The 72089-nt window shown below is 32.1% G+C and overlaps 2 protein-coding genes across 3 annotated transcripts; one reads left to right on the top strand and one right to left on the bottom strand.

Moving 5' to 3' along the window:
• The first annotated feature begins 2130 nt into the window (after window positions 1-2130).
• LOC134715231 (protein FAM136A-like) lies at window positions 2131-6617 on the top strand. The gene is made up of 3 exons (XM_063577278.1): window positions 2131-2275; window positions 4865-5005; window positions 5683-6617. The coding sequence occupies exons 1-3, from the start codon at window positions 2192-2194 to the stop codon at window positions 5881-5883; spliced, it is 426 nt and encodes a 141-aa protein (XP_063433348.1). The 5' UTR covers window positions 2131-2191; the 3' UTR covers window positions 5884-6617.
• Window positions 6618-10765: 4148 nt separating this feature from the next.
• On the bottom strand, window positions 10766-45614 carry LOC134715232 (uncharacterized). Of its 2 annotated transcripts, XM_063577279.1 has the most exons (22): window positions 45541-45614; window positions 45082-45151; window positions 43073-43152; window positions 42787-42824; window positions 41232-41823; window positions 40083-40159; window positions 38776-38847; window positions 37718-37855; window positions 37044-37166; window positions 36672-36743; window positions 36351-36496; window positions 34918-35019; window positions 34397-34483; window positions 25380-25496; window positions 24950-25130; window positions 23795-23938; window positions 22655-22740; window positions 20876-20946; window positions 20048-20157; window positions 19171-19312; window positions 18013-18086; window positions 10766-10915 (listed from the first exon to the last, which is right to left on the bottom strand). In XM_063577279.1, the coding sequence occupies exons 2-22, from the start codon at window positions 45103-45105 to the stop codon at window positions 10857-10859; spliced, it is 2535 nt and encodes an 844-aa protein (XP_063433349.1). In that variant the 5' UTR covers window positions 45106-45151; window positions 45541-45614; the 3' UTR covers window positions 10766-10856. The 2 variants fall into 2 exon arrangements, with proteins under 2 accessions (XP_063433349.1, XP_063433350.1); XM_063577280.1 differs by lacking the exon at window positions 45082-45151 and having other exon boundaries at window positions 45541-45606.
• Between the last annotated feature and the right edge of the window lie 26475 nt (window positions 45615-72089).

Genomic DNA, 72089 nt, shown 5'->3' on the forward strand with positions numbered 1-72089 from the left:
GGCAGTACAAAAAGAAAAGAAACCGGCCAACTAACATTAAGACAATAGACTCAAAGCATACAAATAAAAGTATTTGCAATTATAAGAAGTTTGTTCAAAGCTAGCTGCAAGTGGTACTGAAATAAACATTGTTCCCCAGACTGAAGCGTCTGCTGTACGTTGTATCCTAACATATACATTCATATACAATAAAAGACTTTGAAAAGTCGTAGTGCAAAAAAAAAAAATTTTGCATAAGAAATAGTAAGGAGCCCCCCTTAGGACTAGAAGACTTTCTTCTAGGACCATCAGAGAAAAATGATTTTGAGAACATTCTGATATCTTGGCTTTATACAAAAAAAATATCTCTTTGGTTACTTGAAAAAAAATGGATAAACTATATAAGATGACCTCAGTTTAAACTTTTGATCAGTCATTTTCACAGGCACTTGTCCCAAGCACTAATATGTCTCAGTTTCATGTCATCGAACATAACAAAATTTTATTTGATCTTCTATAGAATATCTTCAGAAGAGTTCCAAATTCATTTTTTTTTTATTCTTCACCAAAAGACATTCTGGAGACGTACAGAAGAGACCAACCGTGATGCCCAAGTAGTTCAGTTTGGCATCATGTTTTTTTTAGATAAACTTTACATTTGTTGAAAAATATCTCAACCAAAACCAGTTTTGAAACCTAAACCAAAACCAATCAAAACCAGTTTTAAACCATAACCTAAGACTAAAACCATTTTTTCTGTAACAAATTGGCCTTTTAATGTGCATCATATGTCAATGTGCATATTATTTTTTAGTGGGGGGTAAAAAAAATCACAAATTTTGAGAAATATTTTTTTTTAAATAAATTGCCAGAGTGAAAGGATTAGGTTCCATAAGTGCCCTTAATGACCCTAAAGATGAAAAGTGTTTTTAGTTGATGCTTATGTGCCAGAAGTGAAATATTATTAAAACTTTGCCAGTAGCATCCTAATAATGTTGAAAATAGTTTTTTTTTGGGGGGTGAAAGTTAATTTCAACCACAATGAGGCAAAGGACAGTGGCGGATCCAGAAAAAAATTTGGGGTGGTCCCAAATGAATATTGAATGGTATGAAAAAGGTTAAAAAATACCTTCGACATTATGGAAGATCATGAATTTGGACAACACCATGCGATGCACATATTCCTAGGTAAAGGAATTTAATGATATGTAAAACAGTTTTTATTTAAGACTCTATACACTATCTTTCAGGGGCGGATGCAGGAATTTTCGAAAGGGGGGGTGCTAACCCAGGGCAAAGGAGGGGGGGGGGGGGGGTGCAAAACATATGTCCCGATACAAATGCATTGATCGGCAAAAATAAAGGGGGTGCGCACCCCCGGAACCCCCCCCCCCTCTGGATCCGCCACTGCAACATTATCATCGGATTAGTATGTGAGAATATCCAGATTTAAAAGTACATAGTTATTACAAAACAACAAAAGCCAGCATGGCAGAGCCAGAAAACTTGAAATAGAAAATTTGCTAGTCAAACTTAATGAAATTCTAGTTGCTATTTTGCTGTTGCGGCAAAATAGCCCACACTGCCTTGACTAATTTATGAAGGAAACTCAGTTGTTTGTTTTTACTGTACTGGAGGTGTGGATTCAAGTTTAAGTTTCTGTTGATTTGTTTCATCTGAGTGTGCAGTATTTCAAAAAAGTAAGAAACCGGCATATATGGCCTTGTCTTTAATACTCCTATCATTTGAAAATAGAGGATACTTCCACCTCGGCAATATATAGAAAGAAACGATTTCGTCTTCCATAAATCATATATTACAAAACATGCAGATGCTATATCTAAATAAAAAATTCTAGAAATCTTAATTATTACAATTCAAAGTCGGCTTTTATTCAGAAAGTGACCACATGATATTTATAACATATTGATTATTTAACAATTAAACAAAATCAATACTGAGTCAATACTATGTCTTCCTTTTATACTATATAAAGAGTGTTTACTAATTCACTAAGTAATTATAAATTTCTAAAGTCAAATTACTCTTTTTCTGTTTTTTTTATAAGTTTTCATTATCCATACGGAATTATTTCATGTGTTTTCCTGTTTTGGTACAATTTTTTTGTAATCAGTCAAGTGTTTTTATCTATATAATGTTTGAATGATTAAACAAGTTGTAAAGTGCTTTTGAATGTTTTGAAGGTCGAGAAATGGAATCCGCACAAGCACGTGTTCAAAATGCCGCTACTTCGATGTACGAAGAGCTTGACAGGACAGTCTTGCGAAAAATGCAGGTGCGCAAAACAAAGAAACTTTTCCCACTGTCACAAGTTGTTTTTTCGACTGTTGACTGTTGTTTCATGCCTTGTCCTTTTTGTCCCGACAACCTATAGAAATTTAGTCCGAGATTACTCTGACGTCCGACGGCTGTATTGCAAGACAAGCAGGGGCCGTGGGACGTCAGAGCTTGACCCATATTAATCCGAGATTACTCTGACGTCCGACGGCTGTTTAGCCAGACAAGCTGGGGCCGTGGGACGTCAGAGCTCGTTCCATATCAAAAAGTGGATATTTGCCCCCAAAAATAGATGCGCTGATTCCTCGCTTTTAGAGCTGACTGAGGGCCTTGGAACTATATAAACCGTGCATCAATCTCTTCAGTTTTCATTTATCTCTTCATTTATGTAAGTTTCACCTACCTGCCAAATCTTTATTTTTCTACATTTTAACATTTTTCACAGAGACCCATGATTTCTCCATTTTTGACTTTCACTTTCAAATGGACGTCAAGTTACGAGAGATTTCGTGGCCTCAAGACTCAAATATGCAAATATTTATATTTTGTTACCTCCTTTGTAGGAGATGGATGTTTAACATTTAGCAGTCAAGGGTCTAACTTAAATAAGTTATCAGGGAAAAATAACATGCATGTTGTTATTACAGACACTTTCATGAGTTGTCTTCTCTTTTTTCCTGAATCTGTAATAACATATGTTGGTTATCAGTGAAATATATCAAAAACGTTTTATCTTTAATGGGCACTTGGGAATTCTTAAACTTTTGCGCAGTAGCTTAATAAATTACCTTGATAACTAATTTTCTAATTCCATTAATACAATTATGATTAACCATGTTAAATCAATGAGACAAGGCTTTTAAGGGCAAACTAAGCTGTAATAACAAGGCTTATGTTATTACAAGCATGTAATTTACTATATCAGAGTAAATGAGACACTTGGAATCTTGCACAGTGCCTCATTACAAGCTCTGATCATCATTTCTTACAATGAATTGAAATACATTCTTATGCAAGTCAGAGCAAAGCCTTTAAAGAGATATAGAGAAGCTGCAATAACACCCATTGGTTATTGCAGGAATGTATTTTCTGTAATAACATAGGTGTACTATGCATGATTGGTAAGCTATAAGCTGTTATATATTTGCAAAGATTACATTGTAGTATACATTAAGAAAATTAAAATATCAATAGAACTGGAGAAAAATTTAACAAAATAAAGGTTGTATATTTTCCCTTTGAAACATGTAACATACATATGTTATTACAGTTTTTTAATATTTCAGCTCACAATAACAACATGCATGTTATTTTCTCTAATAACTTATTTAAGTCAGACCCTTGACTGTTTAGAAGCAACCACGTTTTTTCACCTCCTTTACAGGAGATCGGTAACTAGCATTTAGTTCTGACCACGATAACGATCGTCAGCTCTTGGACATTTAGATAACTTACAGCGAAAATGAACGAGGTTTTACATTATGGTCATTTGCACTGTTTTCTCGTGGTCATGTGATAATCTTTGAAAATGAAAGGCAAAATGGAGAAATCATGGGTCTCTGTGAAAAATGTGACCACGAGAAAACAGTGCTAATGACCATAATGTAAAACCTCCTTCATTTACGCTGTAAGTTGGGTTCTAACTGTCAAAGATCTATCTCCTATAAAAGAGGTGAAAAAATATAAATAATTGCATATTTTAAGTCTTGAGACCACAATCTCTCGTAACTTGACGTCCATTTGAAAGTGAAAGTCAAAATGTTGAAATCGATGGGTCACTGTTAAAACTGTTAAAATAACGAAAAATAAAGGTTGGCAGGTAGGTGAAACATACATAAATGAAGAGATAAATGAAAAATGAACAAATTGATGCCTGATTCATATAATTACAAGGCTGTCAGTCTGCACCAGAAGCGATGAAGCAGTGCATCTATTTTGGGTGGGCAATTATCCACTTTTTGATATGGGACGAGCTCTGACGTCCCATGGCCCCAGCTTGTCTGGCAAAACAGCCGTTGGACGTCAGAGTAATCTCGGACTTATAGAAATTATGCTATACACTTCTGCCATGACTTCATCATTCAGTGATCATACCCATGCAGTCCGAAAGTTTAAACGCGTACACTCTGGCTACATGTATCTGTATGAATCTTTATACGTAGCTTAAGAAAACTAAAAAAACTAATAAAAGTGAACCATTATAGGTCAAGGTAGGGTCTTCAACATGGAGCATAGGCTTACACCTAACAGCAAGCTATAAACATGACCAAGGACCCAAAAAATGACTAGTGTAAAACCATTCAAATGGGAAAACCAACAATCTAATCTATATTAAAAAATTAGAAACAACCACAGAAACAGATGACATCCACTTTTTAGAGCACACCTGATTTGTTTAAATGACTTGCCTTCACAAAGACAGGGGCTTCATTCAAAATTATGTTTAAATAATCATGATTGATTGGTATTTTTGATAGTTCTGATAATAATTTAAAATTTGTGAATGAAATAAACATGTATAAAGAAAAATGTTTGAAACAATGACTGAAAAATTATTTTGCTAAATTATTTGATGATATATTTGCAGGGTGACATGTTTAAATGTGGAGCCAAATGTTGTGAGAATACATCAGGATCAGTGGAAGAAGTACAGAGATGTATAGAAAGATGTGCTGAGCCATTGACCAAATGTCAGACACACATACAAAATGAAATGCAACAATTTCAGGTATTATACTTCACGTTCATTTTAGCCTTCCATCATGTCCATATAACATGTATTATTTCAAAACTGGATGAAATGTGATAATTTTAATAATCAGTCAGCCAGTTAGCCAATATTGACAAATACTCCAGACTATTAAATTTTGTTTAGGTCTAGTAATTTTTTGCTAAAATTTGTTTAGACATAAGAAAAATGTCATGATATTCATTGATATTGGTCTTCAGACAAGTACATTTTTTAGTTGCAAAAGATTTCAGTGCAGACTGTAATTCAATGTGCATGACAGTATTGTTAGAGGGGTTCACATTAGTCATGTTATTATCCCTCTGGGTTTCACAACATATATGCTGGAAAATAATGAAATATTTCATTTTCTTAATCATGTTAAACATGATTAGATTTCCTCACCAAAAAGCAGAAATATCTTCTTAAGGAACAAAATTTAGAAAAAAAAGTTTACAATGTAATCTAACTGAATGAATCTATAAGTCTCTTCACATATTGACATCTTCTTAATCTTGATATATTTAAATGTGTTTAAAACATGTATTATGAAAGTCAGGGATTTTTTTTTGTCCCAAGTTTATATGAATAAACAGGTAATATGTAAGCAAGGGAGATAATTACAGTATGTTCAGCCTAAAATATTGTCTTATACATGTTGTTCATTCCTATTTCAGGACAGATTACAGAGAGGTGCATTAGATTGTCAAGATAAAGCTAAAGATCAAATGGGACCAAATTCTTCAGATGCTGAAATATCAAAAGCTAAAGCTTTCATGGAGAAATGTGTGGTGGACTGTGCTGAAAACCATATAAAGATGTTACCTAATATGTTAAAGAAAATGAAAGAGAGTATAACAAAGGGAGTGTACTCTTGATGACACTATTTGATGTTCCTAATAGCATTCAGTTCAGATATATATTGTGTGTCCTAACTGTTGATATTGTCTGTTGCTACATTTTTATGCTGAAGCATTGAAAGATAAGATTAGAGAAAATAGATGATGTTTATGTATGCATACTTCTTTATGAAACATTGAATTGAAATATTAAATGACACACAATTTATTATATTTTGTTTTTAGAAATTTATACATACAACATTCTCTTTGACATATTTAGACATTTATTGAAAAATAAATTTAGATATTTATCTTACCTAAACCATACATTTATAATGTAGTATATTTATTTTTTCAGCAAAATTCTAATAAACTAAATCATTTGATTCTTATATACATTTTTCTAATAATGTTGAAAGATATTTTTGTTTTATATAATTATAAACAAGAACTAGTGAAATATAATCATTTTTATATTTACATGACATGCAAACTTAAACAATGATTTTTTAACCTGGCACATATGGAAATCAGTTTAAAAAAAATGAATCAAAAACATTAAAAATTACAGGAAACTAATGTCAGTTTTTGTCTTTTTTTTGTAATATTTAAACTTTATACACCCTTGAAATAAATGAATTTCTTGTAGTTTTCAAGAATATATATACATTAAAAAATATTAAATATTTATTTTGTATGAAACCAGAAAAAAAATAAAGCTAGAAACCAAAAGTAAATACATGAAGATGTAAAATAAAAATGAAATGAACAACCAGTGTATTGATTTAATGATTAATAACATGAATACCAAAGTTTAACAAGCATTCTGATAAAGCCAGAAGGTAATGCATATGTCCCCAATATGCTTTAACTCTTAAGATGTTTTATTATCTTGAAGTGCTTAAGACTGCTCTTCAATCATCAAGGTTATCATTTCCTTGTCTAAGATGAAAGTTGCAGAATGCCGGACATTTGTATTATATTCTGGTGGCAGCTGTGATGGTTTCTGCATTGTTGATTTCTTATTCGTCATTTGAAGACACATTTGGTTTCTAGACAATAGCTTTAGTTTAAGTGAATGTATCTCTGTCTTCGAAATTTTATCTCAATCCACTAAGGGTGTAGAGGAGGGGAATGGATCCTAACTCTTGGCTAGCGAAGATGCTTTATTTTGTACATGGGATTATTATAAGATGTTTATGACTATGTGTATTTGACTGAATTTTTGGAAAGATTAGAACTTGTTCCAAATCTTTACTTAGGCACCACCCTCCCTAACAACAGGACAGGTTACCTACTGTTACTAAATGTATTCACATTAAAATATAGTTCCCTATGGTTCTCATGTATTTGCACATAATGCACATAAAAACTGGGTATATTATTGGAGCAGTTCATTCAAGAATGTATGTCATTAAGGTGTGTTGATGTGCAGGCTTTTTTAAAAACATTTTGATTAGGTAAGTGGGTATTGATTCAACTAGTATGATTGACAACTGTCATTATCACTGAACAATCAGAGACAAGGTGGACCTTAAATTACAATGCCCCACCTCCTAAACTGCCAATCAAAATGACCACATTACCTATCAACCTCAGTCTTACATAATTACACAGACCCTCCAATATACATCTAATTCTTAATAAACATGTACTTGGCCTCGTAATTGAATACACAAATGTGTATATTAGATATTTGATATTTATAAGGGTGATAGATTTATTTATTTCAAATTACTTTTGATCTACATTACAAAAAGTGATTCTGTAAATTATATCTGAAAGATGAATAATTAATGGATTAACAAGATCTTAAAGAAATAAAATATGAATATTTAAAAGGTATTCAAGTATGGCCTATAATTTACTTGATAAATAGCCAATAATCATCTGTAATAAACAATTTAGATTAGTTCACTTTTTTTTTATATCAGGAATTGGCTTGAAACAGTTTTAAAATTTTAAAACTTTTAATTATAACAAACCATTGTTTATTTCCCATCAATCATAACATGCATTATGTCTATTTTAGTCATTTGAATTTTTATTAAAAGTAGATAAATATTTTTGCAATCAAGAAGGAATCCACATTTCAATAAAATATTTTTTTTAATTGGTTTACGTTGAAAAAGTACATTTTCAATGCCCTGTGTTGAAAAATACTTTAAAAATTGATCAAAACTTTTAATCTTCAATGCCATATAACTTCTTTTTCAACTTACAAAATGCCCCAAAACAACATTTTTCGAATTTTTGTTTGCTGGCACTTTAAAGTTTTAAGTTGTTGGTCTAAATTAATGTCTAACAAGGATAGTTGGTAACATTTACTAGAAGAATTTTTTTGTGTTTTTTATTTTTAAACATGTTCAGAACCGGCAACATAACTTCCATAAAATATAAACTGCAGTTTAAATAAAATTGTGCAAATTAAGAGACCCATATTATTTAATTTGAGCTCATTTTATCCTCATACTGAAAAAGCAAGTTTCCTTTTAAAGACAAATGCAATTTTCAGCAATAGTGCTTTATGAATGTTAATTTTCCCCACCATACCTTAATATGAAATAATTCAAACTACTGTTCTAATCTTTCCATGAGTGATATCCATCACTTTGATTTTCTCTATGGTTCATTTGTCAATGTTAAGTCTTTTTCTCGGATACTATGAGCAATAGGTCAACTATAATTTATGTATGGGATTATTGTAAGGGGTACACATCTGTGTACTATTGACATTGATGTCATTAGAATGGTTCATTGGTCAATGGTTATCTGATAAATTCTGTTCTTTTATACTATAAGCAATAGGTCAGCTAAATATTTGGTTAAGGGAATGATCATAAGGTGTACATGTTCATGTTTTAGGTATATGTCCTTGACCTCAGGGTTCATTGGTTTATATTATTTTTTTGTACATAATTATAAAAAAAAGATATTGTATATTAGCCAATGAGGCAATTCTCCACGAGTGTTATGTTGAGCCTGACGTCTGTTGCAAAAAGCTCAGCATTGGGATAGTGATCCGGCAGCAAAGACTTTATTAAAATTCTTAAAAACTTTATATTTAAGAAGGTGGAAGACGTAAATGCTTCATTCTTTGATTGTAGATGCATTATGTTACGAGCATTTCGTGTGTCATATGCCCATTGTCTTCGACCTCATTTTCATGTTTTAATGAATTCTTGAAAAAAAGACTTTCTTACAATGAGTAATAGGATAACAAGTATGTGCTTACCTTGCAAGGTCCTCGTGCCGGTCAAGACAGTTTTCATTTGATCTTAACTTCATTTCATGGATCAATGAACAAGGTTATGTTTTTGTGGTCAAGTCCATATATCAGATACTTTAATTAAAAGGTCTACTATATTTGGTGTATGGAATGATTGTAAGGTGTACATGTCCAACTGGAAGGTGTCATCTGACCTTGGCCTCAATTTCATGGTTCAGTGGTCAAAGTTATTTTGTTTTGGTCTTTTTTCAAATACTGTTAGCAATAAGATGTCAACGGTATTTGTCGTATGAAATGATTGTAAGATGTATATATTTGTCTGGCAGGTATCATATGACCTTGACCTAATTTTCATGGTTCAAAATTCATTAGTCGATGTTTAGTTTTCTTTGTTAAGTCTGTTTCTTAGAAACTATAAGCAATATGTCAACTATATTTGGTATATTTATTGATTGTAAGGTGTACATGTATTTCTCATTTAGGTTGTATGACCTTGACCTCATGTTCTTGGATCATATTAAGTTTAAGTGATACTTTAGTAAAGCTTTATATTTAGTTATATCAGAATACAATCAACAATAAGTAAATGATTGAGACATTTCAGCATGTGCACTCTCGTTCATACTATAATCAGTTGGTCAATTATAAAGCATTGCATTTCCATGTACGGGCTAGTGATCATGTTGGTAGCTGGGCTATGCAAAGTTTTATTATGTGTAAATTAATGTATTGCACATTGGAAGGTTGACCAGCTGGTGTGTGTTTTGTTTGAATGTCTTTTCGGAGGAGTTGGATGTTCTTCTTGGTAGTTGGTTTCATGGAATGATTTTATTCTCTTAAATTTTGTGAATTTTTTATTCCAAAGACAAACCCCAACAAGCTTCACATGATCAAGATATCTTTGACGTAGAAAATAAATACTGGGGGTATGTTTAATACAATATAGTTAGCATAATTAAAGTAATAAGAACCAAATTATTTTTAACAGTATTTATCTTTTCTACCAAATTATTTTAACCAAAATACAAAGAAAATAAATCTTCATACATTATTAAGTTTGGTCAAGAGTGAATTTTGTTTTGTTTATTTATTGCTATTGTTTTCTAGATGGTGTGCCCATTCGTACGTCTATTCAACATCCGTCCCATAACAGATAAAGTTAAGGTTAAAGTTCTTCTTCCTAGAAGTTATGATTACAATTAGAATTGAACTTACAATATGTACGAAAATTAGGGTTTTGAGACAGATATTGAGGTTTACTGAATATGGAAATGTAGTGTGGAAGCAGGACATCGTGTCATATGAACAGATATTATTTTACAAATATATAAACATTTTTTCACAACAAAATATCTTTGAGGCAACCTATTATCTTTAAACTACTAATTGTTCTTACATAATGATCAAATGTACTGTTATATATATATTTTATTTGGCAATCGCCAATGGCAGTCAGCAGGGTTAAATAACATCAGTTGTTCGACCTGTTAGTCAAATGCGTATTGTTTAAATATACTTTTTCACTTTTTTTGTCTTTTGGAAAATGTTGTTTGTGCTGTTTTTAGACCCTTCTACAACGAAATTTGTTTAACATGCACACGTATAAAAATTGCGGTTTTTATCCAACGCAATCATAGGTTTGAACGTAGTTTTCAATTTAGACTCGTTATATATATATATATATATATATATATTTTATATAAAATACACTATAATTATTATGACATGATGTAAATTTGAAATGCTGCATGCTAGATTCATTTAGTCATATTTCATATTGTCAAACTTGGGTGTCCTCCAACTGTTTCGCCTCTGTAGCCATAAGATCGCTTGCTTTATCTGGAATAGAAACCAAAGAAAAGTGAGATTAGTTTCCCTAGGAAGTTCAATTTCAAGAACAGAGAGGTGAATATTGTTTTGTTACGTAAACGGGGTTTCTATGTTCGTTTACGAAGATTTTAGTTTGAAAGCACACGTGTACCTTTGATAAATATTTACACCACTGGGTCGATGCCACTGCTGGTGGACGTTTCGTATCCGAGGGTCCAGTAGTCACCACTTCGGTGTTGACAGGAATATCAATAATGTGGTCATTTAAAAAATTTCCTGTTTACAAAACTTTGAATTTTTCGAAAAACTAAGGATTTTTTTTATCCCAGGCATATATTACATTAGCCATACTTGGAACAACTTTTTTGAATTTTGAACCCTCAATGCTCTTCAACTTTGTACTTGTTTGGCTTAATAAATATTTTGAAATGAGTGTCAACGATGAGTCTTTTGTAGACGAAACGCGCGTCTGGCTTACTAAATTATTCTCCTGGTACCTTTGATAACTATTTACAAAGATTTTGGAGTACACTTTTACAAAGTTTTAAGATAGAGAGTTCATTTATTTGTATCATTCTGTATGCCATTAAACAACTTTTTGATGATCAATAGTTACATCGAAATCTTTATAAAAAACTATATCAATTTATACATATGATTAGTTTTGTTCTCGAATGAACACTTTCAAATGTACATATATAATTGCAGTACATGCAAATTCAGGATTACTGTTTTAGTTACAGTAATTATGTTTGTCATATACTATATTAATATTTGATGTTGCTATATGAAAGGTTAGAAGGATACGTTTAATATAAAAGTAAAAGAAGAAATGATTTTTTATCAACAGTCTCTACCGTGTGCACATAGTTATGACTATTTCTAAAGAAATAAAACACATAATGTACATAAATTGTAACCGTGATGTAGATAAACAAAAATGCAGGCAGAATCAGTCACCAAAATCAATTGTCAAGGTTTATTGGACCTAATTACAGTTTTTGTTGACATAATATCCAAAACATAACATGTTGAGCACACGGACAATAGTAAATGAGATATAACGATTGTCTTGCAAGTCAATAGGATATCAGTGATGTTATTGTGTCACTTTGCCGAAATTGGAATAAACTAAATAGCGACTTTGTATTTCTAACATAGTATATTTAATACAGGGTGACATTGATTGAATGGGAAAACGCAGACATACACCTCAATAAAAAGCACACCAAAGAGTACAAGTAGAAAAAATCAGTCAAACTGAATATCATCACAAAAAGAAGATGGAGAAGAACATACTAAGAATAGTCGATAAAAGTGACTTCTTCCTGGATATTATCATACTAAAACGACAATGTTGTCAGCCGACACCCACGCAAGAATAGATATCACTGGCAATATATGACAGGCTATATATTAAAGATAAGAATTACTACACACCCAGAACTGCTTCTGTGGCTTTATAATTAAAGACTAATGACAATGTGTGGATCAAACTATGCAATATTTACCAGTCATGCCTTTACTATATTAAAAATTAACATCTTATGTCTAACATACTTATGAAAAGAGTGCCTTCTCAAATTGTAACTGCAAATAATGAGGATATACAACTAAATACCGTACAAGTGCAAATTCAAACAGAAGAAATTTTGTTAAAGTAATCTAGTTCGAAAATACATTTTTAAACTTTGAATGAAAGTGATCAAAACTATAATTGTAATTTAGTACTGTTAAAACTTATACGATAAATATTTTCTATTGTGCCAATTTTAATCATTCACCAAGCGCTTTTACATAAAATTTCCACCCATTAATACACAGATTAAATATTTAACTCATACTTATGCTCTAAATGTGGCCCTAATACACAAATGTATTTGCAAATGTAACATCACTCTAAGGTGCAGGTAAAGTTTATATAATAGGTAAAGAATCTCTTTAAAATTCTGATAAGGATGGTGAGTATAGGATTTTACTCAAGTACACAATTTTATTTAGGGGCCAGCTGATGTCGTCCTTCGAGTGCTGAATTTTCTCACTATTTTAAAGATCCGTTTGGGGCCTTCTGCTGTTGTCTGCTCTAAGGCCTCTTTGACATAATTCCCATTTCCATTTATTTGTTTTATTGTTAGGGTGATACATTATGTCCTACTATAACCAATCTGACCAAATAAATTGTGAAATTTTAAACATTTTATCGTAACCAGAAAACACAGACATGCTTGCACATTGACATACTTTGTATTTGCTTGATAACATAGTAAATGTATCATATTTTAAGATAAGAAACTTATGTAAAATACACAGACAAAAAACAAACAAGACAGTGACAAAATGTTTTCTTTTTTCACTTTATTGCTAATAAGTGGAATGTCAAGCAGTTTCCTTTTGGATAGTAAGAATTCTTCTTTTATAAGCAAACCAACATATTTGACCATTGCAGAATACTATGGGGACAAAAAATCAAATTCATCGCGACCTAGAAAAAGTACAAGAATCATTAAATCAACAACATGAATCATACCGTGACCAACAAGAGAAGACGATGAACCTATTAACCAATCAGTTACAACAAAAGTTTGACCATATGGAGAAAATGTTTGCAGCACAAACATCCAATAATGAAACCAAGGCCATTGAAGCACTGGAGAAAAAGAACCGAGAACTGGAAAATCAGTACAACACAATTAAAGGAGAGCTGGCAGCTAAGGAACACATGTACAATGAATTAGCAGAAAATTACACCAAGCTACAAGAAGCAACAGCTAACCAGGATAAAAATACAGCAAATATGCAACAAGACATGAAGAGGATTCAAACAAAGTATGATGCTGAAATTAATATTGTTGTAAATAAAACTCTTGCCCTAGGACTTCAGATTAGCCGACTTGAGCAACTTCAAAGCATCAAGCCATTGCAAACTCTCCAAACACTACAAGGACAAGTACAAACATTTGATTCGAGAATAAACTTACTGACCAGCCATGAACACGCAAGGAACCAAGACTTTCTATCTTTATATAATTGACCACATCATCAAAGCATGAACTGGTGAATAAAATGAATAATCAATATAAAACAATTGAATTGAACCAGAACATGTCTACATCAATGCTCCAACATGTCCAACAGAAACAGCACCAAGATTTTCAAATGTTAAGCCATCTGAGTCCAGGAATGAAATTAAAAAACTAGCTAACCATACCATGTAAGAACTTGAACAAATGGGAAGATACCACAATTTGTCTTTCTCACTTTTCCAGCATGATTTGGATAAACAATTTCAAAAAGGTAAATTGTAATATAAATATTTTATTATGGTATTATGCTAAACCCCTAACGGGAGGAATTGTACTTGATCTTGATATAATGAGAAGATATAATATTCCAGTTAGTTTAATTGAGATCTGGAGCTGGCATGTCAGTAACTTCTAGTTGTCCTTTGTTCAATCATTTTGCCTAATTTCTGTAATTACCTATTTTGACATCGGAGTCGGACTACTTTTATATTGAGTTTTATTGTTTGCATTGCTATATTTTTCTTTATCCTACATTAGATGTATAGGGGAGGCTTTAGATCTCACAAACATGTTTAACCCCGCTGCATTTTTGCGCCTGTCCCAAGTCTTAATACTGCACATATAAGTGTTTAATGTATGATAAAACGTAATACAGGCGTTAACATAGCTTAAATTGTTACTGACTCTTTATCTTCTATGAAAAATTAAAATATAGGACAATGGAGAAACTGAGGAAACATAGCACATTGTTTGTTTTGAAATAAATGAACAACTTAGAGAAGTATTTTTGTGTTCGATCCATCTAGGTCGTTTTCACAAGGGCGGTCCGCCCGCCCTTTCTGAATACCTGCCCATTTTCGCAAGTGAATGTTTTTATTGCCGCAATATTTTGATGAAAATACTATTATTTTTCACGTCTTGATATTTATAACAAGTTTATGACCCTAATCTAATTAACATTAACAGAAGGTGTAATAAGTTGTGTTATTATACTTCACGTTAAAATGCCATATTTTGATTGGCTAAGACGAGGGTGTCAATTTAATTACTCTATCACATGGCTGAGCGGGTGACACTTTCTTTTAATGTTACCCGCTCGTCTTGACCAATCAGAAATCGATAATTCAAAGAACAATGAATTGGATTTACATCAAGGAATTAAATACAATGCTTAAGTTCTACGTTTTGGCTCAGATTTTATTATCGACTGTAAAAATAAATAAAATAAAACATCTTGCTTGACTTTTGTTGTGTTTTTCTAATGCCCGTAAACTTTTAAGTTGTTATGAACGTGACGTCATAGAAAATACTTTTAAAATGAAAGTAATCTGTAAAAGCTAATAATGATAGGACATTCAGTATAATAAATTGAATTACACATAGCTGATAGGGTGATAGAGCAGATTGGAACCCCTCAAAAAGGCATTGTCAACATTGGCTACGCCGCGGTTGACAATGTTTTCTCGGGGTACCAATCTGCACTATCACCCTCTCAGCTTTGTGTTATTTATGTAATACAGATAATCCGAGTATTGCCATCAGATGGGTCATTAATCCGGTAATTAAACCTCAATGGACATACATGGACAGCAGATTGCTTTCTTTGTCATGTTTATATTGCCCCGCAAGCACAGGCATTCGTTTCTGTCAATGTGGGCTTTATTTCCACACCCGTATGTAGAGTCAAAAGGGAGCTAACGCACATATGTTCGTCTTAACCTACATCAGTATGTCGATAATGAATTTATCTTTACAATAAAACATGGTTCGCGTACCTTAAGATTGTCCCTCAAACAGAACAACTCATTTGTGACGAAAATTATTGACTTTTCTCCAGAACATTGAATATCTAATTCCAAAACTTCTGGTAAACTAAGAAAGTTAATATAACTGTGCAATCTCAATTTTCACATTTTTTCTGGTTACTGGTAACTAGTATAAATAAACTGGTAACCAGATAAATATGACCAAATAGTTTGCACAGTTATATTGACTTCCCAAGTTTTTGTAAACAAACATAATTATTATTATTTGTTTTGTCTAGCTGGTTCAGTAATACCTAACTCATTACTGGAACGAATGTTCAGTTAATATCAGAAAACCTTGGGAACCACTGAATAGTATTTTTAATCATTCCAATCTCATAAAAATGAATATCAAATATCAAATTTTTAAACGCATTAACAGCGATATTAATTATGCTGCGTGCAATAGTCGTTACTTTTTTGCTTTGATTCTTTGCTTCAAAAAAGAGGGACCTGACTTTCGTTGATCAGAATGTCCAATAAAAAAAACTGAAATTGTAAAATAAATTTCTGGAACCTTGTTCTTATCTTCATACTTAAAAGCATCACACCAGTAAAATCATACCAGGGATATCTACATTAGTAGCATGATTTAGTTAGATATCACTCCGACGTCCAACTGCTATAATTTTGGATCCTGTCCTTTTTGTTTGACATGTACTTTTTAAAATGTCAATCATCGAGCAAAAGTGCCATTTTCATGATCGGCTCCCTGCCTATTTGAAATCCTAGCTGGAACACTTATATTAATTTAATAAAAATCCACAATCTAGTTAAATGTTGATTATATCTCTATCAATAGGCATTACATATATAATTATAGGGTAAACAGTTTATATCACATTGAATTAAAATAAGCATTAAAGAAAATAAAGGAATGTCTAGGAAAGTATTTATACTGATTATTTTTCATTTTAGTTTTGGTTGCTGGTTGGTATCCTGGGGATAGTACTTTAAATGCTGGACCACTCAAGTTCCCTGACATAAAAACATCTGTTGGGGTGTCCAACCTGTCATCATTCAAATCTACAGGCACATTTACCTGCCAAGATCCTGGATATTATCAAATTATAACAACAATAGTGTCAACTAACAATGATGTAAGGATAAACATTATGAAAAATTCGAACTCCATACACACACAATATATGACAGGCTATACTGAAAATAATCACTGGGAATCAGGAACAGCTGCGGTGGCTTCAGAATTAAACATTACCGACACTGTGTGGATTCATCTCGATTTTACAGCTCGCATTTACCAGTCATGTCTAACTATACTTAAAATAAATTAACAAAACATACTACCAAAAAGTTGCCTTATCATATATTACCGGTTATGGATATTGGACTAAATGAGGATATTCAACCGTGATACAATTTGTATACAGTACAAACGAAAAACGAAAAAAAAATAAAAGTAGCATAATGAAAAAAAGTGTGGAAAACACTCTAACAATAAATATGATTCATATTTCTCTTAAATTAGATTTGATGTAACACAGGGATGGGGTAATTGAAAATGTAATGCATTACAACTTTCCATGTAATTGAATGTAATGTGTAATTAATTAAGCAATTTTTTAATAACATGTAATGGTAATTTAATTTATTACAACGAAAAAAGCATATACTGCTGAATTTGTTTTAAATTACATTTCATTAACATGTACCTTCATGATGTTAATGATAAGAAATTATGTTAATAAAAATTGTTCAATAATATTAATTTTACAAATACAATATAGCAGGAGCATACTTTTTAAATAAACAAGTCTGCAATTTATAATAGTTTTTATATCATTTATTTGACATACATAAAAGTTTGTTATATAGTCTTATAATTCAATTTTGGATGTAACTCGTCTCCTGATCGGCTGACAGTGTTTTGTTTATCAGTTCAAGGACATAATGAGACCGTGATGTCATCAACCTTTTTCATGATCTACTCAAGTTTGAAATGGAATTTATATTTAAATTATCAGAAATGGTGGTAATCTTCATTTTGACTTCAAAGGAAACAACACTTTAACAAAGTCATTTAGCATATACCTTATTTATTTTCATCAACTGCTCTTCAAATGATTTTTGGAAAAAGAAAAGAAGCTTATTGTGCATATTTTAAATGTACCGACGATTACAAATACTAGAAATGCTATGTAGATTTTATAATAGTGTCTTTGTCAAGTCATAGATAACCTACAATTATTTTTCACCACAAAATTTACTTAAACAAAACATCATTGAACTATTTTTTTGTAACGTTACTAGTTTTTACCTAAACGCTGAACAGGAACTGAGCTTTGGTCTGTTTGGTTTTCTTGAATCATTTTTAAAAACCTTAAAAGATGCCTAAAATCATAGAATACGTGAGACATGAGTAACATGTGGAGACTGTCATACACAACGGGTGAAAATGAGAACTGCCTACCCTTCCATAGCACCTGAGATTACTTCAGTTTTTTGTTGGGTTTGTGTTGCTTAGTCTTTAGTTTTTCTATGTTGTGTCTTGCGTACTATTATTTGTCTCGTTATCTTTTTCTTTGTTAGCCATGGCGTTGTCAGTTTATTTCCGATGTACAAGTTTGACTGTCCCTCTGGTATCTTTCGCCTTATACTTAAGTACTGTTTATGATTATCTATGTAAAATATTGGAGTGAACGATACGTTGTATCAATACTAATATATTCAACTCAAAATTTTAACGACATTTTCTGGAAGAATGTTTCGAAATGGTTAAAATCTTTAAAATGCCATACAGTTAAAATCAATTTTCATCGCGGAATGCCTGATTCCGAGTTCATCTAGTTTTAATATTATTCGTTTGATCCGTCAGACAATAGAATATTTTCTTAGGTAGGGTTTTTGGTAATTACTGTTGTAGATGTCCATTGACTTGACTATACACATGTCTATCAAACATCAACTTCGTACTTTATTGGCCTTACTAAAAAAAAATTGTTTTGGTTTCCAGCCTCACTAAAGAGACTTTTTAGACAAATGCGATTCTGATGTACACAATTTTAATCCTGGTTTCTACGATGAGTTTGATTTTTAGACAAAAAGTTGTTATTCTAGTTAGAAAAAATGATACCGTGTTGCTAATAAAACATGTAAAACAGGAAGGAAGTCACGACACTATCTTTAAAATAATAATAATACACACCCTTATATGAAACAAGTGCTAATCGCATAATACCATACAAGGTTTGAAAGACATATATTATGTTTAAATGATTGCATAAGGATCAATCTTAAAATTACTATACTATGTTTAAAAACAAATTTTGTTTTGTTTTGCAGTGGAATTCTATTTACAAATTAAACCGTATACTTTTTATAAAATGAGCTTAATAAAAATTTTGACCAATGTTTGTTTATAAAATATAAGGTATATAGAGAAGAGTATTGATGGGTTTAAATATCATTTACTTACACTGTTTTGTTTATTTCCACAATGCATTTACCAGTTGGTTTTCTGATGTAAGCACGTTCTATCTTGACATTAGTTTCTTCATCATAAGACTGCCAGTTACCACTAGCATCTCGATACTTCCAGGTAGATTTAACTGGCTTCACTGATCAATAATAATTGGAAAGGTAATATTTCAGTAGCTGTCTTGCAGGTTAATTGACATATATTTAAGTCAATGTGGGCTAAATGGAAGCAGGGTAAATGTTATGCAACAACTCAACATTAACAATATCGGCATTATCATTTATGATTTCGAATAAACATTTGTCATCTAATTATGATACCAATAAGTAGTACTGTTGTGATTTACTGTCTCATAGAAAGAATTTGTATACAGCTTTGAATACACAGTAATAAGGGTATACATTAATGTGACGGCCAACAAAAAAAAACCACAAGAACAAATTTAGTTGCACAAGGCAGCAAAGGGACTTCAACAATGAACAAGTGTCTATACCATATAACAAAAGTTGAAAAAAAAAATGTAAAGATATTATCAGACATCTGCCATAAAACATATTTTTTTTAAACAACAGCTATCAAAACGTAAACAAAACAATAACTGACGTGTGTTTTTCTCTCATTGTGTTGGCATTTTAATGCCGCATGGTTAAGAGTACGGTTTAAAATGAACCGACCCTCACTTTTTATATCTCGATAAAAATATATATATTGGTACTTACATAATTTTAAAAAGCACATATTTGTAATCTACCAGTATTATAAAAGACACAAATACATGTACAAGTAATACAGGTACAGTACAATCAATCTTTAATAATTATGGACTTACTGATCGCAAGATCAAAGGACATTAATTTAAACTTTGTATACTTACTTTTGTTGGTATGAGTAGGTAGTATAAGGGATAAATCGGATTTCATGTCTTGACTACTATTCTCTTCATCGTTTATCGAGTCTGGCGAACCAATCATACGACCATCATCGCTAAAGCAAAATGAAAATGTTGCAGAAAACATAACGATGACATTAATACTTAGTTGCATTCAAGAATGTTTTTGATAGCTTGTTCTAAGTAATAAGAATTCACTTTAAGTAACTTTATAAAACTGTTTTGCAAAGAAAATAAGCTATTAGTTTTTTAGGTTTGATATTTATGTTTTGATTTGGATAGATTGTTTCATGCACTGATTTGTTTTGTATGTCTTTTTCATTATTTTTGTTTTCTGATCGAGATAACATGTAGATGGTTGATGGTTGATATATGAAAAACTGTGCCTGCCACATATTTAAGTGAAGGTCTGAAATCAAGAACATTGTCATTTATTAAGTCTTTTTGCGATGTTATTTTTTGGGGTTATATTCAAAAGTTCTTTGAGAGGGTCTTTTCAATTTATTCATGGCGTATTTTGACCTCGGGCAACCATTATCTTGACAGACATCGTATACACTTTAGGTTCTATTTTATCTGTTTGCCTCTAGATGTATGTTGACTATTAATGTGTTGTTTTGTTGTCTCTCTGACAGATAATCCGAATTTATGTTGACTCAATCTAATTTAATCTTCTTATGTGAATAATTTCATTATTGTGTTTTATTCCGATAACGCGATTTCATTGCTGCAAACACTTATACTTCCTTTAATTTGCGTTTGCATTTTATACTTAATGAAAATATACTAGTTAAATAAAATGAAGTTACACACCAAATTGCTACTTCAAACAGACCATCACATGCAAAATTGTATGTCCCAAGTCTTCTTCGATCCCAGTGAACCTGAAATTGTTGTTTAAAAGTAGAATGATAAAAATTCCGAACTCAATTTAAAATTGCAAAACTAAAAGCACAAAATACCTCAAACAAATGGAAAACAACTGTCATATTCCTGACTTGATGCAAGAATTTTCTCATGTAGAGTATGGTGGATTCAGTTTGAATTGTTATTATTAAATTAAAAAAAAATTAGGTATGGGTAAAACTGGCACTTAGATCAGATATATGTAAACTATCCCATATACAAACAATGTTATACAGGTCGCACGCCACACTTAGGTGTACAGTTTCGACTTTTAGGCAAGACGGATTTTTCAAATATGAAAGCTATCGTGTGATAAAATTCTTGTTTTGGTAGATTTATTTTGGCTTCAAAATTGGTTTACATATGAACATCACTATTGTGTGATGTATATATATGATGGGCTATTTTTTGTTTGACAATCCGTACTTACATATCCATACCAATTTCAATATTTTCAAAGTTTGTGATTATCTTAATAGAATCTTATTTTTTTCTATAATTTGTACACATGGAATCAATTTTGAATATAACATTATACCTTTGGATAATTATTCCTTGGAATCCATGCCTTAAGAATTAAAAAAAAATAAAAATTTTCATATAACGAAACAGTGTTTCAACCTATCAGCGAGGTTATTTTTGACACCTGGAACCAATATCGATTTCAGTAAGTTCAGCTATGATCCAAGCACAAATAGATGTTTCTCAAAATATGTGATTTGCTATAACAAGGAAAACACGTCTAATTACCACATACATCCTGCCAACTACTGTTAGGGGGGAAAAATCAAGAGACATGCAATAACCCTTTAATTCATTAGAAATATTAATTTATATTTGATATTTTGAATATATCAAACGACCGAAAGCAGAAACATAGCTTAATCAATGCAAATCCGATCGGGGCAGGGAATACACCTTATATTAATCATATCATAACTCGAATAGAATGAACATTTTCTGAAGAAAACTATACTAATATAGCGTGCAGTATTCTTGTTGATAGATTAAAAGACAGGACTGCTTTTAAAAGAGGGACAGTCAAACTCATAAATCTAAAACAAACTGACAACGCCATGGCTAAAAATGAAAAAGACAAACAGAAAAACAATAGTACACATGACACAACATAGGAAACTAAAGAATAAACAACCCGAACCCCACCAAAACTAGGGGTGATCTCAGGTGCTCCACATATGGCACCCGTCGTGTTGCTTATGTGATTACAAATCCGGTAAATAGTCTAATTCGGTAGGTCACATTCATGAAAGGAAAGGGAATTGTAGTTACGACGTAAGGAACATATCCTATATCATTTGGGAAACCGTTATTCCATAACGGTGAACCAACTAGTAATGGCGTCCGTAAAATTTACGAAGGGATGATTTCAACTTTACCATTTGGAACTCTTGGTTTAATAGCCTCCTTGTGAACATTAACCCTCTATCAAAATCATGTAGGAAATGCACGTACCGGAATATCGTATCAATTGGGAGATATATACTCCGTATGCAGGTGCTGCTGGAATGTTGCTACTTAGGAATGGAAAGTTCACAATTGAAAAGCTGAAATCATCTCTTTTGTCGTAAAGTTTTGTTTTCAACCGACCCTCATAGTCATTGTAAACTGATGTGTGCTCCTTTAATATTAATTCCTTCGATAAACATCCATTTTAATATAACATACCACAACTTTCCCGTTTTGTTCAACACATAGGACAGTACCTCGACTACCTCTTCCGCCATCTTGTTCACCGTACTTCCAATCTTTACCTGAAAACATGAACAAAGTATAGCAAGTAGAAGAACTTGTTAAATTTGAATGAACACATTTACAAAATATGACGTTTTAAGGGTGAACATTAGATACTTTTTATAACAACATGTCTTTAAACATGTTTAATGGTCCAATCATACAGTTCGTTAATGGTTGTTACTATTTCATAAGGCATTTTATGTATTCAGAATTCGTTTTTGTTGGCAGGAATTTTCGTTTTCCCTGTTTTCTATATTTTCATTTCACCTCGACCTAAGCTTCTTTTTTGTCGGAATTTTGAATACATACTGTTAAAGGGGCACTAGCTGCCTAATTCATGTTCACCGATTTGACTCAAATTCTCATATTTTATTTATAACAATATCAAATATTTTTCCAAACTATTAAAAGTATGAAATAAACAATTTACATGACATGGTCTCAATAAGATGTAGCTTCGTTTCGTGTGAATTTTAGCCAAAACGCCATCTAATTTATATTCGAGTTGACCTGCTTTGACCATAAAATCGATGTAAACATAAACAGAGATATGAACAGATTAATCAACTCGTGCAATTGGATTTTTATAGGTCTGTTAAATTTTGTATTATGGATTTATGTTTATCGTCGTTTTTGATTTGTGGTGGATCATATCAGTCAATCAAATTATTTACCTTTGTTTCACTTCCAATGTTAACATTCTTTTCCTTTAAACAACCATACACAGACAATGTATGCGTAATTCTATCTCTTTCTACGGGGTTAAATTGGAGTTCACATGAATACAAATTTTATGAGGTCAAATTATTCACTTGCAAGTGAATACTTCATTATCAATGTTTATTAGCTTAATTTGACAACATTGAACCGTTTTAGCTGATACAAGAAGATTATTATTTCACTATTTAACTTTAATTAGTGATTGAACATAAAAATATCATACTTAATTAGATTTTTTATATATCTCGTAGCTCGTTCCATCTAACAAAAATATATCAAGGTTCTCAATGATTTTTACGGTTTTATCATTAAAAGGACTACCTTGTTTTATTCCTTCATTGGATACAGTACCTCTTTTAACTCTGCACCCAACAACAATTAACTCATTTTCTAGTTGCCTGGGTTCATTTACTGGTTGAATGTCGTAACATTCATCAGTTTCATCATATCTATAAATATTCTCGTTTCCACTGTCCCATTCGACACGTATCTTCCCTGAAAAAGATTTACATTTGGATGTAAATTATACAAATCACAATGTTTATTACTCTAACCATGCTGGGCTGTTTTCAATTATCTTCTCCCAATGGATAGTATTTACCTCAAATAAATATTGTATTTCGGCAAAGTTCTTTTAATTATACTTTTTATGATACAACCATGAAATTGAGAGCAACTTGCAAACACATATTATTTTCCGGCAAAATTCTTATAATAACACTTTTAATGCTACAAATAGAGATATGAAAATGGTGTATGTGTGCCAATAAGACAACTCTGAAGCTAAATAACAATTTATAAAAGTAAAGCATTATAGGTCAAGGTACAGCCTTCAACACGGAGCCTTGGCTCACACCGAACAGCGAGCTATAGCACGGCCCCAAAAAGCATTAGTGTAAAACCATTCAAACGGGAAAACCAACGGTCTAATCTATATAAAAAACGACAAACGAGAAACACGTATGAACTGCATAAACAAACGACAACTACTGAACATCGGATTCCTGACTTAGGACAGGTGCACACATTTGCAGCGGGATTAAAAGTTTTAATGGTACCAAATCTTCTCCCTTTTCTGAAACAATAATATTACATCAAAACATTGAAAAACACACTATAAAATATCGATTGGAAGGCTTATCTCTATCAAAAAACGCAAATTAACAAACCATTGAATACACAACTAAATCAAGCTGTTTCCCCTAATGCATTATTCTTACATAGTCATGGATACCATGGGCAGTCATAACGGTTGTATTTCATACGGAAAAACTATTGAATTAGAGTGACTAACGATTATTTTCAGCCAATCAAAAATGGATTCTGATAAAACATTCACGAAATGTAATATTATATCCTACTAGTATATTAACTAGCATTTTACAAGTATTTTATTCACATGCATGATTCTTTTCCAACTATTTAACACACGGCATACATGAGATAAATTAATCTCCCCCACATTTGTTCATGAGAGCTGTTAATTGTGGAAAAAACATTACATACCACGTTTATCTTGACCAATAACAGTACCAGCCATTTCGGAATCTTGATTTTGCCATTGCCAATGTGGTCCTCGTCGAACACGTGTTCCTAACTGTACAGCTTGACAGTTTGGTTGTTTGAACCGACCATGATATTGCGTTACAGGATCCAATAGCAACAGAACATTGTCCGTGATATCATCCTGTATCGGTAATAAAACTTGATATATGATACATTGTGATGTATCTGTTATTTTTATAAAGTTTTTTTCAGTGTAAAATTGTGTGTTCTGTTCTTGTTCTTCAAAATATTAAAAATTCAGTTCCAACCTTTTTTAAATACTTTTTTTAACCATATATATAGTGTGTAGAGATGAAATAACTGTATTCCTACATAAAACATATTTTTAAAAACATTTCTTTTTCATGTAATAGATATTCGAATAACTTACATACGCGTCTAATTCCTGCAGACTAGGTGAACTAGCTGAACGAACAGCTGTTTTTACAGCGGATCTATTAATCTCAGAAGTTGCCTCTAATTGGTTTGCTATAATTGACGATTGGAGCTGAAATTTACAAGTTATAATAACAACCATGTTGAAGTCCACTATATTGATATTCGCTAGAATAAGCTAAAAATATCAATGGACTATTAACCCTGAACAAAATCTCACAAAGGACATAAGCCAAAGATGAAACAAAAACCAAGACTGATATCGAAACAAAAGATAGTTGGAGAAGTTGCATTTATGAGCAAATATTTGTGTTTTTTTAAAGTTGTAATGAACTCAACCCGTACATTCATTTATTTTTTTAGTAAAATATCACATCGAATAAGTCATGAAACAAAAATTCACATAAATCTTTTCATCTTTACTGAATACAGTTATCACGTAAATCACAAGTAAATATGTAGGTATGATTTAATTCATGATGCACATTAATCATGAAGAATGTTTCAGCGAAGGGACAGTGTTGCACATAGCAATATAACTAGTGCACACTACTCATCTTTTTTAAATTTTCGTAGAATAATGGGATTTAAAAAATTTATTCTTCAATCGCAAATCTTCTCGTTGACAATTGGGTTCTATATTAGTAGCGTAACCTTCTTCGTGTATTCGGTAGAACAATCGGTGTTCAGCTTGATGAATAGTGACACCAAGCTGTTGACAATAAATAGACAACGATAATGGTAATGTCTCCTTTGGAGATACAGTATGGCCTATATCATGCTGTTTAAAGCATTTCGTCATTGCTAAGAAGTCAGGTCACCTCAAAGGAAGGATTAAGAAAGAATTTTTAATTATAGTACATCACATAAGACGAAAATATACAATAAATAACATCGGATTCAAGGCATGTAATACTAAACCAAGGTTGGTAATTCAAAATAAAATAAAACTTATTATCCATGTAAGCATCATGGTTTCAATGCGTCTTCTACTTACTTTCCTTTAGATTAGATACAAGTACATGTAGTTGATGTAAGCATGACAAAAAAATACGAAGTAAGACTACTTTGTAATAATCCCTAAACTGATATGTTTTTATAAGAAAAGTTCATGTTAAGGACATTCATAACTTGAATCAATTTTATCTGTAAATAAAAACAATTTCAGATTTAAACAAAAATTGAAACAAATGCACGTTTAAGCTGCTAAATACCACTACTCTGATTGTCTTTAGTTTTTAGGCAGTCTTTTGTAGATTGTTGTTTGTATTTGTGTCGTTTTCTGTCATGCTTCTGTCGTTTTGGTTTTCTCTTTGGAATCTGCTTTCATTTTTTTGTTATCTTCATAGATTTAATGCATCAATTGAATTGTTGGAAAAAGTGACCAAAAGCACGATCTTTTTTTTTCTTATCAAATATAAAAGGAATCATACCTTCATTCAAATGTCGTATGTATGTAGTAAAATTAACAATGAAGTTGCAGAATCTCTTATTTTGAGTGCTGTTAAATTGACATATTTCTAGTTTTTATGCTGAAACCTCACCATTATACAGACAATGCTAGAATCCTCATAAAAATGGACAGAACATAAAACTTTGCTAAAAGAAAAAGTCAACGACTACAAACGCTGTACGTCGATGTCTTGTTTGATACAAATATTTCAAAGTAAACATAAAACTTAAGATTGATTAAACATGTTAAATAGTTCATGGCAATACATTATATTAAACATAATTCAACATGAAAATCTCCGAAAGATGATTTCTCATGGTCCTAAGTTTAGAGAACCCCAACACATCAATTGGAACCATAACTTCAAAATAATTATGGATTATATTGAGGACTACGCCAGGACATGGGCTAAGCGAGAAGAAGTTGAACTGGATACTTTATCAGAATGGGTTAAAACTATCAGGTCTCTGATAAAACGTCGAATTCACAAGTTGTAAAACTGTGTGAACGATCGACCAAAGTCCGTTTTCAGAGACAAAGAGGCCATGAAATGTCTATCAACTCTTATCTTTAACGCCTTAGATAACTTACGATAAAATACACAACGCAACGCAATAAACTACATTGGTGCCGTGACTTCAAACGGAGAGAATGGACATCAGCCGATTAAAATCCTTGAGAGCGGGGAACAAAACAGAACATGTGTATATGTGGTGCGATCTTGAAAAATTTTGGAAGCTTGAATCATTGGGAATTGACGCTAAAGAACAAAATGATCCAGACCTAGCTGAATCAATTGAAAATTACTTACAAACCTCTATTACGAAGAAAAATGATAAGTATATTGCAAAATTACCATGGAGAGAGAATGCGCCAGAACTACCGACCAATGAAGACATCGCAAAACGCAGAACGCAAAGCGTTATTCGTCGCCTTAAGAAGGATCCCGAGATGTTCCGAAAGTATGGTGAGATAATTACAGACCAAGAACAAAGAGGATTTATTGAAAAGGTATGTGATGAAAGTACATGCACAAACAAGGTTCATTACATTCCGCATCATCCCGTAAAAAAGGATTCAGTCACCACCCCGATACGCATAGTATATAACTGTAGCTGTAGAGCGAATGCCAGTAGTCCTTGTCTTAACGATTGCCTAGCAACATATCCACCAATTATGACTGATTTGACGGAGATATTAGTACGCTTTAGAATGTACAAATATGCAGTTACAGCAGATATTGAAAAAGCATTTTTGCATATTGAATTAGATGTTGATGACAGAGATGTCACAAGATTTTATTGGTTAGAAAATCCCATGGACACAGAAAGCCGTTTGATTACTTACCGGTTTAAAGTTGTACTTTTCGGCGCCACCTGTTCGCCATTCATGTTAAGCGCCACGCTAATGAAACATTTTAGAGACAATCCGTCAACTACATCAACTGAATTACAGAGAAACTTATACGTGGATAACGTTCTGACCAGTTTTACCGATAAACAATCACTTTTGAAATTCTACACGGAGTCAAGAAAATTATTGTCAGAAGCAGGATTCAACTTACGGTCTTGGAACTCTAATAGTACGGAATTACAGAACGTTGCAGGACTAGACAAGATCGGCGACAATGACGACATAGTCAAAATTTTAGGCATGAGATGGGATAGGGAATCCGACGATTTGAAATTTCAACAGATTGAATTTATGGAAAAGGACAAAATGATAACAAAACGTGAGGTTTTGCGCACATCGTCTAGAATTTTCGACCCCCTTGGATTAATCACGCCAATTACGGTGAAAGCTAAGCTGTTTATGCAGACTTTATGGAAAGCAAAGTTAGATTGGGATGAATGTTTGTCCGATGAACTGAGAAGTAAATGGCAGGTAATAGCTTTAGATATCGAGGAGGCTACCAAAATAGTATTTCCACGAATGTTAACGGAAGGAGTTATAAACGAGAAAACGTCACTGCATATTTTCACAGACGCCAGTCAGTTAGCATACGGAGCTTGTGCTTACTTAGTTACAGCAAATTCATCGATCCTCGTCATGGCTAAAAACAGAGTAGTACCCGTTAAACCGATTTCATTACCACGTTTAGAACTTATGGGCGCGCTTATCGGCGCCAGATTAGCAACGCATCTTCTTAAAGTCATACCAACAGAACATGTGTATATGTGGAGCGATAGCCAAATTGTTTTGAGTTGGATTAAATCGTCAAAAATCTTAAAACCGTTCGTAGAAAATCGACTTAAAGAAATACGAAAATTAACAGAGAATGCTGAATGGAATTATTGTCCAACAGATGACAATCCAGCTGATTACTTAACTCGCGGAATTTACGCTAAACAACTTTATAACAACAGCTTATGGATGAACGGTCCACAATGGATTTTAAATCGTGAAAATTGGCCGACATGGACGAGGAAAATTGAAGATTGCAGCACGATGGTAACTGTTAGTGATGAAAATACAGATGATGAAAGTACAAATGCTTCAACACAGACAATTTCATGTATAGATATACAACGATACAGATCTTTAGAAAAAGCAATTAGAGTTACAGCATACGTCTTGCGCTTTATACAGAATTTACGGAACTCAAGAGATAAACGGACAATCGGATTTATCAGTGTTGAGGAGCGATGTAAAGCATTAGAAGTTCTAATAGTAACAGCACAACAGCAAACATTTAAGGATGAAATTGAAAGCTTGAATTCATCTTCACAGAAAAAAGTGCAACTTGTTCGACAACTTAAACTTTATACAGACAAAAGCGGATTACTACGTTGTACAGGGAGAATACAAAACGCACCTGTTAAGGAGAGTACTAAATATCCGTTGTTATTGCCAACACACCACAGTCTTACGTCCTTAATCGTAATGGATGCTCACACAAAGACTTTACATGCCGGACTTAACAGTACAATCGCATATATTCAACAGAAATATTGGATACCGAGAATAAGACAGTGCGTAAAATCACAAATTCGTAAATGCGTTCAATGCATTAAAATATCAGGAATGCCTTACAGCGCACCCGATCCGCCACCGCTTCCTAAAGATCGAGTCAACTACGATTATCCTTTTTCAGTAACCGGCGTTGATTTCACAGGAGCTTTGTATACAAAAGGAAAACACAACGAATTAAGCAAAACATATATTTGTTTATTCACTTGCGCCGTTACACGAGCTATACACTTGGAGATAGTCACAGATTTAACTGAGGAGTCTTTCATGCTTGCTTTTAAAAGATTTGTCGCTAGGAGATCTACACCAAGAATTATGTTGTCCGATAATGCAACAACCTTCAAGGCAGCCGCCGAAAAGATTACAAGATCAAGCAAAGACAACCGAATACAAGAAAAACTTGCCGATCAAGGAACTGAGTGGAAGTTTATACCCAACCGAGCACCGTGGTTTGGAGGCTTTTGGGAACGCTTAATTGGACTCACGAAAAAGTCAATTAAAGCAATACTAGGAAAGTCATGTGTCACTACGGAAATGTTGAATACAATTGTAATCGAAATCGAGGGAACTCTAAATAATCGTCCTATAACTCACATTTCTACTGATATTAAAGATCCCGAACCGCTGACGCCAGCGCACCTGTTATATGGTCGTCGACTTGACAACCAATCGGAACAGAATATTGACAGTGTTACTTCAGAAGACTTGCACGTGAAACTCAATAAAAATTTACAGAGAAATAATGAACTAATAAACCATTTTCGCTCAAGATGGAAACACGAATATCTGACGTCACTCCGTGAATTCCACCGAACATCTGGAAGAAACGAACAAACAATACAAATAGGTGACATTGTACAAGTACACAATGACACAAATCGTATAATGTGGAAATTAGCAGTTGTACAAGATTTAGTTCGTGGAAAGGATGGACTCATTCGATCAGCTGTTATTAAGACCGACACAGGAATCACAAACCGTCCGATTGTGAAGCTATATCCGTTGGAAATACGCAGTACACATGATGACAGTGAATGAACTTTTCTGCCCTGGAGAACCTTTCTGCCCTGGAGAACTTTCTGCCCTGGAGAAATTAGTGGATGTATAGACTGTTCAATTAACTACGGTTATTATATAGACTTGTGAAAGTGTTAAATTTCAGACGTGAACAGTTAAAATACTATTGAAAGACTTTAAATATGATTTTATTTCTTTTTATGTCACAATTTACGAATTTTTCATATTGTATTTCAAATTTAAGTTAAATATCATTTTCTGCGGCCCCAGAATGTCAAGAATTGCGCTAATATTAACGTACCTTTTTGCGGTACGGCCGCTATCTTTGTGACGTCGCGTTATTGTTATACTTTATGTGGTATTGAATAGAAACGTATAATGGCAGACGTAGTTATATCTTTAACGCCTTAGATAACTTACGATAAAATACACAACGCAACGCAATAAACTACAACTCTTCATGATAAGTATGTTGTTGTTCCTGCGGACAAAGCTTCAAATAATATTGTCTTTGTATGTAAATCGTATTACTACGAATGTCTTGTAAAAGAATTGGGTATAACGGAGCACTCAGGTAATCCCACATACAAAGACATATCATTTGACAAGGATGAGATTTTAGCAAATCATAAGTCCTTCATGGCTTCAATAAACATTACATTGAACACCAAATCGGAGGATTTACCTTGTTTGTATTGGATACCAAAGCTTCATAAAATTCCGTACAAGCAACGGTATATTGCTGGCTCATCTTCATGTTTAACAAAAGAATTGTCCATTAGATTGACTAAAATTCTGTCCGCAGTGAAAGAGGGTCTTCAGAAATACTGTGAAACTGTTTACTCGCGTAGTGGTATTAACCATATGTGGATTCTTAAAAATTCTAAAGAACTTCTAGACAATTTTAAATCTCGGTCTTTTTCTGAAATTAGTTCAATCAAAACTTTTGATTTTTCAACCCTGTATACCACCATTTCCCATGTAAAATTGAAAAATCGCCTAAAAGAAATTATCCACAATGCCTTTCAACATAAAAATGGTAGCATACGCTATAAATTTATTACTTTGGGATTTCATAAGGCAAATTTCGTTAATAGTGACAAACAAAAAGGTAAAACATGCTACACAGAAGAAAAAGTGGTCAGTATGCTGGAGTTTCTTATCGACAACATTTTTGTTGAGTTTGGAGGTAGACTTTTCCAACAAATTGTCGGCATTCCTATGGGAACAAACTGTGCGCCTCAGCTTGTCGACCTCTTCTTATTTTCATATGAATCGGAGTTCCTCCAGACACTTGTCAAAAAAAGGATCAAATAAGCCAGATTATTTAATTTCACTTTCAGATATATTGATGATGTTCTTTCCATAAACAATCCGAACTTTTCTGATTGGGTTCCATTGATATATCCCCCAGAACTAGAGATTAAAGAAACAACAGACACAGCTTCCGCCGCCTCATTTTTAGACTAATATCTCGAATTTGACTTACACAGTCATCTCAGTACCAGAATCTATGACAAACGAGACGATTTTAATTTTGAAATCATAAATTTCCCCCACCTTAGTAGCAATATACCAACTTCACCTGCATATGGGATATATATTTCACAACTTATTCGATATTCAAGAGCTTGCAGCTCCTACTCAGACTTTGTAAAACGTCATCAGTGTCTGAGTAGAAAGTTGATGAACTAGGGATATGTCAAAGAACGTCTCGTCCCTTTTCTAAAAAAGTTCATCGGAAGGTATCATGAATAAATAAAGGCAACAGTAGTATACCGCTTTTCAAAACTCATGACCTTGTTGATAAATATTCCGTATCAACTTCTCAAATAATACACGATGGTCTTGATGTATAGATTCTGCGTACTGATGTTGTTTATCATCTTAACAACATGTTTTATTGTTCTTTCATTTGTCTTTGTTCTATTATTAATATTACTTTTACTGTTGAATGGTTTTATGTGGTATCAGTTTGACGTGGCTCGGTACTTATACATCTCGTCAATGTGTTTGTATTGGCTTTCATTTTTTTGTGGTTTGTTTTGTATAGGCGACTTTTTGTATTTCTTTTGTTCTTATAACGTGACTCTGTAATTTAAAAGATCCCGTCAGTATTATATTGGTCTATTATATGTCATTATGATATATTCTATTATGAATTACTATATACGTTGAACCACAAACGTCAAATCATTCAATCGCGTAGTGGTATTAACTATTTTTGGATTCTCATAAATTCTACCTATAACTTTTAGACTAGTTTGAATATCGGTCTATTTCTGTAATTTATTCTTACATACTTTTGACTTTTTAACCCTGTATGCTTACATTGCCTATGCAAATTTTAAAACTGTTTGTATGCACATTGAACGACAAATTTATGTGACGTATAAAATTTTCTGACGTCAGACACTCAAATCAATTAATGTGTTTGTAGATAGAAGATGTTTTTGTGTTCGGTTAAATTGTCCATCTTTTAAAATTGTTATACGATGATGACTGATGTACCCATATTTTGACTATTTTATTAATTGTGGCTGTTTATTTAACGCATCATGTAAATATAACGGAATTTGATGAGACTGTTATTAAAGTGAGAGGGTTAGCGCTATAGAACCAGATTGAATCCACCATTTTCTACATTTGAAAATGCCTGTACCAGCATGCAGGTCAGGAATATGACAGTTCTTGTCCATTCGTTTTTGATGCGTTTTGTTATTTGATTTTGCCATGTATTATGGACTTTTCTGATTGATTTTCCTCTGAGTTCAGTATTTTTGTGATTTTACTTCTTTTTTTTTTTTTTATAGTTTAATGGTCCGCTAAAGTCAAAATAAAAACTAACACATGTTATAATGATGAAGACCACAGATGTGACAGTTCATGTTTCAAAGTCAATCATACCAATAATTTATTACTATCTAAACCAATGAGCATAGTGTGTATTAAATGAAAAGACAAATGTCATCAATTATTAAAATTGAATGTTTTTGAAAAGTCAATCAATTTAGAATTATCTCCCCTTGACTATAATTTTTTTAATAACAGTGTAACAGCTCAACTTTAAGGAGCAAATACCGCTCTTTTTGTCACCTTTAATTCAACAATAAAGAACCTCTCATTAAAGTGGAAAAAGGGGAAAGGGAAGAGGATTACAATATTTAATGAAATTGAGTGTCACCAAATTTCTGTATGTGTTCTTCCTTCGGCAGATATTTGTAAATGAAGTTGGATATTAAAACATGTGCTCGAAGTAGCGCCCTCTTATCAATTACAAATTCCAATGAGTTTTAAGTCAGATAAGCACATATGTACCATACAAAACTATTATCTACATAATTTCTAAAATTAACAAAATATGAGATCACAAGACTGAATACAATTAAAAGTTACATTATACGAATTATTTCATTGTACCATACAGTCTCATTGTTGCTCATAAGTGTATTTAAAAATATGTCTTCGAAAAGCAAGATGATAAATATCGAAACAAATCTATATATCTGCCTAGAAAAAAAAAACCACCCCTACTTGCTCAAATGGAGGATTAATTAATATAAAATATTTACCAGGACTTGTGTATTTTGTGCAAGACGTTGTATCTGTTCTGGTGGTATCAACTTGCCAAAAGTCGTTTTAACCATCGTTCTCAAAATCTTAAAAGGAATTATATTTTATATATTTTATTCCAAACATAATCCATGACAAATTATTAAAAACTTTTCTCTTGAAATGGAATCATGATTTAAATCTTTGAGAGAATAATATCAGATAGGGCAAGGACGTTCTAGGTTTAGATTGAATAATTTTGAAATAAAAGTAGCAGATTATTGTCATACCATAAGAACCCTTCAACATTCACTTCCGGATTGAAACGTCATGTTATATCAAATACAAAAAAAATTAATAAAATGCCTTTCCAAGATATAAAGAAGGAAGAGAGAAATCTTATGAACAAAAAGCTTTATCTATACAAATAACTATTAATATGCTACTGTCAACATGTGCATTTAGAGTATCTAACTAAAATCCTACGTCTCTTACAAGGCGTACAATAATATGATGATAATATAATAGTAAGAAAACTTACATCAGTGTTAGCACCTCCTATTGGTACACAAAATATTTTTGTTCCTACATGTTCACAAAGTTTAACACTGTGTGTCATTTCACGCGCTGCATTTATCGAAGTCTGGAAGTAAAGTGAAATGCTTAATACAAGCTATTATTTTAGATAATTATTTACAAATGATGCAACCATATCAGTAGTCTGTAAACAGTGAATTATGAATAGTTATCAAAGATACCAGGATTATAATTTAATACGCCAGACGCGCGTTTCGTCTACATAAGACTCATAAGTGACGCTCATATCAAAATATTTATAAAGCCAAACAGGTACAAAGTTGAAGAGCATTGATGATTCAAAATTCCAAAAAGATGTGCCAAATACGGCTAAGGTAATCTATGCCTGGAATAAGAAAGTGAATGATGGAAATAATAAAATTAACGGTACCAATTCCATCATAGATACCAGGACTAAAATTTTACACTTACGCCAGACGCGCGGTTTGTCTACCGATTTACACAATATAGCATTCTTATATAAAGGTTGTTATCGCTATTTTGTGTATTTTTCCTGTGATCTTTTTTTTGTGATAATCATTCATATCATGCTACTCGCTTGAGATGAAAAATTATTGCTAGAAACTAAGGCGGCACATGGTGTTGCTAATAAAATGTACATGAAATTGACAACGTTTTCATAGGTAAAATAGTGAAAAACAAATTATCATTGGTCATCTCGACTCGATTGCTTTCTCGCTTACGCCGTACCGGCTCAAGCGAGAAAAGCAATCTCGTTGAGATGATCAACAATAATCTATAAGTATCAAATTTCAGTAGGTTCTAATTTTAGTTCTTGTGAAAAATGTAACGAATATTTTATCCTGAAACAAACAGTGTTTTATAATCGAATTATTCGTATTTGAAATCACACCATTAAAATCACATGTATGGAGTTTCGAATATAATAAGAAGAAAAGGTATTTAACAGTATATTGTATAGAAGTTAAACGGATTGCACTTCAAAAGTAAAATGATCATGACTTATTAATTAAAAATGTTGAACAAGGATAAGGACAATATCTTTCAAAATGAAAGTTGATAATGCATCATATAATTAAGCTTTCAAAGCTGGTCTACCTAACAATAATGTGTTTATAAAATAATACTGAAACAGTTCAATGTTACTGTAAATATTAATCAGTTCCTTGTTTTGTTATAGAATAGAAGTTTAAGATTTTAAAAAGTATATTACATGTAATAACGCCATTTCAATTGATTTACAACTTTCACGTGGTGTTTTAAATGCAAGTTTTTTTGTCGAAATGGAACGCACTACTTGTGACTGTATGAATTCATGAAATCGTTATGCGATTAAGAAATGATATTTGATATATAATGCAACAATCAAAAGGTTTTATCAATAAGTACTCTATCTGTTCTAAAATTGATTCTTACCAATAAATCTGATACAAAAGACTCTTCCACTATTCCAATACTTTCTCTGTTCTCTTCATAAAGAGCTTCTACGCGAGTTGGCATTCCATCCGTTATCACAATAATGTTAGGTAGGAACTCATTGTTCTCGAGGGTAGTGGAACCACCTTATAGAAAATTCTCATTTCAATTGATTTGTAAAGAAAATGATATAATCTACCAATAAATTTATATACAATCTTGTCTGAAAAAAGAGCATTGCTTTCCTTTCATAATCATTGAAAAAAGAAAGAAAACAAATCTTATATAGCTACATGGCTATACAATGTAAAATAAACTTACAGCTGTGAATTCCGGACACTGCCATCAACAGACCGGCTGCTAGAGGAGATGGCCCACAAGGTCTCAACTTGGCTGAAATATAATTCAGATTTTTAACTAAAGATTGGATAGAAAAAATCATTATCTATAAATTCAAAAGTGTAGAATAAATAAATTATAAGCTCCGTTTTTTAAAGCTTTTGATCGGTTCTGATTGTCTGAATATGATAAGTGGAATTTAATTTAACATAACCATGTAACACATTTTGATGTTTTAAAAAACATTAAACTGAGTTTCAAATATTAAATTAATATACATATTTATAACTTGGAATTTGATTTGTACTGCTTTCCGTTAATGTGAAATATGAATCTATAGGATATCTTATGTACCTATTTCTCTTTTGATATAATCATACTCTGGTATAGGATGCATGATTAATTCAGTGTCTTTTCCAAAATGAGATAGTCCAACGTTATCTCGTATACCGTATCTTAAACTGACCTGATGCAGACCTGTTCAAACATAATGTCAACAATTAACAATATCTAAAGACACCAATAAAAGTTGTAAACGGTTTTGGATTATCTGGTCTTGAAGTCATAACACGTTTGAGTCAGTTGTTTTGTACTTATACTCTAAAATCAACCAATCAAAATGTTGGATTTCATGTTTCGAACATGATTTTTGTGCTCCGAGCGCTGAGCAAAGTTATATGACCTCAACCCCTGTTCCTTTAATTTTTAAGTTCTGCTTTCGTTTATTTTCTAATCTTGCTAGTGTCTGAGTGTATCTGCAGAAAACTTTTCATTTTACAGCAACTGCAGTACCAGTGGAAATTGGTATCCTACATTTACTGTTATTACTATAAGCCCAGTCTTATTATGGATGATGCAAATACAAGAATGTTGAGTCTTTAAATTACCTTATTGTTAATTCAAAGGCAAGTCATTTTCGCTTTCAAAAAATAAAGAACAGTTCTTTTTCTTGCTGATCTTCATAACTATTTTGTATAAATATAAGAAAATTTATACCATGCATTTCATTTAATTATATTTTTGTTTACCATCGATGAATTTAGTTGCAGTTTTTATCATTGTCTTAAATTTCTCTCCTTGCATACTCTCTGATGTGTCCAACAGTAATATATAGTTATGTCCTTTGGCACTCCTATTGCTATTACTTAACGCCAATTCCATACGGACTGTAAAGTAAAAAGTAAATGCTTACAGAAAAGCTGATATATATTACTTTGCAGGGTAGATACAGATTGTGTTTTATTGACATTTATCTCTCAATGTTTAATTAAATTGTTAACTTATTTCGTCATCCAAAAACTCCAAAGATATTTCACACTCAGTCTGTATGTTGTACAATTGAAATTTGGACCAAGTATCAACCTGTACAAAGTCAGGAATATGACAATTGTTATCCAATCGTTAGATATGTTGCAGCTTTTCGTTTTAAAATATCCTCGGAGATTTGTATTTTTGTCATTTTAATCTTTGGAAAGAAATGAAAAATGATAACAACAGTGAAACACGTTATACATATCATGCGGTGTTTTTTTGATAAACTATCATCAGGAACGCTTGAAGCTGAATATTTAAAAGCCAAGAATGTATAGGAAATGAACGGACATAAAAATAGTAAAATCATCTGTTGGAGTTGAAATCTGCATGACATTGTTTATAATTTCAAATATATAATCATTTGAAATTGTGACATTTCCCTCGACATGCTGTAAATTATTATTACTAGCAATATCATATGTTTTGTTTAATAAGTAACCGACAAAAGAAGAAGATATGGTAAGAGTTACTGGCTAGTCACGTAAATGAAAGAATATCAACATCTCAAGTAAATTTATACAAGTATATTAGAGGGCTATATTTATTGTGAAATATTGAATTATTTTTAATTAAAGTTATACATAAATTACAGCTTTAATTTTCAGATAATTTCACGACATATATAAAGATATTTATATATATGGAATGTGCTTGTAGTTAAAAGATTTCCTAATCAAAAGTCGAACCTTACACTAAATTTACTACTTATGCACGTGCTATGTGTGCTTACTATATCACTTATGACGTGTTTAAAGTGAAAATAATAGTTTACCTTTACTTCGTGCCTGCCCTGCGATTGCGACCCATTCATCATATGAATGAACTTGCTGTCCTTTGTCAAAATCTAAAAGTTAAAGAAATCTTGTCAAACATTGTAACTAGACACACACAAACACACACAAACACACACACACACAAATAGATAGTACTAATTTCGTTATTCTATTTTGACAATTCATATTGCTCGCCATTTTGGAGAGACTATTAACCTTTTCTATCTATGCTTGGAATATGACATTCCCCATTACTTTGAATTTATATATATTAAAACAAAGAAGAGATCTGGTATGAGACAACTATGAATTAAAGTTCAAATGAAGTTGATATTAGTTATTATATACAATCTTACGGATTCACCAATGAAAAAAAAGGAAATATAGTCGGCTATAAAAGGCCCCGCCATTTCAAAATGATGACACAATTCAATTGAAAAAAGCAATGGGATAATTTATGATAAAACAATTTACGATATACGTATATATGATAGAAATAAACCAACGACAACCACTGAACTACATGCCGATGATGTGAGGTAGGCACTTCAAACAATTTAAAGGGGCTAAACATGATTGTGAGCGCTCAAAACTGCCATTACTTGGGACAGTAGTGTAACATAACAAACTATATTTGTAGATGTTTTTCGTTGATAGTCTATACAGTTACTTGTTGTTTTTAAATTGCGTTAACTCCTGTTTTACAACCTGCTAACACGGTTTGATTGTCTTTTGACTTAAGTCGTTAAATACATTCTGGTATTCGTATTTTTAAACTTACTTTGTAATGTAAGATAACTGTTACAATCAATACCTTGAATTCAAAGTGTTTAATTTTTTCATTATTGTTCACCTAGTTCAGACTATTTTACACCAACCAATATCTTATAATTGGCACTTATGCTCAGTTTATAGTTATTGTTGTTGTTCAGTAAAGGCCGTCAAAAATATACTAAGACTATTATAAGCCTAGTACCTTTGATAACTATTAACAGTACTAATCAATATTCTTTTTCCGTCTTTTTCAAAAATGTTGATCATGAAGTATGTATGTATTTATACTTTCTGATTTTAAAAATTGTGGGTTCCAGCATTACTAATAGTCCATTTGTAAAATCGCTAAATATGTAAGAAATTGTATTGAGTGGTCTTCATTTACCTTTTTTCATTTACTAGTTATGGGTCGATATCACTACACTTAGTGCTAATCCATGATTTCTTTTTATCAGTTCAGTAATCAGTGCTTAGGTTCTAAATTGAATTAATGTCATTTGTAATGAAACTTATGTAATATTGTAATAATTACCTCTTTGAGCATTCTGAGCCAATGCTTTTCTTTCCCTCTGTTTTTCATATGATCTATCGTATGTATGATTAGGACTCCTGGCAAACAAAAAATTGCATTGAGCACTGGCATGATTGATTTGTACAATGTATTAAATATAAAGTTCCTAAGAATAAATGGTCCACAATCCTTCCGGCAAAGTTGTTCTTAACTTATTTTTGGTTCTTTTTTCAGGTCATCTTTAGTGATTCAGCTCTTCATATTTTAAGAATTTTTGACAATTAAACCACCACGTGAAAGGTGTTAACGAACCAAGTTTCAGTGGTATTGACCCCCATTTATTTTAGTCATTCCATATTGAACAAAGCAGGGAAACAAAAGTGTATATGATGATCAAATGTATTATCATCTTCCATCAAAGCCGTAAAAAGAAAGATCTTAAAATAGTGTATTTCAATGGCAACAATTTTACATGCTTTGTTTATGATACCGTTAAAATAACTGAATTCACATTCTTCCAATTCTAAGTAAAAACTTTAAGTCAAAGATAGCAGTAGAATGGGCGATGACAAACAAGATATTTGGCGAATACATTTTTGTTCAAACAAAGATAGAATGGGTGATTAAGAATTTCACATATACGATGAAGACATATTTCGTATGTGCACATCTATATGTCTATAAATAGTTGTTAATTTATGTTTATGGTTATCATTTTTCTTAGATTCTTTTGTTACCTATTCTTACAACGTGTGCTTGTCCAAAGTCAGAAACATCCAGCATTTGTTTGTTTTAAGTGTCGTTTTAATTTTCAATATTTGTATGTTTCAGAGTAAAGTATGGCGTTCATATCTCTGAATTATAATATACATCATTGTTTAGGACCAGCTGAAGTCCGTCTTTGGGTACGAGATTTTCTCGCTGCATCGAAAATCCATTGTTGGCTTTTGACTGTTACTCTTGGGTCGGGTTGTTGTGTCTTTGACACATTCAACGTTTCTATTTTCTATTGCATTTCAAAATGTTTCTTTGTTTCCAAATTAACGTTTACACGTTTAGTAATTATGTAACTTATATCATACATTTTTGACTTTATCATTACACACTAGTACTTGTATTAGGATCTCCTGTATTTTTACATATGAAATTTATTCGTTAATAATTGCGTACCTTTCATTCACATAATTTATCGTTATGTTTGGTGAAGGTTCCTTTTCACTCTGGAGTGCGGTTGTTGCAATCGGTGGATTTAATATTTCACCTTGAAAGCAGGGTTTCTTTCTCTTATAACACATTCTATTGTCAAGGTCTTGATTGGTTCTGTAATGTTTGAAACCGTTTACTAATTGTCTGATTTTTGGTTTCTGCTGCTTTTCGTCTTTCAAATTGTCTACGTTACTGACTTTATCTTCTATTTGACTTCGGCAATACTTGTCTGTTACTGGTTCTGGTACTACATCTTTCTGGAACTTTGAACAACTCTCCTGTTTTTTGTCGTGTATTTCTTTAACATTTTGCTCACAGGATGATGTGACAGTTTTCTGTTCTGTTTGATTTGGTTCTTTCTGGGTTGAATATGTATCAGGTTGCAATTTTTGTTTATTCAATTCGGTTGATTCTACATTTCTTGTTCTATTTTTTAAGGCAGTAGAAAGTATATCCAATTTCTCAGATAACTTTTCTGTTGTTTCTAGTATTGCTTGCAGCTGAGTAGAATCTCTACACGTAATGTTTTCAAAATTTGCTAAATGCTCCTCGATTCCTTAGATAAAACATAATCGTTGTTACGTTGATATTTATAACTGTAAAGTGTAACTTCAAGGAGGAATCATACTTGACTCTTGACATGAAATTCACTGACATTTTTATATCGTAATTATCAAAATTTTATAAAAAAAATAAGTTTTAGCATCTTAAACTTAATACAAAATCAACAAGTATTAACGAATTATATGTCGTTATGAATTCATAGTTGCAAACATTTTTAATATAAGTTAGCATTTAAAAAAAGATGTTGCCTAATCAAATAACAATACCGGTAGCCAGGTTACTCTCAAATACAATTTGAGAGTAATTTCCCGCCACAAATTGACTTGGTCGAAGGATGATGTCAGTGTTTCCCAGAGATAATGTTCTTTGAAATCTACTGAACAAAACAGTTTCTGAAGACCGGAATTCTGAGATACTTCAAACACTGGCAACACTATCAAACTTAACATTGGCATGTTTTTTTAAAAAGTTTTTTGATTATTCGATTTTTTTTCCTATTTAAGAACTTTTTTAATAAATAACTTAATATGATATTGAGGGTGACAAAAAATAATAAGAATATGTGGTATGATTGCCAATTAGACATATATCCATCAAAGTTCAAATGAAGTATCTTTGAAAATAAGGCCGTTAGTTTTCTCGTTTGAATTGTTTTACATTGTTATTTCGGGAGCCTTTTTTTAGCTGACTATGCGGTATGAACTTTGCTCATTGTTGAAGGCCATACGGTGACATATAGTTGTTAATTAATGTGTAATTTTGGTCGCTTGTGGAGAGTTGTCTCATTGGCAAACATACGTCATCCTCTTTCTTTATATCCCTTCTAGTTTATATTGATAAGATTGTAATATATAGCATTCCTTACGATAATACACAACTTTTCTCTCATCAAATGTATAGTATATTGTATTATTCATTCATTTCATTATTTCATGCAAATAGGAAAAAGATCTACCTTGAAGTGGTTTTATCTCACTACTGAATCCAGTTTTTCTGTAAGATAACAAACAATTATGAATTCTTGCTGCTAAAAATGAGAAATACACGCACAAAGAAAAAGGTATAAGTTTTTATAACGTACAATAATCGTTGCCGGGTTTGGTTAACTGTCAGTCACACATTGATATATCTTGCAGAAGCACCTTAAATGTGCCCGAAAATTGGAATTGAAATGGTGAACTACGCTATCAATATTATATCTTTCTTGATTGTTGTGAAGATATGAATTTTTACAAACTTACAAGTGTTTAGCATTTGTTTTCTCTTTTATGCGGTTCTGTGTCAGTTGAAGGTCTTGCATAGCATTCTTTAAAGTCTCTACCTAGAAAAATTAAAACCAGTAGACTTGGCATAGAAATAATAGAAATATGCAACAGTGCAAAGTTTTTAACTACAATATATGCACAACAATATAAATCGAATGTTTGACAGCGGAGGTCAATTTGCCGTGAAACCAAAATCAACCCACCATTTTGTCTTAAAATGTACGGTTTTATGTTGGGATAATGACATTTGTAAACAAAAAGTTCGTTTCAATGTATGTTGCATTGACGTTTGTTTTTTGTTGCACTTTAGGGGTTCTGTTGTTCCATTGTAACAGTTTTGCTCTCATAGTTGGTGTGTTTCTCTCAGTTTAATGTTTGAGACCCGGATTTGTTTTCTCTCAATTGATTTAGGACTTTGAACAGCGGTATACTACTGTTGTCTTTATTATATACGCACAGATATTAATTAATTCACAACTTGTATGCTTGCATGTCTTATAACGTTCTAACATACATATATTGAGAAGCTGAAATCCCAACTTCATAAATTTTACAGACGCCCTAACGAGTAAGTTGACCGTTTTGTAATATCTGTTATATAAATGATATCGGATATGTTCCGTTTGTTATAACTACATTCCCGTTCCCTTTTCCCGAATGTGAACTACCAAACTAGACTTTTTAGCTTTATTTGTGACATTTTTAAATAGTGTGTCTGTTTGTTTTGTTCACGCGTCATTATCAATATTTTAAAATTTTATGCGACTATCGTACACGTGAGAGGTTTAGCGCTATAAAACCCCGTTCAATCCAACATGTTCTACATTTGTAAATGCCTGTACCAAGTCAGGAATATGACAGTTGTCAATTCGTTTGGTGTGTTTTGTCATTTGATTTTGCCATGTGAGTAGGGGCTTTCAGATTGAATTTTCCTCGGAGTTCAGTATTTTTGTGATTTTACTTTTTACATTGGATACTAATGGTACACAACTATCCTTTAATTTCCCTTTCAATATTTATATAAAAAAAGTTCGTACAATTGAGAGAAAAAATCATTTTCAATTATTGAACGAAGCATGCGTAAAGGATTAGAGGTTAAAAAGGTAAAACAAAATCATGCAAACAATTCAATCTTGGTTTTGAAATATCTGTTTGTTTCTATCACTAATTAACGAAGATTGATCATCATCTTTACTTATATCTTGGTATAATAATCCTATGTCCAGTTAAACTATAACGGGTATGAAATATGGCTTTACAACTACATATATTAATTCTGCGTTATACTATTTTCTAAATTAGAATACCAGGATTAGTTTACTTCTATTACAGCTTTAACATTCAGATAATGATCATTGAAGTATATACTACCTTAAAAAGATCATTTATGCTGTCTCTTTTCGATCTTCTCAATATCACAATTAAATAATATTGCATACAACTTAGTAAGTCAAACACATATGCTGAATATGGTCATGTTATCTTTTATAAGATGTCTTGAAAGACAATACAAATTTTCGGAAGACGTTGATGAGTTAAATCCGAAAACAGTTAACAAGTAAAAAAAAGGAATGGACAGCGAACACGGTAAAAAGAATAGAATATAAAAAAAGAAACCAGTCTTCTTTCTGAAATTTGAATTATTAATCTGGAATATTTTCCAACACTGTCAAACTAGTGAAAGGTTTAGCTAGCTACACAACCAGGTTAAATCCACCAGTTTCTAAATAAGAAAATGCCTGTACCAAGTCAGAAATATGATAGTTGTTATTCATTCGTTTGATGTGTTTGAGTTTTTGATTTTTTTGTCATTTGATTAGAGACTTTCTTTTTGGAATTCTCCTAGGAGTACAGTATTTTTTGGATTTTACTTTTTCATCATCAATTAATCTCTCTGAGGGTAGAAAAGATAGAGAATTGAATTAAATAAAAAAAAGAAGAGGCAAGTTTGAAGCAAGCGGAATGTTATTAAATCATGCGCCTACCATATCTGATATAGTCAAAGCCATGATCAGGCAGTCGGAACTTTATTAACAAGACCTCTATCGTTGTCCGCTACAAACAAAGGGAAATAAATTAAAAATTAAAAAAGAAACAACAGCGTTTAGTCATCCTTTAACATTTTAAGTTAGAATCTCTCAACATTTCATTAAATTCCTGTAAAAATCTAAAAATGTACTAGAACATTATCAAGTTCATTCGGAGTATAAAGTAGCTTAAAGTTCTAGAAATCCTCATTTCATTTGCATAAAGTCTTTTCCATTTTAAACGGAAATAGTGAAATGACCGTATTATTAGGTTTATTAAAGTGGAGGAAAGAATGATTGTAAACGCGTTTAATACCTTGTTTAAAATTATGATAACAAATCGTTTAAGTATTTCTATAGCAAAATACTAATATACAATTGCATAAAACACTACTGATGAATTAAAAACAATCTTACTTTCTGTTTTCAAGTAAATCCATCAGTATCATTCAGCTTACAGATACTAGACTGGATGAACTAACGTGGCCCGGAAATGATGTTTATAAATAACTCCAGTGGGAAAATAATGTTCTGAAATTAGACTGACGGCAATTTATTATGAATATAACCTCGTGTATAAATTGTTAAATGACCAAACTTGTACTCTCTGTTTGTTCGACCGCAAAACTAAATGATGTTAACTTTCCATAAGGCACAATGAAATCTCTGTCATGTTTTAAATCTTGAATGTTCACATAATTCATCTCAAATACCTAGAAAATGTTTTGCAATCCAAAAATAACAAAGATTGTTTTTTTGGACATGTTGAATTGTAGCACTTTTAGCTGCCGATTTCAATATTTTTGTAGTGAGACTTCATGAAACCAGTGAGGCACAGTTTCCGATTTTCTACTTCTTCAGCAGAAGTATTCAACCTTATTTGTTACATGATTTATTTCAAGTGACTGAGCGGGGCTGAAATTATTCGTCCACATAATTATTATGTTTTGGTATCAACACATTAATAAAGACTACAGGTTATTGATCCAGTTAAAGTATGAAAACAATATACTTTTATTCTCCAAGTAAATAATGACACATTGCTGTTCATTTCTTGTAATACTGAGCATAAAACCATGGCAACTAAACATATTTAAAATGATCACATTTCAGAAACTGTGGAAATATGAAAAAGGTATAATAAAAAAATACTGAACTCTTAGGAAAATTCAAAACGGAAAGTCACTTATCAAATTGCTGAAACACATCAAATAAATGGATAATAACTGATATATTCCTGCTTTGGTACATATATTTTCATCTGTAAAAAATGGGAGCTTCAACCAACTTTTAAAGCTAGCTACACCTCTAACTTGTATGACAGTAGCATCACTAAGTATGACTGACTTTATTTATGAATGCATTGGCATAGGGAGGAGGGGAGCATTATTTCAAATGGGACGTCAACCTTATTATTATATCTAAATATCAATAATAACTTTATTCGTAATAGATCATACGATAAATACATTTTACAAATATTCACAGTACAATATAAATAACATATATGTGGCCAGTCAATAGTTAATGTAAAAGCCATTTGAAATTACAACGCAAAGAATAAACAATGCAGTCAACAATGACGGATCTTTTAAGCAAGATACAAACATTTTCTCAAATTTATTAACTTTGTCAGTTAATTGATTAACAATAGTTGTACAAGTTTTAAACTTGATGGTATTTTCCAATAACTAGTTTAATATATATAAACATATATACATTTAAATTATAACAAAAAATATCAAATACCAAGTCAAATTCAAAAATTAAAAGTGGAATCCACAAAAATAGATAATATCAAAATTTATCAATCAACGGCACTATTGAAGAACACCAACCATATCTTACTTAGTATACTTATTTTCTTAAGAAATTTATATTTACCAATGAACGATATGTAAATATAATTCACACTGCTGACCTAAATAAAACTGTCATCCATAAGGAAGTAAATACATCTATAAAAGTACATTTAGATGATTTTTGTTTCAAAACCCCCATTCATTTCAGTGGCAAAATTAATATTCACTCTTTCTCTAAATTTGTGTAAAAATTATTAAGTTTTTCATCACCTTGGTTATATAATACTCATAATATAGACCTTTAAAACATTTCTCACTACAACACGTTAAAATACAGTTATCAGTACAAAATAGTTTTAACCATTATTTCAGCATTGTAAAATCTTCCTATTTGAATGTTAACAGATGAATTTGTAATTTGTGGAATACGTTCCAGGAAGCTTAAATCACATATTTAACTTATCTTTTATCATTTGTAGTGTCCATACACTTCACAACCATACTTAAGTATACTAGATAAATATCTAAGCATAAATCAAGTTTCGTGATTAAACCAATCATCATATGTTTTACCAAATAGAATAAAAGACACCTTTTTAAATTTTAAACTACAGAACCGGTATATCTGAATAATTCAGCAAGATATACAAAGAGATCTCATACGTCTATTAGTTAAAAACTAACTATTATTGGTATTAGTCAGCCGTCTATTTCTATTTTCTTTTCGCATTTGAAAATTAAGCATTCCTAATTCATAAGATTGACAACCATGATTAAAACTTTTAGTGTCGATTTGATTTGCGTTAACTGAGTAAACAAGAACTAAATAAACAGCTCGATGAATTTTCATTCAAGATTTTCCTTCAAACTACTTTAAGGTTCATGTGGCTAAAATGGCCGTATTTTCACCTCAAAATTTTCTCTGAGTACAGGCAAACCTGTGCATCTGGAAAAGATTTAAAGCATAGCATGCCCTAGATAAATAGAACTCAAATGCATTGTATGATTTAGAAAATTCATAACTTAACTGGATTTTGCCGTACACTTTTTTTCGTCTCTGCAGAAGATGATAAAATTAACAAACAGTTGAGTTTACCTTGATATGGTCCACTCAGGTACACAGTTTAAATAACCAATAATTGTCAGGTATCTTTTGTCCATCTAATGTCCATGTCAATTAAAAATGCTCACTTTAATTTTTACATGTGGGGAAGTTCTCAAACCTGTTTGGCACCTTCTGGAGGAATGAAAAAAAGTGCACGGCAAAATCCAGGTAAGTTTTTATTTTTCTAAAATGTAAAACATACTTAAAATTCATTTATCTAGGGCATGCTATGCCTGAATATTTTTACAGATGCACAGGTTTGTCTGTACTCAGAGTAAATTTTGAGGTGAAAATACGTCCATTTTAGCCATAGGGTCCACATGAACCTTAAGATTAAAATAACATGCATATTAAATGTAACAAAAGGATACGTAAATGTTTGAGTAACAATTCACACACTGAATAAGAAAGAATAGTGTTCGTTCCTTATGAACCGTTTATGTATTGTCGTTTTTTTTAAACCCTGTATTTCTTTTAAAAAATGGGTTTATATGGTGAGTGGGATGGTAATAACAGTTTCCCTTTTTATTTCATTATACTATGATCTGATATGGTCTATGATCTTTTCCGTCTATTTTTTTTTCTGTTCCTTTTTAAAAAAAATCACATTAGATTTACACGTTACACATATCAATTGAAACATACATTTCTATCACAAAATTCTTTATATATCACAGATATTTGAAAATATTAAATTGCAATTGAATATTACATTGCCATCATTGTCATTATTTTCACAGTACTTATAACAACAATAATCATATATGTGTTCATATAGACTTTCCTAATGCCAAAAAATAATTAAACTCAGTAAAATTATATATAGTTGAAGTGAGTGTAGTTTTATTGAGAGTTTTTATTTTTGTAAATACGGTTTTGATAGGCTATGATGATGCACAATAACCACAACCTCAATCATATAATTTGACATTTTTTTCCACACAATGCCTGAGTCTCCTATAAGCGCTATTGGTGAAGAAAGATACACTTTGAGATCAAAGGATTTTACTCGATCTTTTTTTATGGTTAAATGTGTTATGCGATCTTTCGTTTTCTGTGTCGTAATTTTGGCATGTTTGTTTTTTGAAATATTGGATTCCATTGTTCACCCTAAAGCACAGGCCACCCAGTCCAGGATTGTCAAATTGTTTTCAGGATGTAAAAATTACCAAAGCAGACCAATACATGTTTGTAAAATAGAACGTCTGGCCTGTTGATTTTAAAGTTTATCGCGAAGTCTTGGAATTTTCTTGTCAATTTACTTCTGTGAATTAATGAATAAGACATGTGTTTGCGGGTTAAAAGTACTGTGTCTTATATGATTATGACATATTTGAAACTATATTTTTTATTTGTTCTTTGTTTTCGAAATTTATTTTCTGCGACATCTAAAATTCAAAGTAACAAAATTATTCATCAATAATATAGCTAAAACAAAATAGCTACATCACACTTTTAAACAACTGTCTGTATAGCAGTCTGCAAACATGTAAACCTTTTTCTTCTTCCATTTCTGACATTCCCATAGGCTTGATAAAAGGATTAGTTTTCTAGGCCAGCTCAGATCTACCTGATAATAGTTGTGAAATGTATGGCATTCGTAGACTTTATTCCGTAATATAGTGGTTGTGTCAACTGGCTACTTTAAAATAATTGCGTTTAGCACTCTTCGTGCTTAGCCACATATCTTAGAACCGATTATGCTTTTCTGGCTGTTAAATCATCTCTACAGGACAACATAATCTAACACATTTTTTGTTGGTAAAACTGAGCTCTATCGTCTAATAAAAGTCAGTCAATATTGACATGCATCCCTTATGTTTTACTCTTAACATTAATTTACTATTTACCTTTGTAATCGGATATATGCTTCTTGTAAAATGCATCTTTGTCGAGGTTATTCTCGCACCAAAATTTTGCATCAGATTCTGGGCTTATTCTCTTTCTATTCTGAAAATATTTTAGAAATTCAATACAATTACATGTAATGTAGTAAAAATTAATCAACAGATGGCATGGTAAATTATACGACATGATGGTCATCCACCAAACAAAGTCATTCTAACCCCTTTTAAAATAAACTGTTAAAAAACGCATAGTTCGGATGAATTTTTCAAAATACAAAATATACATTTCATACGGTAAATTGAAACGGTCCGTATGATTTTTAATTTTAGCTACTTGTATATATTTCGGAGTTGAGTATGACGTCCCTTATCACTGAACTACATTTTTATTTAGGAGCCAGATTGAGCAAGTTTCTCACTGCCTCGCAGACCTCTTGGTTGCCTTCGGCTGCTGTCTGCTCTTGGTTGGGTTATTGCATGATTGCCAATGAGAAAACTCTCCACAAGAGACCAATGACAACAACTAAAGTTCACTGTACGGCCTTCTACAATGAGCAAAGCACATATGACATGGTCAGCTATAAAAAGACCCGGCATGACAAGTGTAGAACATTTTAAACGAGAAAACTAACGGTCCTATTGATGTACAAAAAATGAAAGAAAAACAAATATGCAACACATCAAAAAACGACATCCATTAAACTACAGACTCATGACTTGGGACAGGCAGGAAAATAAAGAATGTGGCGGTTTTAACATTTTAGCGGCATTCAGATTATCTCCTAACCTGGGACAGTGGTGTAACAATACAACATAAGAACGAGCTATAAAAATAATCCGCCTCAGACCCATTGTCATTTCCGAGAAACATGAATGGCGAGCAATTCAGTGCAACACCATTTAAACATCGATAGCATCCATGCAAAGGAGATGTGTATCATTCTTAGTGGGGGAGTTGGTCGTACAAAATATCAACTTGAATGGTACCGGGACTAACTCTTATTGTGATAAATTGACTTTCATTCATTAATCTCGAAAGAATAGGCTGTCTTTTTCTTCTCTACAACACGTTTTGAATGAATTGCTTAACTAATAATTCTTAAATTACCATTTCAAATATATATACTAAAATTCTTAAAAGGGGCACTAGCTAATTTATACAAAAATATCAAAAATACGATTTTTTAGAGTTTGCAGGAAGTAATGTAGTGAAATAATAATTCGTTTTATTTAAGCAGCCAGTGTTTAACTTGACCTCAAATGACATTAAACAGATCTAGAATTCAATTTGCATGAGTTCGATTTTTATTTATTTCAGAATCTGTATTTGTGTTTATATAACTTATCATTTGACCATCGACGGTCTTCGAATGTCAACTCGGAAATTAATTAGATAACGTCTAGACGAAACTTAACACGAGAAAAAGCTATATATTATCGAGCCCATGCCCTGTAAACTGGTTATTCAATACTTTTTCTGTAATTTGAATAAATACATTTTTAAAAATCAAATATAAGAAATTGAGTCAAATCAGTGAACATTAATTTGACAGCTATTGCTCCTTTAAAGTGGTTGGGTGTTGGTTTTTTTTTATTTTACACACAACGTGTCCTTACAATGGCATAGCATAGTGTATCACCTGGACCTCGGCACAGAGCAGAGGACCTGCTAGTATTGATTCGAAGAACGAAGCACCCGGTAGCAAAAAAAAATAGCCAGGTATAATTTCTGTCATTTAAAACTCATGTAAAACAACATACTTAAGGGTCTAATTTGTTGAAGTCTTTAATTTATCTATTGTGTTGATTAGAAATCTGGTCCATAGTTGTAGGGAAATATATCCAAACTAGTAGTTGTAAAATATGTTTAAAACTAAAAGGAGATGTTGGTACAACAACCAATCCGGTTATCGGCAAAATATCCTTTAGAAATAGTATCAGAAGCAAATCGTTAGACTTAGCATGATAACGAAGAAAACGAAGAAGACAAATATTTGTGCTTTCAAACGTTACCAAAATATCATAAAAGCTTCTTCCAAAGTTTCATAAAATTCAAAGACAGTTTGATAAAGTTATTTATGTTTAACAAACTATAAAACAAGACTGAATACTAAATATATAAAATTTGAAGTGTACAAAACTTATAGAGTATTATTTGTAGAATGCAAACTTTAAAAAAAAAATGAAATGCAAAATCTGTTACCCAAAAGTACAGCTTTGATTATTTGTTGAAAAATTAATGAACAAAAATGGAATCGAAAACAACATTTAATTATTATTATTGTTATTTTGAATATCTAAGGTCTACAATTCAATTACAAATTTGTATGTTTACATATATAGATTCAGATTCAATAGTTTGTTAAAGTCTCACCACATACAACATGATTAAAACAAGATACAATTATAAAATTAATTATACAGTAAACATAGTTAAAACAATTAAATACATGTATGTGCCATTCTTAAAAGAATTATGAGAGACTATTAAAATACAAATAATACTTATTCATTTTATAAAATACTACAAATACAGTAGTTAATGATATAAAATACTGTTTCTCCTTGTTAAAATGTTATTGCAGGTTGTGGCAACAATATTACAAATATTGGTATTTTTAAACATATATATAAATTTTTCTTCATCAGACAAGTTTAAAAACATATCATTATGACACAATTTATCAATAAAAAGAGCATGTCTTAGATATTCATACAAGGGACACTTTAAAAGTACATGTTTTTCATCCTCTAAAATATTGCAGTTAAAACAGACTCTTTCGTCTAGATTTTTTCTTTCATATCGACCAGTTTCAATTTTTAATGGTGCTACACCACATCTAAACTTTGAAAAAGCACTACGACTACATATATATATATATAAAGATTCCATGTCTAATTATAAATTTCTTCTGCTTTGATTGAAATATTAAAGCACTAATATGCAGTAAAATACTATATCAGACAATGATGAGAGAAAATTACGGTAGGTGATCTACAAAATTGTATGAGCAGTACAGATAATGAGATTAAACCCATCATATTCTACCGTTTAAAGCAAGTCTAGATCAGAAAAATCCTTGCCGGAGAAACACTAATTAGTAAAGAAAGAGTGAAGAGAACCCGGTGACCAGGGCCGTAACAACATAGAGGCAAATGCCTCATGCTGGAAATTTAAAAAAAATGAAACAAAATTGTTTTCACAGCAAGTGTATTGCAAGATACAAGATTTCACCCTGCATGTTTTTCGTGATCCACATGTCTTAAATTCTTAAATGTAGCCGGTTTTGTATTTTGTTCATATATTGTTATAGTTTGTGACTACTAAGTATATAGTCTTAGTGTTGATTTTAATTTGTAAATGTGTCGTTAGACAATGTTGCATGTCCACGAACCGATGTCTAAATATTGTGCGAGAAAACATTTTAAAGAGATACGTTTCTTCATGCAGAATTGAACTTAATATCAAATAATACAAAACTGGCTTTTTTGTAGAGAAGATAAAATTAGATAGCTGACATGATTAAAATTGAAGTAAGACCGCCCACCAATCTCATGGCTTCAAATCAGTTTTTAAAAAATACAATATATTGCCTTATGACCTTTTACATTGAAGGGCTGACCTTGGACTTGGCCAGGTTCAGACTCTTTAATAGGAAATAAAGGAATATGGATACGTGCAAGGGAATAAATCGTACACAATGTCAATGCATGATTTTTATTCCTGTTCTTTATCTTGATAGTCGTGGGAGGATTTTCAACAATGAAAGAATCATTAACACCATATCACAAGGTCCCTAGTGTTGACTTACGCAGTATTAAAGTATAATACTGCACTGTCACTATATGTAAATCCAGTCCTAAAAAATCACAAAGTCTAAACACAATACAACACAAGAACAGAACAAAACAGACAGATCCGGTATGAGAATAACGATGTTTGCTATATCCTACATATCGGTCTTTTAATGTTGTTCCTAAAACCAGTTACCTAAAACTTTCAAATCACAATAAATCTATAAATTTGCCTTGAAACCTGAAAATTGTCGGAAAAAATAGCTGAAAATCAAATGTGTTTCAATGTTAGAAAGAGTCCAGGAAATCCTCAGAATGCACGATTTTGCGGTCCCCAGACCACTCGCAAAAAATTTATATTGCCTCACTTTTATCAGAGACGAATTACGGCCCAGCGGCCACGCCCACTTGTATGTTTGTCAGTCTAATGAGTTAAGCCTTTTTTCAACTGATTTTTATAGTTCCTTCTAATGCTGTACTGGAATACTCCTGTCCGAGGTTTAGGGGGGGGGGGGGGGTCCCTCTCACATGTTTATTCCCCCAAATTATGTATGTATGTGCCTGTTCCGAGCCAGAAGCCTGTAATTCAGAAGAAAAAAACATTTCCTCGAGTCGATACTTAAGACCCCTATTTTTTTTAAATTCATTGTAGAATTTAGACAACGAATGCACTTCGAAACTTTAAAGAAAGCTGGCGTCTTGTTCACTTTAAACCAAAAAAAAACTATAACACCAAAAGTTGGTTTGCCATTTTATTTTGATATCTTAGGTCTTCCAATTGCTCATATAATTCGTTATTCAAATATATTAAAGGATTCAATGTTTTATTCAAAACATATTTGTTTGTGCTCAGATTAGAATCTTCTTGTTCAACAAAAATAGAATCGTAAAAAAAAAGAGTTGCCTCCCTTTTCAAATTGTAATGTTTTGTCTTTTTGTTTCAATCTCTAAGGTCTATCAATTGCCAATAAATTTCTTTATCTAAGTTTATCAACGGATTTAATGTTTTATTTCGAATATATTTGTTTGTGTTATGATTGGTATATATAATTACTAATATGCAGTCAAATCATCTAGTAACACTTTATCAGACAATGTCGAGAAAATGTTATGGTAGATGATTGGTATCGATAATTAGTTGTTTCGTCGGTCAACAGCTATTCTCCATTGTGTAGTTTAACTAGTTCATGTGATAAAGCTATAACTAGTGATGCGTACTATATATAAAAAAGAAGATGTGGTATGATTGCCAATGAAACAACTATCCACAAATGACCAAAATGACACAAAGATTAACAATAATAGGTCACCGTACGGCCTTCAACAATGAGCAAAGCCCATACCGCATATAGTCAGCTATAAAAGGCCCCAATAAGACAATGTAAAACAATTCAAGCGAGAAAACAAACGGCATTATTTATGTAAAAAAATGAACGAAAAACAAATATGTAACACATAAACAAACGACAACCACTGAATTACAGGCTCCTGACTTGGGACAGGCACATACATAAATAATGTGGCGGGGTTAAACATGTTAAAAGGATCCCAACCCTCCCCCTAACCTGGGACAGAGAAATAACAGAACAACATAAGAACGAACTATAAAAATCAGTTGAAAAAGGCTTAACTCATCAGATAGAGTAGCTAGGTACACAAATCGACTGCTAACTTATTTCAGATGATTGAAAAACTATCTTATTCAGTCATGCCTTTAAACTCCTTGAAATAATTACCCCGATTTAGTCCGATTTTTGGAAGATAAAGAAAAAAGGTGGCCCCTTGTTTGGGTTTCTTATAAACGAACAAACTACATTTCTTTAGTAATGAATTGGATAGGGAGAACATTCATGTTTTAGATGTTGACCTCACACAACCCTTGTTCTACTTCACCCTGTTCTAAACCCCCAACCCTTTATATACTAGGTTTTTTTATATATTACATGGTGAATGTACACATTTATACAACACTATATTCTAGAATATGCCATGAAAATCCCTATCGCCTTTTGTATTTTTCCCGGATAATCGGATGGACGGACTGTCACATACCAAAATACATGTAGAAACCCAATGGCATTGAATACCATGCACACATACGAATTTTGTTCTGTTTACAGCAAAGAAATATAAAACCTTCCCAATATTTTAAACGCTCTACAACTAATGCAGAAATTACGACCATGCACTTCAAGACTTTAGAAAAAGTTGAAGACTGGTGTCTTGTTCTCTTTATACATACAAAAAAAAATATTGCGTAATCCTTAACTCCCCAAAAATGGATTTAAAAGGCCTTCATTACAACGAAAATCATGTTGAAGCTTTGTAATTATATGTTCAGCTTTGTCGTTATGTTAATCTTCTTGTTCAACAAAAATAGACTCGTAGAAAAATGAGTTGCCTCCCTTTTCAAATTGTAATGGTTTGTCATTTTGTTTCAATCTCTAAGGTCTATCAATTGCCAATAAATTTCTTTATCTAAGTTTATCAACGGATTTAATATTTTATTTCGAATATATTTGTTTGTGTTATGATTGATATATTCAGTAACTAATATGCAGTCAAATAATATAGTAACACTTTATTAGACAATGTCGAGAAAATGTTATGGTAGATGATTGGCATCAATATTATTACAACACACATTTAGTTGATTCCTCGGTCAACAGCTAATTTTCACTATATAGTTAAACTAGTTCATGTGAAGAAACTATAGCTGCAAAACATACCGAATTATATACATGCCAGAACTATTAATGCATACTTGTAAGCTAGGTACACAAATTGACTGCTGACTAATTTCAGGTGTTTGAAAAACTATCGTATTCAGTCATGCCTTTAAACTCCTTGAAATAAGTACCCCGATTTAGTCCGATTTTTGGAAGATAAAGAAAACAAGTGGCCCCTTGTTTGGGTTTCTTTTAAACTAACAAACTACATTTCTTTAGTAATGAATTGGATAGGGAGAACATTAATGTTTTAGATGTTGACCTCACAAACCCCTTGTTCTACTTCACCCTGTTCTGAACCCCCAACCCTTAATATACCAGGTTTTTTTTTATATATTACATGGTGAATGTACACATTTATACCACACTATATTCTAGAATATGCCATGAAAATCTCTATCGCCTTTTGTATTTTTCCCGGATAATCGGATGGACGGACTGTCACATACCAAAATACATGCAGAAACCCACTGGCATTGAATACCATGCACACATACGAATTTTGTTCTGTTTACAGCAAAGAAATATAAAACCTTCCAAATATTTTAAACGCTCTACAACTAATGCAGAAATTACGACCATGCACTTCAAGACTTTAGAAAAAGTTGAAGACTGGTGTCTTGTTCTCTTTATACATACAAAAAAAAAATATTGCGTAATCCTTAACTCCCCAAAAATGGATTTAAAAGGCCTTCATTACAACGAAAATCATGTTGAGGCTTTGTAATTATATGTTCAGCTTTGTCGTTATGTTAATCTTCTTGTTCAACAAAAATAGACTCGTAGAAAAATGAGTTGCCTCCCTTTTCAAATTGTCATGGTTTGTCATTTTGTTTCAATCTCTAAGGTCTATCAATTGCCAATAAATTTCTTTATCTAAGTTTATCAACGGATTTAATATTTTATTTCGAATATATTTGTTTGTGTTATGATTGATATATTCAGTAACTAATATGCAGTCAAATAATATAGTAACACTTTATTAGACAATGTCGAGAAAATGTTATGGTAGATGATTGGCATCAATATTTTTACCGACCGTGCGAGGGCTGAAAAGCCAGTCAAGGTCGTTAAACACTTCCATATATATATATATATTATTACAACACACATTTAGTTGATTCCTCGGTCAACAGCTAATTTTCACTATATAGTTAAACTAGTTCATGTGAAGAAACTATAGCTGCAAAACATACTGAATTATATACATGCCAGAACTAGTAATGCATACTTGTAAGCTAGGTACACAAATTGACTGCTGACTAATTTCAGGTGTTTGAAAAACTATCGTATTCAGTCATGCCTTTAAACTCCTTGAAATAAGTACCCCGATTTAGTCCGATTTTTGGAAGATAAAGAAAACAAGTGGCCCCTTGTTTGGGTTTCTTTTAAACTAACAAACTACATTTCTTTAGTAATGAATTGGATAGGGAGAACATTAATGTTTTAGATGTTGACCTCACAAACCCCTTGTTCTACTTCACCCTGTTCTGAACCCCCAACCCTTAATATACCAGTTTTTTTTTATATATTACATGGTGAATGTACACATTTATACCACACTATATTCTAGAATATGCCATGAAAATCTCTATCGCCTTTTGTATTTTTCCCGGATAATCGGATGGACGGACTGTCACATACCAAAATACATGCAGAAACCCACTGGCATTGAATACCACTAGAACACACCCACAAAATCGCGGGCATATACAGCCTTTGAACTGTTGTAGGATGATTCTTTGTAAAAGATATTATGTATGGAGAATTTCACAAAAGGTATCAAAAGCCTTCTCCCTTCTTGCTTAAGTCCGATGTTTGTTTCCTTTCTGTTAAATTCAATAATTTTCGTGTTTCTGGCCTCAGACCACAATTATTCTTTTCCTTTGCTACAATGCTTCTTTTGGTAAAAGTCAAATCAAATTAAAAATTTGCATTGTTTAAAACATAAAATAAATGTAACTGCTAATATGTAGACCATTTTTAATCTAATAAAATATGCTTCTAGAACAATCCATCGGTACTTTTTTCTTTTGAGAGCCTTATTAACATGCCAATGGTATGATATGAATCTTGTATAAATGACTAAGACCGACTAAGGCCAATTTGAGTGGTGGTCGGAGGGGTCCTAATCCCCAAATCCGGGGCTATAAACAATGAAATCCCGAAATGCAGAATTGAAAGAAATTCATATCCCGAAATCGAAAAAATATATTCCCGGATCTCGTAAGGATCAATCCACAAATCCCGACGTCTCGATAAGGTCATGCCTCCCTCTAATCTCTACCTTACTTTCATTTTTGCCAAATCACTTATTTTCCTTTTCAACAATAAATTTGTATGCCTCTTTCATGGGCATTATGTTTCTAGTCTGTGCATCCGTGCGTCCGTCCACTCGTATCTCCCGCTTCACGTTAAAGTTTTTGGTCGAGGTCGAATACAGAGTCTCTATATATTAAAGTATTACAATCGTAGTTTACATGTTGATAAACACGAAAAATAATTGTCCTCTCTAGGAGATTCAATAGGTGTGATTTTTGCGATCTAAACACCATGATATAGAGAATGCTCTGAATCGTTTATTTGTTTTTCATTTTTATTATCTATCATACGATTGGTCCAGTGGCGGATCCAGGAATTTTCATTAGAGGGGGCCCACTGAGTAACCTAAGAGGGGCCCGCTCCTGTCACGCTTCAGTGATTCCCTATATAAGCAACCATTTTTTTCCCAAAAAGGGGGGCCCAACCCCCCCCCCCCCCCCCCCTAAATCCGCCTCTGGGTTGTACTTGTGTCACATGTTTTACTTATTTTAATATATATGCAACTGGTATGACCCCTTAAATAGTAAACATTTCAAAGAAAACAGTAGACAGAATACTAAGAGTCTCTATATATTAAAGTAGTATAATCGTACTTTACATGTAGATAAACGCGAAAAATAATTGTCCTGTATAAGGAGGTATAGTAATTGTAGTTCTTGCGATCTAAACACCATGATATGGAGAACGCTCTAATTGGCTTATTTATTTTTCATTTTTGTAATCTATCATACGATTGGTTGTTTTTGTGTGTGTTTCAAACCGGAAGTCTTATCCATGACTAAAATTAAGTCTGATGACGGAATCATATCCGGACTCCTTTTTTGTCGTTTTCTCCCAAAATAACTCAATCTGAATAGTCATAAGAATGGATGACAAATGCCACTATGCATGTTACCTATAGGACACAGAGGCATGATGATTGATTTATTGTGGAAAGAAGAGAAGCGACACCCAAAAAGATGTCTTCTCGTTTAATAGTATAGATAGATAGATGCACACATACGAATTTTTATCTGTTTACATTAAAGAAATATAAAACCTTCCCAATATTTTAAACGCTCTACAACTAATGCAGAAATGACGACCATGCACTTCAAAACTTTAGAAAAAGCTGAAGACTGGTGTCTTTATACATACAAAAAAAAATAATATTGCGTAATCCTTAATCCTTAATCCCCAAAAAATGGACTTAAAAGGCCTTCATTACAACGAAAAACATGTCGAAGATTTGTAATTATATGTTCAGCTTTGTCGTTATGTTAATTTTCTTGTTCAACAAAAATAGACTCGTAGAAAAAAGAGTTGCCTCCCTTTTCAAATTGTAATGTTTTGTCATTTTGTTTCAATCTCTAATGTCTATCAATTGCCAATAAATTTCTTTATCTAAGTTTATCAACGGATTTAATGTTTTATTTCGAATATATTTGTTTGTGTTATGATTGGTATATATAATTACTAATATGCAGTCAAATCATCTAGTAACACTTTATCAGACAATGTCGAGAAAATGTTATGGTAGATGATTGGTATCGATATTATTACAACACACATTTAGTTGTTTCCTCGGTCAACAGCTAATTTTCACTGTGTAGTCAAACTAGTTCATGTGAAGCATACCGAATTATATACATACCAGAACTAGTAATGTATACTTGTAAGCTAAATATACAAATTGACTGCTGACTAATTTTTTTTTTTTTTTTTTTGGGGGGGGGGGGGGGGGGAGTTGCATTTGTATCACAAATTTCACCGCAAGGTCTGTTACGCAGAACTGATATACTGAATATTTTTTTTCAAAGCCCGACTGCCACCGGCCTGAGGGGTGTGGCCTATATGACTCCATGTGTCATTTGTAGCCTTTTGTTTGATTTGTACCCTCTCTTCCATTATTCGGTGAAACATTTCAACCAAAAATTCTAATGTATAAAAATGTCTTGTTTGTTTTTCTTCGTATCAGTCGCATTGTAAGTATATCTTGTGCTAACTAAGCATACAACAAAGGGAATTTCCATGTCCATTTTTAACTAGAAAATTCCACTTCAAATATAGAACATACATGTAGCTTTGGATCCAATCAATCATTTTATTATAGACAATAAATGTAGAGAATACGGCACCAAAAATGTTCAGCCATGCATACACTTTAGCTAAAATGCATTTGACACATATTTTATGTTTTTTAGCCAAAAAAAAGGTATAAACAAAAAGTTTTGCCTCGCTCCGCTCGACAAAATTTGTTACTTCATCCCCCCTTTCCGAAATCCTCAATCCGCCCCCTGTCAACGACCTCCCGCACTCGAGGCGAGCACGTAAACCATTAAACCACAGAGACATTTAAACCCAATCAACTAGTGTGTTTCGATGGTTTATCACTTTATGATAGTATATATTACTATATGGACCTGCACTTTGTTCCTGGTAGAAATTAAGTTAGCACTCCTAGAACCTTTAACCTGATTGTAAATAAATATATTTCGGGAAAAAAAACGTAAAAATATGATTAAAACAATACAAACTATCCTGTTGATATTAACATAAAATTCAAAAGCCAATTTTTGTTAACCAGAATTTAGGTTGACCTTTTTATAGCGGACGTGATAGACAGCACCCCTTGACGAAACCATGTGTTAACATTTTAATGGGATCAGAAGTTCGTAGTTCATGTCTTAAGGTAGGCTGTCTATTTTATTCTTTTTGTTGGTATTGCAAGGGTATGGGTAAATTAGTTGCTCACCAAATGCTTTAATTGTAATATATTTGAAAATCGATCGATAATCTATTTTCCTTGACTCTTAATTTTGTTTTGAATTGCTACTGAAACCACGTGCTCCTTTATATGCTTTATAAGTTATATTTTCGAGTCCTTAGTTTGCCAATAGGTTCTACTATCCCCTCATCTTGAAATGCCGTAATGCAATATTTTATCGCATAATAATCTCATTAAAATATATTTAAATAGTATACTTCTCGAAAATTTAAACTTATTTGGTTTCAAGAATTCAAATTGGTTTATTACATTTAATTAAAAAAAAAACTGATTACTGCTATATGTCTTGATGCAGAACCAATATATATAAATTATAATCGAAAAACTTAACCGAAAGATTTGTCTCTCGCTATTTTATTTTATTTTTGATAAAGCAATTTCGAGGTAACTTTGTTTCTTTGAGCGTGTCTTTTTGTCGATCTGTTACTTAGTTTAAACCAGCCTTTATATATATGTTATAAACATGCATTTCTTTGCTTTTGTGGGTTTTATTTCATGCTCAAAATCAAGCAATTATTTCCCTCAATTATGTCTTTTGGTATTTTTTTATATGATGAATATGAACATAATATAGATTAATTCATAAACGAAAACTCGTTCAGCAAAATCAAATATTTTCTAGTTGTTCACATTTTCTTCACGTTTCGCCACAAAACCTTAAATATGATAACTTTTTTTTCAAAATATCTTTTAAAATAAAAATAAAAGAATTCAAACACTTTAAGGTTATCAAATAAAATATTGTATTGTATAAAAGAATTGTGAATGGAATTTTTTATAATGATGATATAAAAACAAGTGGGTGAAAAAGTGGGAACTAAATGTAGAATAATTGGAAAAGTCGAAATTTTGAGCAGCCATGTGTCATATCCCTGTTTTTTTAAGACATTATACACAAAAAGGAAAGTAGGCTTTTCACAGATAGTAATACTGAATAATTTGAAGAAAAACAACATTTGGAGTACGGTAAAGAAGAAAAGGAAAATGCAAATACCTAGATCACGGGGATAGATGATAATTTAAAGAATTGATACTATTTAAAATCAAACTATATTTATGTAAAGTATATGAAAAAGATAATGTTATAAATATTCTAGAAAGTCCATGTAGACTAGCTCAAAAGAAATGACATTATTGTAGATGCTATAAAAAAAAATGGCGATAGCCATCTTTGATCTTTAAACATGATTCACAGTGGAATTCACTGGAAAGAGATACGGAAAACGTAATTTCATTTGAGAAAAAAAACCAGATGCACATTGAAACAATGTTCACTTTCATATGTTGAATCGCAGAATAGATTCTTAACACGGACTGAAATCCATCCAAGGCTTTTGCCGGTTTTGGTAAATTTGCGATAAGAAAGAATCTACTGGGATCATGAAAACATTTTTTTGCAGTTTGTCTTGTTCCTTACCATCTCAAGAGCTTAAACTTTCCTTCTCTACGAATGCTGATTCTTGAACATTATTATTTAGTAAGATAAAATTTGCAAAAAAGGGCGGAAATGTTTGGCGGTAACTTCTTCTAAGGTTTCTTCCATCTTGGAATAAAAATCAATAATGTTTGCGGAACACGCATGCGTTTTGCATTCTTATATAGAGGTCCCCAATTCTTGCATGGTGTTACCAATATGCACGAACATGTATATTTTTCGGACCCATCATTAAATTGATAATAAGATCGTTTTGTACACATCACGGTGAGGGGTTACTTCATTAATGAGTATACGGGGATACATTTTGCATGTTTAAACTTTAAAAAATTATTTGAGTCAAGAAACATTGGAATTTTTATTAACATGTCTAGATCTAGAAACATTGTGAAATGTACCCCCCTTTATTTTCTCAAAGCAGTTCTGCATGATTACTAGAAAAGCATTATTTATATATTGTATTTAAGATATATATATTTGTGCTTTTTCAATAAATTTAATTATTCATCAGACAGTATTCGGTTTAGTAATGGTAACGTTATTCAACGAACTTTTCATTTATTACTTCTGTACAAAACGTTAAACCTTTTCACTTTTTTTAATACAGCTGACATTTTGATGTTAAACTACTTTTGAAAAAAATTAAGACTGTTATCATGACTGATTATATATTTTTGACAAACAAAATTTTTATTCTCAATTTTATGTATTTCCTCATAATCTTAACAATATTGAAACTTTATATTTCAATAATTTGTCACTGCCCAAGCAAAATGCATAACATCGATGATGTTCAGGATTCCGTCATCACAGGTATCTTAGTCTAGACGGTGACCTATAGTTGTTACTGTCTGTGTCATTTTGGTCTCTTGTGGACAGTTGTCTTATTGGCAATCATACCACATCTTCTTTTATATGTATATCGCGTTGAAACAGCCAGTCTCAAAGCTGACGGTATACAAAATTGAGAATGGAAATGAAGAATTTGTCAAAGAGACAACAACGCAACCATAGAACAAACAATAGCAGAAGGTTACCAACAGGTCTCAATGTAGCAGGAAATTCCCGCACCCGGAGGCGTCCTTCAGCTGGCCCCTAAACAGATATATACTAGTTCAGTGATATAAGAGTAAAGATGTAAATAACCCGCCTTCAACTGCGGTGTTCGAGCTACAATTAATGATAAACTATAATGGTCTTTATATCCGCAATATCAACATCCCAAATAGATGTATATATCTTTCAAGAAGATTATAAAGAAAACTAATCCTTTTTCGGCTCAATAGCAGGAACAGCTACTATATATTCTCTCTTTGCTTGTTCATAATTTCAATTCCATCCTCAGCTTTTGGAAAGAAAACGGCATTTTGGAATTGTTAATAATATCTAGAATTAAAAAGTGATCTACAGTCTTTGAGTATATTTGACACGCGTCAGTATTTTTTTTATATTTTTATTTCACCTTTCACCGCTTTAACTTGAATAATAAAACATCAACTATTTCATTATTCATCATTCGTCACTTAACATTAAAAAGTGAAGAGTGAACTATTTCATTTTTCATTATTGAATTTTGAATAATGAAAACTAATGGAGGTACTTCAGCACGGTATGTGTCTGTAAATGTAATTACATTTCTTTATATATTATTTTGTCCGAATCTTCAATATGCTGACATTTACATACATTCTTTTGACCTGGCAATTTACAAATAATATTTTGAATTGCCAGCAAGTTATCGTTGGGGTTCAATATAAGCCAATGAACATTTTATCACCACAAAAATTCACATTACACGTTTGTTTTTTCTGACAACAGGCTAGTACATGTATATGACGACTCAACTTGTATTTAAGTGATGCATGTATTGATTTAGAACCCAGTATTCTTTATTGTGACATGGATGGAGAGTTAATTGTCTCATTGTCACCGATACCACATCTTCTTATAATTAGTGTCACTCTCCGGTTGAAAAAAAACTGTCGTTTTCACATTCATACTTAATATTCATGTTTTGCAGTTAATGTCTGGTTCTGCATGGTTTTTTTTTTTTAAATAATGATGTCTCTTATACAAAAAAAAAACAATCGTTGGTAGTTATTTCGTGATTAAAGAACAACCAGTCTTAGAATTTTGAATTGTTTTACATTGTCATTTCGTGGTCTTAGCTGATAATGCGGTATTGGTTTTGCTCATTGTTGAAGGTCGTACGGTACGTGACTTATAGTTGACAATTTCTGTGTCATGTTGGTCTCTTGTGGAGAGTTGTCTAATCGGCAATCATACCACGTCGTCTTTCTTATATTTGAAAACAGGATTGTTATAAGTTGTAATTGGTTTTGAAATAGTAGCTGCGATTACTCTCAGATCTTGTGCTAAGTTATTATTGTGAACTGATATTTTACAAGTTTTTTTTCTTATGGTGTGCAGTCCCGGGTTAAATATTAAGGGGGATTAACTGTTTCAAGCCGCATCATGAAGTTTTGTATGTGCCATTCCGAAGACTGGAGCATGAAGTACAATATAATGGTCGTGGTTTTTTTTTTGTAAATTATTTTATTATAAAGTCCGTAAGTTTCCTTGTTTTAATTGTTCCTCAATCTTATTGGCACGGAATTTCATAGCCGACTGTTTCTTTGGTATGGAGTTTTCTCATATTGTTGAAGTCCGTACGGTTTATTTATGATTCTATTATATTTACTACAACTTACGCGTATTAAACTCATTAATATATATTTCGTGGTGGATGGTGATCGACCCTTTAGGGTAGGCGGTAAAATTTGCACAGCTCTAATTGGTGCGGATAGATTTCTTCAGTTGCTCATTATTGAAGGCCGTACGGTTCACCTATAGTTGTTAATGTTTGTGTCATTTTGGTCTTTTGTGGATAGTTGTCTCATTGGCAATAAAACCACATCTTCTTTTTATATTAAAGTTATAAAGGATTGAATTGAATATCCCCGTCCCCAACCACGAGCGTTATATATTCATTTCCATTCCATTATTTATTGCCATATAAGTTGTAAACAATGAAGTTTGCGACAAATACTTTATTAAAGTCTCGCCACTTGTTAGGTATACACAATACAGCTATTTAAAACACAAGTTCACAACAAGAGCCACTATATATTTTGCTTTTTCCAATCATATTGTGTTGTAAAATGATGCCCTTAATTGGTTCTTGATTAGATTAATAAAATTCTTATCTTGTCTAAAAGAGTCTCATTAATGAAAGTCTATAAAACAAACTTAGCTTTCTTAAATTACAATACAAAAAACAAGTCATTGCTATCATCAGTATAACATACATTTTTGCTTTATTAAAATTTCAAACCAGATTTTGGCAGTATAAAATACCATATTTACATTTGTAAAAAAGAAATATATTTTTTTTATTACCAAACACATGTGAGAAAATTCCCATCTGACAACAATACTAGCATGGTTAAAAAACATAACGAATATATCCGTATATAGGACAGTTTAACAAAACATGATTTTAATCTTCAACGTAATATCAGTGGACACTACAGTTAAAACATCATCTATTTTTAATATCAATATTTTCATTACGACCAGTTTCAATTCTGATGGGTGCTATACCACATCTACCTAGATGTATCTAACTGGTATATCAAAAATCAATTAATTAATAATTGTCTACACCATTTACATTTTTGAATACATACTATTTCATTTACTTTATGATACAAAAAAGTAGACAATACAACTGAAATCCACACCCATAACTAGAAATGATAATTTGGAATTTGTCAAAGAGACAACAAACCGAATGAAGCAGAAAACAGCCGAAGTCCATCGAGAAAATCACGCAAATATGTTCAGTGAAGATAGATGTCATACTATACTCGAAAATATATAAATGAGCTGAACTTTAAAAAAATATACAAAACTAACAAGGTCAGAGGCTCCTGGTTGGGACAGGCGCAAACATGCATACGGTGTTATACATGTTTTAACCCTCCAATATACTAACTAAAGTATACTAAAATGTGTTGATGATTTTTTTAGCGAGCGGAGAAAAAATACATCATACATGTCATACTTGCTGAAGATGAAACCAGATTATATTTTTTTTTATCAAAACAGAGACTACCCCCCGACCCCATCCCCCACCCCCTTCTTTCGAAAAAAATTAAATGGTCAATGCCTTACCTACAAAAACCAAGTTTCGCAATTCCATAGATTGCTTTTTATAGTAGATTTACAGAGATATGATTGGCTAAAGGACTACACGTGGTGACTATGAATTTTTTATATAGGGTGTCCTAAAAGAATAAATAGTTAGTTGACACACCATGTAACTAAAACTATAGTCTACAACATTTTAGTTTAAGTCTAGAGTTTGAGTCGATTTAAAGAAATAACAACGTGGATTTAAAGGAAGAATAGCATGTGGACTTATATCAGGACTGATTCTTAGACGAGACAAGCTTTCCACCCAGCTCCATTACATAAGCGCAAACTATATATGCCTTCTTGTAATAAGATAGAAGTGAAATATTGATTGCTCTGTTTCATGATTTTCAAACACTGGGCACGATGTTCCTTCAACCCCTCAAATCTTAGAAATTTCATCTTCAAACAAAATGAAAATGTTTGGAAACACGAACCAATATTAAAACAAATTCAATATATGTTTTAAATTATGTTTTTACAGCTCTTGAGTATATACAAGTTATATGGATTAAAATAATAAAGCTATGTGAAAAAAACGTTACATATATGGAAAAACTGTTTAACTCTTATGTATAGTGATCCAATTTCTTTTTCTCTGATCTTCTTGGTTCTTGGCAGGAACAACGACACATGTCGATTCTTTTGTGGCGTTAAAGCCGTTATTTTGCTAAATTTCATTCGACTCGGTGGCTGCATATTGAGCTGGAATGAGGAAAATGTTCAACGACGTTTTTCGTTAACTCAACGACTGAAAGTGAATTTTATAAGTAGATATAGCAGAAAATGAATAAAAAGAGTCAGACAATAATTATATCTAACAAAAAAACAAATATTTGCCTCATTGTTCGTGAATTCAAATATTGCTAATTCAATAAAAACCTTCTTTTTTCAAAAAGTCGTTTTTCAATCGTTAACCAATTTGTCCCAAGTTGATATTTCATTTTTGAAAGCAGTTAAAGCGTATTTTTTATACAATTGATCAAAACAAAAGTTAAATACATGAAGAGTAAACAATGCCAAGATTCTTTTCTTATTAACTACATATTTGGGTCTTAGAGGAATAAAATGCTTCCACACATTACAAAACGGTAGCCAATTTGTCCAAACGTCTGAAAACGTCTAAAATCCGAAAGACTCTAATTTCCGACGTTTACACGTGCTAAAGTTTCAATTAAATGTTCATGATAATTAAAACAAATCTTGTTATGAAATTTGGAAAAAGAGGTTGATGATTGCTTCCGAAAAAAAACTTGGCAGAGTGTCAGATATATTTGAATTGGGGTTGAATTAAGATATAAAGAAATTGAATTAACAATGACAGTCATGATATGCACCTTGAAAGTTAAACATCCTTTGATAAAAGTTTTGTACATCTTAAAAAAGTATATTTTTTTTATGGAAAACCGTAAACATGTACTTCCGTCCCATCTTTCCTTCCTACATTTCTTGCGACAGTAATGCATTTTCAGTAGAAATAACTCAAAGGGTAAACATTATTAAATCGATTTCCACCACTAGAGGTAATTTATGATAAAATGACATCACAAAATGGACAGAACCAGAATCAACCAACATATAAAAGACGAATAAAATTGCTAATATCAATCGAAGTCAAAAACCCACTTCGAATTAACCTTCATGACAAGAAGCCATGTAGTTTGCGTAGCATTTAAGGGGGTCTCATTAGGGGTTCCAATCCCGTATGCCGCTTAATTACCTCTTCTTCTTCCAGTAAGCGGCCACCGTCAACTGGTTGACTATTCTGCCACATTTATGGAGTGCGCGCATGTATAAATTTTAAAAATTTAACAAAAACAAAAACTAGGTGAATTTTATATACAAGTGCAAATAAAAACATGTCAATTTAACAACTGACGGAGCTGAGCCTTGAAAGAATCAGGAGTCGAGGCAGAGACCTTACAGTTGGGCAAGGTGTTCCACTCTCTTATTGTTCTAGGATAGAACGACTCCTTCCGAACTGTAGTTTTGCATGATGGAATTCTGAATGTTTTTTCGAAGGACGTTCATTTGGTATCAGTTTATTTGATGTATCAATCTTTACATAGTTGTTATCAAGCTTATACATCAGTCTGCTCTGTTTTCTTCGTTCTTGAAGTGTTGTCCATTCTAGATGTTCAAGCATGTCACTAACAGATGAAGTGTTGTGGTATCTGTTAGTAACATACCTTGCTGCCCTCCTTTGTACCATTTCCAATCTATGAATATCATTTTGTTGGTACGGGTCCCATACTGAACTAGCATATTCAATGTTGGTCTGACGAGGGATATATATGCTTTTTCTTTTATAGACTTGTTGGAGATGTTTAAGTTCCTTTTAAGAAAACTGATGGTATTGTTTGCTTTGGAGCAGATGTTGCTAATGTGTTTACCCCATTTGAGATCTGATGCAATGGTACATCCCAGGTATTTTGCTGCTGTGACATGCTCGAGGTTATGGCCATGTAGTGTGCAACTGTATTTAGCTGGTGTTCGCTTTTTGGAGATGGTGAGTACGTTACATTTATCAGGATGAAATTTCATGAGCCATTTCGTTTCCCATTCAGCTAGTTTGTCAAGGTCCTTTTGAAGGTTTACTGAATCTGCATCTGATAAAATTGTGACATACGCAATTGTGTCATCAGCAAACAGTCGTACAGTTGATTGGATCCCCTGGGGCATGTCATTTATGTAGAATAGAAAAAGACTTGGACCCAAGACAGATCCTTGGGGTACGCCGGACTCCACAGATATTGAGGTTGATGTTTCTCCCTCCACCACTACTGATTGTGTTCTATCACTGAGGAAGTTCTTTATCCACTCATTTGTTTTACCTGTTATCCCATAATGATTCAATTTGTGGATGAGAAGGCTATGACTAACCTTGTCAAATGTCTTTGAGAAGTCCATTTTGAGACAATCTGTTTGTTTACCTTGATCTAAGAAGCCAGTTATGTCATCGATGAATTCAATGAGTTGTGACTCACATGATAGTCCCCTCTGGAAGCCAAGTTGTAGTGGATACATGATGTTTTGTGCATCAGCATGAGACATAATGTGACTGGTTACAATATGCTCCATACTGTTTCGTTAGATTCCCGTATCCCGCTTACACTATGGGCGTAAGTAATTCTCATTTTTTTTCATTTCCCGGGTCCCGCAAGACCTCATTCCCCGTTTTCACGACACAATAATTTGACTTTCACAGCGCTAGCGAAAAGACTTCCCATTCATTACAATGATCTCCTAACATTTCGAATAACTGACTGCACCGTTATAGTTTCCTTTTCTGGGTTCTTTTCTCATATTTCCATTGATTTTGCCTTCTTCTTTGGTTGTCATTTAACTTTGTTATATAATAATAAGATAAATGGTCATTTTAAAATTCAGACATTGCAGTAAAGACATCTTAAAAGTCATGCTTGAATATCTCATTTTGTTTATTCAGTCTTTTCATTATACATGATTTACCTCCCTTATTGCAGAGTTACCTACATGTACATGTAATTATTAAATTCAGTAATACAGAAGTAAATGGTGAAGTGCAACAAACAAACATTATGAACATTACATCAACCAACAAAGTAGCAAAAATCATTCGGGGTCACATCAGGTACATTTTCTGTAAAAGCGAAAATGTTAAAGCAATTGTTACCATTTCGAATAAAAACACATTCCAAGGCAACCTATGCAGTCGGAAACCCGATTGAAATAGAACAAAAGAATCGAAGCTCTTTGTTAGAGAAGGCGATAAATGTGTATTGTAATGTTTGCTATAGTGACAACATTTTTAAAAGTTAATAGAAACAAACAAAATTACAATTTTCTTCTCAATTACAAAGTGTTTTATTTTAAAACACCATTTGAATAAGTTTTCAATTTATCTAGTACATAGTTAAACAGAACAATTAGATATTAAGTCGACGACATGGGTATCTTTCAAGTTGGATGAAGAAAAAAAAAACTCCGATTTAAAAAGAATAAATACCACGGACGGAAAACATATCAATCTATTATAGTTCAATAATTTTCGTGTCTGCCATTCCATTAATATGTGACTCAAGAAAAAAATCAAAAAAATTAGTAACAATAGAGAAAATCGAGTGTACCTTTTTATGTTAGGGCGCGTTTGAGTTGAATATTTTGTCTTGATATCGTACAAATCAAGAATATTTTATACATCGTCTCGCTTCATATATTACTTGTTATATATCAAAGCTACAGGTTGACTTTATAATTTGAAAAAAATCACAGAACTAAAAGATGCAATATATGGGTTTAAGTAAAATACCTATCTAATGAATCACAAAAACAGAGTAGGTGGGTTCGAATAGCTATTTTTTACTGAAAGTACTTGACGACAGTCTTTCAAGTTGGATGATGAAAATGCATATCTTCGAAAAATTATAGTCTTCAACAACTAATAAAATAGTCATACTGCCCTTCCATGAAATATTTAATTGGAATTTTTTTTAATTTTTATGAATTTTCGAAAATTCCACCCGACAACCGATCAGACAATAGTTTTAGGTTGAATCAATGCAGACAAGATCATTAACTGATGCTCATTAGCTAAGTAGTTGATACATTTGTCTTTTAAAACACAACTGACATATAAGGATCGTAATGGTGCAATGCGGATACATTTATCGGTTTCAAAAAGGAAAAATTGGTAGCGCGTCATCCCTACAATGACTTCCATTTCTAAGATCGTGAAAATGAACTGGCATAATTGGGAGATAATTTTGACGAAGTAAAGTCCTGACTGTATGGGTCTTCAGGTTCAAATATATATAGAGAAAGTTAAACAAATTGCTATTGAGTTTCATGTTTCTCCTGGAGCTTGTTTTTATATTCAATATTTAAAGGTATTTATAAAATTTTATATAAGATACATGCAGCTTCATTAATTTTTCAATTTAACAAACACCTATTTGTGGTTTGATTGCATTATGTAATGTTATTTT

This window comes from Mytilus trossulus, chromosome 4, assembly GCF_036588685.1.
Source record: "Mytilus trossulus isolate FHL-02 chromosome 4, PNRI_Mtr1.1.1.hap1, whole genome shotgun sequence".
NCBI classification, from domain to species: Eukaryota; Metazoa; Mollusca; class Bivalvia; order Mytilida; family Mytilidae; genus Mytilus; species Mytilus trossulus.

Excerpts from the sequence above, each read along its gene's own strand:
- LOC134715231 (XM_063577278.1), top strand. The coding sequence starts at position 2,192 with ATGGAATCCGCACAAGCACGTGTTCAAAATGCCGCTACTTCGATGTAC. Across the intron at positions 2,276-4,864 it reads CAGTCTTGCGAAAAATGCAG|GGTGACATGTTTAAATGTGG; the intron begins GTGCGCAAAACA and ends ATATATTTGCAG. Across the intron at positions 5,006-5,682 it reads ATGAAATGCAACAATTTCAG|GACAGATTACAGAGAGGTGC; the intron begins GTATTATACTTC and ends TTCCTATTTCAG.
- LOC134715232 (XM_063577279.1), bottom strand. The coding sequence starts at position 45,105 with ATGGCTTTGACTATATCAGATATG. Across the intron at positions 40,160-41,231 it reads ATAAATTATGTGAATGAAAG|GAGTCCTAATCATACATACG; the intron begins GTACGCAATTAT and ends TTTGTTTGCCAG. Across the intron at positions 10,916-18,012 it reads AGTTCCTGTTCAGCGTTTAG|ATAAAGCAAGCGATCTTATG; the intron begins GTAAAAACTAGT and ends TTTCTATTCCAG.